Source organism: Lynx canadensis, chromosome B4, assembly GCF_007474595.2.
Source record: "Lynx canadensis isolate LIC74 chromosome B4, mLynCan4.pri.v2, whole genome shotgun sequence".
Taxonomy (NCBI): domain Eukaryota; kingdom Metazoa; phylum Chordata; class Mammalia; order Carnivora; family Felidae; genus Lynx; species Lynx canadensis.
The window spans coordinates 92,718,821-92,790,909 of record NC_044309.1 but is presented as its reverse complement, the minus strand read 5'-3'; the positions used below and the strand labels follow the sequence as shown (position 1 = coordinate 92,790,909).

Here is a 72,089-nt window from a genome sequence, read left to right as displayed (position 1 = left end):
CTGTTTCACAAAGTCCAAGAAACATTTGTCGAGCTCTTCAAATGTTCCCTTGAAACACTTCTCACTCAGCTTGGGGTAGTGGAAAACATATTCTTCCCTCTCTCCCAAAAGGAGGGTTCAAGGTATCATTGGTTGGGCACAGTATGTAGAAAAGATGGGAGAATTAAGGAGTGCAGGGATTAATTTTTCTCCAACCAGAGGAAGAAACGAGACTTCTCAATGGTGTAGCTCCTAAGCTGTGGAACACCTGATACCTCGGGCAGCAGAAATGTCCCAGCTTGGCCCCAAAGGAGACTTGAATCCCTGACACATCACTTTAGTTCTGATATCTGTATCTCTTAACCACAGTGTTCTAGAATAGTTGAAACCTCTGCTTCTGGTACTCATGGAGATAGGAAATAATGTTAAATATTATGACAGATAATCAGTATTTATAGATTTTGAAGGACCATTAAACAACAGTTGTTAAAAGTATGATCAAGAGAATCAGACAGACCTGGGTTTGAGTTTTAGCTCTGCCACTTATTAACATGTGACCTCAGGCAAGTTATTGAACATCTCAGCATTTTAACTGCCAAAAAAAATGTTAACAGTAACACTTGTTTCCTAGATATTAGAGTTGTCTGTGTGCTGCACTGCCTGATGGTAACTTGACACCATCAGCATTACTCCTATCTAAGGTTGGGAACAACCTTTCCCAGAATTTCCTTTCCTACGTGGTTCCAGGTTGGAGTTTGTGAAAGAGACTTTGAGTTTGTGACTTACGCAAGACTTGGAGGGCAAAAGTGAAGGGAGACCAATGTTTCTGGAATAATAGTTGCTACGGCTCATCAAGGCCTCACAGCCCTCTCTGTGAGCCCTCACTCCATAGCTATGGCAGGAATTTTGGACATACCCCAGGAGCTGAGTCTCTCCATCCACACTCTAGTGCCCTAGACTCACACATCAGTGACTCTCCACTGCTCTGGCTGCCACCTTCTAGACCTTAAACCCTCCAGGTCTTCTCATATTTATGTAAGCTGTCATTTCTTTAAAAATTTTTAAAAAATGTTTATCTTATTTTTGAAAGAGAGACAGAGTGTGAGTGGTGGAAGGGCCGAGAGAGGAAGACACAGAATCTGAAGGAGGCTCCAGGCTCTGAGCTGTCAGCACAGAGCCCAAAGCAGGGCTTGAACCCATGAACCAGGAGATCATGACCTGAGCCGAAGTCGGATGCTTAACTGACTAAACCACCCAAGCACCCCCCCTGTAAGCTGTCATTTCTATATGAAGCCCCTTATTCCTATACCATTTACAGTGGCTCTGTTTTCCTGATGAAACCATTCTGGCACAACATATATAGGCTTAGGACATGTAACAAGCACTCAACAAATATTAGACAATAACAATAGTAATAAGTAATAGTAAAAAATAAGTAACAAGAAAAGGTATTGTTCATAATAAATTAGAGACTAATTAGTAATGTTAGGCTGTGTGAGTTCCACTGTTTAGGAAAAACAAAGATGAAGAGTGGTACAAAATGGTACAAAAGGGGGTGCCTGGGTGGCTCAGTCAGTTAAGCGTCCGACTTCAGCTCAGGTCACGATCTCACTGTCCGTGAGTTTGAGCCCCGCGTCAGGCTCTGTGCTGACTGCTCAGAGCCTGGAGCCTGTTTCAGATTCTGTGTCTCCCTCTCTCTCTGACCCTCCCTCGTTCACGCTCTGTCTCTCTCTGTCTCAAAAATAAATAAACGTTAAAAAAAAAAATAAAAAAAAACAAAAACAAAAAAAAACCCCAAAATGGTACAAAAGGAGATCATTCTTAACACCTAATACCAGGAACTACTAACATTTCTGTAATGTTTCTCAATTCACGAAGCATTTGCACATATTTCACCGCACTGGGCTAAGCTGAAGCATATATTGGAAATGGACACTTGTTTTCTTAACAATAAAAGCCCATGTTCAAGAGAACATCATGATTCAAATAACAAAGCAGCTTATGTTACATTGACTTGAAACATGGATTTGTTCCAGAGTTTTCTCTCATCACAAGAGAATGGAGTTGCCCTCTGGCTCATGTGCCCTCCAGTGTTATGGGATCACCAAGAAGAGGTAACAAACCCTAACAGCTGTCCATATAGTGGAAAGTTTAGCTTTCCAATCAATTTACTGAACACACACTTCATGACATGTACACTTGCTATTGTGCCGTATGGTAATCAGGCATAAATGGTAGCAGCCAGTTTATAAATGACTGTAACTGGAATTAATTTTAGGGAGTCAATATTTTTTTCTCTTCTTGGTTCACTAGTGTTGACAATATTTTTTTTCACATATTACTTTTTAATTTGTTTTAATTTATTTTTTTTTAATTTACATCCAAATTAGTTAGCATATACTGCAACAATGATTTCAGGAGTAGATTCCTTAATGCCCCTTACCCATTTAGCCCATCCCCCCTCCTAAAACCCCTCCAGTAACCTTATGTTTGTTCTCCATATTTAAGAGTCTCTTATGTTTTGTCCCCCTCCCTGTTTTTACATTCTTTTTGCTTCCCTTCCCTTATGTTCATCTATTCTGTGTCCTAAAGTCCTCATATGAGTGAAGTCATATGATATTTGTCTTTCTCTGACTGACTAATTTCACTTAGCATAATACCCTCTATTTCCATCCACGTGGTTGCAAACGGCAAGATTTCATTCTTTTTGATTGCTGAGTAATACTCCATTATATATGTATATATATATATGTATAATTTATAATATATATTTACTTATATATTTTTAATATATAATTAATTGTGTAATAATATATAATAGTGCAATTTCTGGGTCATAGGATAGTTCTATTTTTCATTTTTTGAGAAACCTCCATACTGTTTTCCAGAGAGGCTGTACCAGTTTGCAGTCCCACCAGCAGTGCAAAGGAGATCCTCTTTCTCTGCATCCTCACCAATGTCTGTTGTTGCTTGAGTTGTTAATGTTAGCCATTCTTACAGGTGTAAGGTGGTATCTCATTGTGATTTTGATTTGTAACTCCCTGATGATGAGTCATGTTGAGCATGTTTTCATGTGTCAGTTGGCCATCTGGATGTCTTCTTTGGAGAAGTGTCTATTCATGTCTCTTGCCCATTTCTTCACTGGATTATTTGTTTTTTGGTGTCAAGTTTAATAAGTTCTTTATAGATTTTGGATACTAACCCTTTATCTGATATATCATTTGCAAATATCTTCTCCCATTCTGTCAGTTGCCTTTTAGTTTTGCTGATTGTTTCCTTTGCTGTGCAGAAACTTTTTATTTTGATGAGGTCCCAATAGTTCATTTTTGCTGTTGTTTCCCTTGCCTCTGGAGATGTGTTGAGTAAGAAGTTGCTGCAGCCAAGATCAAAGAGGTTTTTTTGCCTGCTTTCTCCTCGAGGATTTTGATGGCTTCCTGTCTTACATTGAGGCCTTTTATCCATTTTGAGTTTATTTTTGTGTATGGTGTAAGAAAGTGGTCCAGGTTCATTCTTCTGCAGGTCGCTGTCCAGTTTTCCCAGCACCGCTTGCTGAAGAGACTGTCTTTATTCCATTGGATATTCTTTCCTGCTTTGTCAAAGATTAGTTGGCCACACATTGGTGGGCCCATTTCTGGGTTCTCTATTCTGTTCCATTGATCTGAGTGTCTGTTTTTGTGCCAGTACCATACTGTCTTGATCATTACAGCTTTGTAATACAGCTTTGTAATCACAGGGATTGTGATGCCTCCTGCTTTGGTTTTCTTTTTCAAGATTGCTTTGGCTATTTGGGGTCTTTTCTGGTTCCATACAAATTTTAGGATTATTTGTTGTAGCTCTGTGAAGAATGATGGTGTTATTTTGATAGGGATTGCATTGAATATGTAGATTGCTTTGGGTAGTATGGACATTTTAACAATATTTGTTCTTCCTATCCAGGAACATGGAATCTTCTTCCATTTTTGTGTGTCTTCTTCAATTTCTTTCATAAGCTTTCTATAGTTTTCAGCGTATAGATTTTTCACCTCTTTGGTTAGATTTATTCCTAGGTATTTTATGTTTTTTGGTGCAATTGTAAATAGGATCGATCCCTTGATTCCTCTTTCTGTTGCTTCATTGTTGTTGTATAGGAATGCAACTGATTTCTGTGCATTGATTTTATATCCTGCAACTTTGCTGAATTCATGAATCAGTTCTAGCAGTTTTTTGGTGGAATCTTTTGGGTTTTCCATATAGAGTATCATGTCATCTGCAAAGAGTGAAAGTTTGACCTCCTCCTGGCCAATTTGGATGCCTTTTATTTCTTTGTGTTGTCTGATCGCTGAGGCTAAGACTTACAATACTACGTTAAATAACAGTGGTGAGAGTGGACATCCCTGTCTTGTTCCTGACCTTAGGGGGAAGGCTCTCAGTTTTTCCCCATTGAGGATGATATTAGCATTGGGTCTTACATATATGGCTTTTATGATCTCGAGGTATGATCCTTCTATCCCTATTTTCTTGAGGGTTTTTATCAAGAAAGGATGCTGTATTTTGTCAAACGCTTTCTCTGCATGTATTGAGAGGATCATATGGTTCGTGTCCTTTCTTTTATTGACGTGATGAATCACATTTATTGTTTTGAGGATATTGAACCAGCCCTGTATTCCAGGTATAAATCCCACTTGGTTGTGGTGAATATTTTTTTTAATGTATTGTTGGATCCAGTTGGGTAATCTCTTGCTGAGGATTTTTGCATCCATGTTCATCAGGGAAATTGGTCTATAGTTCTTTTTAGTGGGGGTCTCTGTCTGGTTTTGGAATCAAGGTAATACTGGCTTCATAGAAAGAGTTTGGAAGTTTTCCTTCTATTTCTAATTTTTGGAATAGCTTCAAGAGAATAGGTGTTAACTCTTCCTTAAATGTTTGGTAGAATTCCCCTGGAAGGCCAACTGCCCCTGGACTCTTGTTTTTTGGGAGATTTTTGATTCCTAATTCAGTTTCTTTACTGGTTATGGGTGACAATATTTTTGAATGTGGGTTTTATACACCTTGAGGTAAAAAGGCAAGTTCTAGGCCAATTCCTCAGGTCCAGTTCCTTTTCCCCTCGCTCCCCTCTAAGGTCAGGATTCCTGTGCTCCTCTCCAGCTCCAACTCCCACCCTTCCTTTGCCTGGGAAATTCACAAGCAGAATGTCCTGCTGGCCCCTGTATCTGGCTTTCCTAACCATTAGCATGGCACCAACACCACCAGATTCTCTGGAAGCACAAGGCTGTGGATGTCCTAATGCAGGTGCAAAGTGAACCACAACATGGTAAGATAGAGGAGACAGCCTAGGGAAGGGAAAAGGTACAGTGAGATTCAGGCCCAGTGTTTTGTCTCTGGGAGTTCTGAACCAGAACTAAGGGTACCAGTGCTGACAGGGACCCTCCTTCACTCTTGAAGATTTGGGGACTAAAACTCTAACAGCTGCATTGAGACTGGCTCCCAATAGGAACAGAGATATTTTTGCCTATGGCTTCAAATACGTGTTGTTTGTTAGGAACATTGATTGCTTAGTAGGAACATGCTTATGGTGATGCACTTGTCCATGTTCCACTTTAGGGAAGGATAGTTGCCTCCTGTCTGTGCGCTATACTGTGACCTCCACTGGAGGGAGCTGCCTTACCCAAGGTCATGTTCTTTCTAGGGAAGCCCATTATATAGCCCAGCACAGGGCATGTCTCACAGGCTCTTTTAGTTCTGGACTCCCCATGGGGTTAGTTGAGGTTGTCAGGCCTGCTTTAAACCTGACTTCTACCCAGTCCTGCTCCCTTGCCCTCCCTTCCACAGATGTTGATCCCAAGGGCCTTCAGTAATAAACATTCAACACCTTCAACTTCATCTCAGGGTCCATCTCTTTCTCACAGAGCCCAGCCTGTAAGACTCTGTTTCCATGTCACCAATATTTGTCCACATCTCTATTTTGCAGTTGTCTCCTCCGCCATTCTCTTTGACCTCACCAATTTATATCTGGTTTATCCATTTACTGTCATTTTATAGTGTTTTGAGAGGGAATAGAGATAAATGCAAATATATAACCCACCATTGTATTGGTCAGAGTTAAACTGCAGAGAACATAACTAATTCAGATATTTAAAGCAGAGAGGGTATTTTCAGGGTATTCAGTGTTGAGGCAGATTTACTGAAAAAATAGACCTAAATTTTCATTCCTCCTCTATAATGTGACTTTGTGACTCCTCCCATCAAGGGTTGACTCTGTTTCCCTACTCTTTTTTTCTTTTTTTTTAAGTTTATGTATTTTGAGAGAGAAACAGAGCAGGAGCAGAGGAGAGGCAGAGAGAGAAGGAGAGAGAGAATCCCAACCTTGCACTGTCAGTGCGAAGCCCGATGTGGGGCTTGAACTCACAAACCGTGAGATCACGACCTGAGCCAAGACCAAGAGTCAGATGCTTAACCGACTGAGCCACCCCTGTTTCCCTAGTCTTAAATCTGGGTTGGCTGTTTGGCTTGCTTTGGCCAATGGAATGTGGTAGAAGTGATAAGTGATGGTGTGCTGGTTCTAAACCTAATCCTCAAGAGGCCTTGCACACTTTGCTCTCCCTCTTGGTACCCTCCTATCCCATGAGAATAATCCAGGCTGGCCTGCTGGAAGGTGAGGGAGCAATGATGAGTTTTCCTACTTGAGGTCATTGGAGACCAGCCAGCTTCTAGTTTACCCACCAAATAACCACTGAGCAAGCTCAGTGAGGTCAGCCAAGCTCAACCTAGGCTACTAGAACTGGCCAACTGACCCATAGAGTCATGAGCAATACTAAATGGTTATTGTTTTAAGCCACTCCTTTTGGGGGTGTTTGTTATACAGTATTATTGTAGCAATAGATGACTGACACAAAGTGGCTTACAGAATCCTTGGGAATGCAGAGGAGTAAATTCTAGAAGAGACAGATAGACTCACTAATGTCAGGAAGTTGTAGAACCAGGAAATTCAATGCTAAGTTAATAATAAGCCACCTCTCTAAGCCCTGGCTCCAGAAATCGGTCACTGCTGTGGTGACCAGGAAGCTGCTGATAGAGCTACCTTTTCATAACCATGCTATTGCTGCTACCGCCATAACCACAACAGTTGCTTATGCTTTGTCTTTCTTTCTCCCATCTAATTCAATTTATGCAAGTGCTTCTCATCAGCAAAATGTAAGTTACACCTGACCATCAGCTGCAAAGGGGTCTAGTGTCAAAGGGACTTTAGCTTTCCAGCTTCTGCAGTGCATGAGAAGGAGGCTGGAATGGATTTGGAGTGTCAGCCTCAGTATCTGCCACAGCTATGATTAACTCAAATGAAAAGGATTCCTAAAACTTATTCTGTAAGTTGTGCTCCGTGATATTGAAACAATTTCTTTAAATTCATTGTGCAGTATTTCACAATTGGCATATCACTATACTGTCAAACATTATTAATTCAATTACTGGAAGCTGAGAGAATGAACCACATAGTACTAAGATTTTATGAACTCATTGCTCCAGCAAAACCCAAATGAATGTTTTAAGGGAATCAACAATTATTAAGTCACTAAGGAGAGGAAAACTGATTTATGTTCTGAAAAATCCTTAGTCCCTTATTGGTATTTGATATAGCATTACTAATAGAACAGTGATTTCAGTAGGAATAATGGCAGGCGTTTGGTCTTGACCTGAAGTTATTAAGGTGCCTATATACTACATGATAAAAGAATATTTCAAAATTTATTTTGGAGTAGGGTAGAGATTTAGAAGGTTCTCAGGAAGACAGTGGATAGTGTCCTCTGGTCTGACCTTAAGACACGACACCTGGTTTTAAGTGGTCAGAGAATTAATGCTTCCAAATCTACAGAGTTAGTGATTCCAGAACAATCTGTGTCCTTGTGGATACTTTCCTAGCGATGGTGACTTAGGACAATAATCACTGACGAAAAGGGAAGGCAATTTTTTGATAACAAAATCATCAACAGTGAAGGCGTTAAAATGAAAAGAATTATGTGCCTTCAAATTTTGTTCTCTGTGTCTTGTTCAGTGGAGGCACAACATGTTATTATGGTATGTGAGGCTTGCAGTGACTTATGCCTTACTAAGAATTACTTTCTTTATTCAGTCATGGCCTTGTATGGCTAGAAGTCCCTCAGGCTCACCAAAAAAAAAAAAAAAAAAAGGAAAAAAAGTTCATGTTGTCAAGAGAACCTGGAGTCCCTCCAAAAGGTGCCCCGTTGATTCAAAAGCCAGACACTTCTTTGTCAACAAAGGCATCCCACGGCGAAAAGTCTGGAGGATAAATTGCACTTGGCTCATCGGTAAGTCTTAATCACACACCCTGTTTATTTGATTCTTACTGAAACTAATGTGAAGTATCAGCAATTTTGCTTCTGAAACAGAATCCATTGATTTAATTTTGTCATTTTTCTTTGCAGTCGTGTAATCAGAAATTCATTCATGTGAGGAAAAAGCAGTTAAAACTTATGGAAAAATGCCAAAGAAAGCGGCTGTCTGACTGATTGCTTTTTGGCAGAGGCTGAGATCAAGATTTACCAAGGAAAGCCCACGTATATGACCCAAGAGGAAGTTACAGAGCTCAAGAGCATTACTAAGCCTGGAAACTGGAATTTCAGTTACCTTGCAAGGTATTTCAGAAAAAATCACATATATGCAAACATAAGGCTGATGCATCACTGTGTTGATTGTAGGGTGGTTTCTAAAACAGCTTTACTCTGATTTCTAAAGCAGCCAGGGAAAATAAGATAACAGAGAGCAAGTAACTTACCTTTTTGAGACCCAATCTTGAGCAAATGTTAGTTCTGGCCTGGATTCAGCTACCTAGGGCAGAACAAAAGAGAAAGTGAAAGGTTCTCTCGATCAGGTGTTTCCCAGGATGGAACTTAAAAGCAGCTCTGTTATCCTGTCTGCTCTTTAGTCTGCAGTCTTGGATCAAACTTTCTGGCACTAGATTTAAAAGCATCTTCAGAATACCAGAGTGCTCACATTTAGCCCCTTTCTTGAATCCTCCTATCATTTCCTGTGTTCTTTGTGTGTATGTCTGTTCCTTCATTCAACTGTAATCAGATTTGAAACGGGCTGTATCTTACTCTTCTTTGTATCTTCTTTCTTCAACCCTTTGATAGTATTTTGCTTATATGCAGTATATTTTTGTTTGTAAAATAAAAATATGGTTAGAGGCACATATAGATTCAACGCAAATACAAATTTGAATACAAATACAAATTCTCCAATGTTTCAATTGCTGCTTTGAAAATGATAGGAGATTGTTAGGTTTGTGGAGTGATTGACTTCTTGTTTTTAATTTAATGGGTAGTATATTTATATTTCAAGTGCAAATAAAAGTTGTTTTTAAAGGATGTTGATATATTTTTGTCTCTAAAAGAGAAAACAGACCTATTGCAATATATGTAAATCAAAGTAAATCTAGAAAGAGTCAAAGGCGTTATTTCATGCGAAGAGAATAGTTGTAGTAGCTATCAATACCTTAAAGTCTCCATATATTTATAAGCTGTATGAAATGTTCTTCATCTTCATAGCTGCTACTAATGGAGTTGGACTTATGAGTGAGGGAAAAAGGGTCTGTGAATGATAACATCATTTTTCTTCTTTCTTTTGTCTTTCTCTTATACCAACCGATGGTATACTATACCCACCTGTAACTTGCCTTTTTTTTGAACTCCTTCCATGTTAGCTCATTAAAAAAAATGCTTCTTTCTTTTAAAGGGTTGGATAGGTAGAAGTTACTAAGTTACTGTCTTTCACTTTCAATCTTACCGTTTGGGCTGTGCAGATCCTTTGGATCCTGCTGACTAACTCCCTCTAGGTCTAAGAGAGGACACTAGCGACCAGAATGCCCGCTTTCACTCGCTTTTTGCTCTCAGCAGCACCTTAATGATGACTGTTTTCTCCATGGTAGTAGTTGGTTCAGTCTCCAACTTTTTCTTCTTTCTTTCTTTCTTTCTTTCTTTCTTTCTTTCTTTCTTTCACTCTCTCTTCCTTCCTTCCCTCCCTTTCTGTCATTCCCAGGGGCAGCCTCATTTTGTTCCCTAAGAGGCACCAGTACCAGCTGGGCAGAGGTCTCGCCAACTCCCTGAGGCCTCTAGGGCAAACCTCTGTGTTTCAGTAACATCAATATTTCCCTTTGCTTTTCCAACCTCAGGGGTGTGAGCTGCTTTCTGGAATTACTATCCTGTTTCTCCTTTTAGCTTTTCAAAGTTCTCTAGTAACTCATTAACCAATAGTTTATGTTAAGCTTTCTTTTTGGAAATGCCTCTGGTAGTTTCAGTTTTCCCAGCCAGACCCTGATGGATATAACACTTGACACCAGAAGCGGGTCCGACCCACCTGGACCTGCTGGGGTGGAAGCCCTAGGGAGCAGGGCGGCCTGCACTGTCATCTGGGCCTGCTGCATAGCCTGTTCTTGCTCTGGGCCCTGGAGGAAACACAATACATCTAACTAGTCCCCTGCAGACGGACATTTAAGTTGTTTCCAATACAGTAAAAACCTTCAATAGATAATTTTCACATATGGGCAAGTATATTTATAAGATAAAGTTATAAAAGTAGAATTGCTGGGTCAAAGGACTGCAAAACTGTCCTTCATTAGAGGTGGTACCAATTTAATCTCTCACAGATAATTAAGAGAAATCTATTTGCATGAGAAACAGAGACATCAACAAAGGGAAGAGGGAGCCAGGTATGACACTCTCGTCCTAGGAAGAGAGGCTTGGCTGTGGAAGGGAGAAGCTCATCTAGAACAGAATGTCATAGAATGACACAGAATGAAACCTATCACTTGAGGATTACTTTCTGGCCCAGACTCCATGGAATTCCCTTTGGAGAGAGGGAAGGCTGAAATACAAATGGAAAAACCCTCCAGGACACTTTGATACTCACTTAATAGAGGGTAACACAAAAAGGAGAGGGAGGTGCCTTGTCACAGATCACCAGCAGGACTGGGCAGTCGGAGAAGGCTTCATGCTGTGCCCAGTGGAGGCTCAGTACTCAGCACTTGTGGCTGTGGTGGCCAGTAGCAAGAGTGACACATGCAAATGTGTGGCTACTGAAATGAGAGGCAGTGTTGCCCTGCGTACTGTATGTGGTAGCTGTAAGCACATGTGAGACACCTCCCGGGACTCCCCCAAACACTTGGGTGGAACTTTGTAGGTGCTGGGTCTGTTTCTTGCAGTAGTAGAGAGTGTAAAAGCTGGTAAAACACAGGCTATAGGCTCATATACTAAGGTTGTCCCTTTTTGCATGTCTACGTCTTTGCCTCAAAAACTTGAGGAGGCTTTCATTTAAGAATAACAAAGCAAAGTACTCTTCTTCCTTGAGTCCCTTTAGCACCTCTCAGCCAACCCCGGTTGTGACTCCGTTATTTTTCCCATCTGCCGCTCTTGTCCTTTATTCCCTTCTCAGCAGAGCCCTACTGCAGTTACCATGGTCCTTGTTTAGCAGACAGGCTACATTCTACATGCCTGCTTTTATTGACTTCGCCTCAGCCTTCTGTCCTAACAAAGCTGTATATACAACCAGAGCTGTGTTTTTTCCTACTCTGTGCAATCTGGACTGTTTTCCTGAAGAGGACCTCCTTCAGTTTATGTTCCGCTGTGTCTTGTTTGTGCCATTCTCAATTTACACGACAGAGATGCTGTCATCACCAATTAACATTTATCAAGGGCCCCCTGGATGCATGGCCACATAGGGGCTAATTTAATATTCTCTTTGTTTCAGGTATCAGGTGGCTCTTTCAAATGAATTTTTAAGTATCTCAGTGATGATGAAGAAGAACAGAGACATCAATTAGGATTCACAAAGACAAGTCTTTGCAGAAAATGCTTAGAGCATCAAGGATTGTTATTAATATTTGAAAGTTTAAAAGAGGGTATACTTTTCTTTCGTCAACAAATGACAAAAGTAAAGGCACTATTTTCATTGTTCCTGGAAGAAGCTGGGCAGTATTCCATTCAGACATCTGCCCTGTGATCGTCCCGTTTTCCTCTTTATTTCAGTCCTTCTAATCTCCAAGGGTGAGTCCGAATATTTCTTCCTGAGGCTTCTTCTAATCATCTCTGCCCTTAAGGACAACTCCCTCCTCCAACTCCTGTAGCCCTTATCATCATACCTGCCATTTGAAAATTTAGCACAATGATACATTATATATTATTGAATAAATATATGTTCATTCTCTGCAAGTATGTTAGAGAACTGTCTGGACAGTTTATTTCTTTCCCAGCACAGTGTTCTGTCAACGGGAGAATCTCAAAAAATACTTACAGATGATGATGACAAGTCTATTGAAATTAGATGCAATTTTATTTTTTTAAATGAATGAGAGGAGAGACAACGCTGAAGCTTTAGAAGCTGAGACTCACAAGCATCATTAATGTTTTCTAATATTAAGAGCTATATATACTTTTTTTTTTTGCGGGGGCGGGGTAGTGGGAGGCAAAAACATCACTGAAAGTAAGCAGTTTATGTTTCAAGAGTAAATAATTTTTTTTTTTTTTGGCCTGCCTAAGCAATACTTCTTTTTAGCCTATCCCTTTTGATGCGACAGTAAGTGATGTAACATGGCTGTCAGTTGTAGGACCTGATATTCAGGAGAACAGACCTGAACATTCTCATTTCAGAAAAAGAAAACATTTCGGTTTCGTCACAGATTTGGAATTAAGAACACACCTTCATGTTTTCTGACGTCACGAACCCGGCGCAGCGAGGCCGGTGACAAACGAATCCCACCTGCAGGTAGACCCACAGCCGCACGCGACCCTCAATACCAGCAGCAGCTGAGCTCTCCCCAGGACGAAGCTCCCGCGGGGCCCCACCCACCCGGTTCCGGGAGCCTCATTGGCCAGTCTTCCGCCCGCCATTTCTGTTAGTCGCCGGGATTTGTCACGGGAGGCGGGCGTCCCCCATTCGGGCACTGATTGGTCGAATCTTAATGACGGCAAGAAGTTCTCGGGGTCTCTATTGGTTCTTAAACCTCAGAATGGGCGGTGAAAGGCAGAGCGTAGGGGCTCAAGGAGGGAAGCGCGGAGTGCGCCGGCGCGTAGTCGGGGACGCCAGGCTGAGGATTTTGCTAGGGAACCGACTGTTGTCGCCCCGCCCCCTCGGGGCTTTTTGTCCCGTTAACTGTCGGAGTGGCGGGGGCTCTAGCGCCGAGCGACATGCCGGTGCGCTTCAAGGTGAGGCCGTGGTCTCCAGATCCTAAGTCTGCTGCGAGGGGGGGGCGGGGGGAGTCGTGGCGGGGCGGGTGCCGGCGCGGGGGCCGCGCTGGCTTTCTGCGCGGCACTCCTGGGCCCCGCAATGCCTGTCAGCTCCCGAGCCTGCTTGCCAAGATCCTGAGGGATGCTTGCCTCCTCCACCTAGCTCCCTCTCCGCTCACACACATTTCCGAGTTGCAGTATGGAGGCGTTTGGTGGTGTTGAGAGAGATTGATTTTGGAGGGCACAGGGGAGTGGTGATGGAAGGAGGGCGCTTTGTAATGGGATCTAAGGTGGCTTCAGATTGGGACACCTGTAGCCCATCTCACATCTCAGCCTTTTACCCTCCGCCCCCTACCTGCCCTTTAAAACTTTAAAGTGCCTATGTCTTTTAAAGGATCGAGAAATGGGACCCTGGCTAGGTAAAGATAGGGTGTAAGAAATATACAGTTTTCATAGTTGTGCGTAAGTTTCCGGTAGGTGGTAGGTGTCAGGGTCAGGCACCCATCAGCATAACAGTTGACCACAGCCTTCCACAAACCCTGTTTTATTCTTTTATCTTAAGGGCTTGTATCCAGAATGGGATGGGAATTCGTCTTTGGTTGACTTTACAACATTTCGAGAGGTACTAGGCCTAATACCGGATACTGTGTACTCATTGCCGGCGTAATCAGTAAGGATAATTATAGCGATGGGGATTTAGATTGTCACCTGTTATCAGACAAGAGCTCAGGCTTTGGAATCAGACAACCAGCAAAAAGGTAGCTGCTCAGGGAGTCGGATTCCTGCCAGCATCTGCCTCAAGTGGTTGTGAGGATTAAAGGATAGAAGACGTGTGAACTGCTTAGCACAGGGCTGGGTAAATATTAGTTGTTATTAGGGAGCTCTTCTGTGTTTATCAGTCTCCAGGCTTTCAACTCTTTTCATGGTTCCGAAATTATTTTACTGATGTCTTTTTTTTAAAAACAATGTCCATTAATTGCGTTGTACTTAAATTTTATTTTGTATCTCAGGGGCTGAGTGAATACCAGAGAAACTTTCTGTGGAAAAAGTCATATTTGTCAGAGTCCTATAATCCCTCGGTGGGGAGAAGGTACCCATGGGCTGGACTTAGATCGGATCAATTAGGTAAGCTGAACAAACTAATAGTCGTTGTAACTTAAATAAAGCTTGGGGTTAAGTTTGCAAAAATTGATTAAGAATTGTGAAGCATTGTTCCATTGGTCTGGTTGACATATTTGTTTAACAGCTATTTACTGAGGGCTTGCTATAGGCCAGGACTATTCCCAGCTTCTAGGGACATAGCCTTGAATCAGACAAAGACCCTTAATTGTGGGCAAAAAAAGTAAACAGGTAACTCAATAAGTAAACTAGGGGACTTCAAGTTGTTATAGGCTAGCATATAGATAACTTGGGGGAGGGGTGGGTTGGAGGGAAGCCTCAGTGGTCAAGAAAGGCCTTTCTGAGGAGTCATACTTGAGCTGAGATGGGACGGCTGAGAGCAGCCAAGCCTGGGGAGGTGTTCTCCCAAGGTCTTGAGGAAGGGAAACTTAGATTAAGTAGCTTGCCCAAAGTTCATAGCTAGTAAGTGGCAGAACCATGATGTGAAATCAAATCTGTTTTGTTGAAAGCCCATGAGTTCAGAGGCTGTATTTTTGTCATCACACATGTTTCCTCCTGGTATCCCAGGGAAGTCAGCCCTAGGCCAAGGTTTCCCAGAGAACGGTGCAGAGGAAAAGAAACAGAGTGACTTTATCCTACCTGCCTGTTTCACTGGCCCTCACTAGAATAGAAGATCTCGAAGAGCAAGGGCTCTGGTTGTCTTCCTGCCTAGTAGATGACACCTCCTCCAGTGCTTATGCAAACCAGTGTTTGAATGAATGAATGTGAGTTTGGACCTCCATTAGCTTTGATCTTGGGAAAATTTGATCTGTTTTACCAGGTGGGGTTTAGGAAACCCATTGCACAGGATTGCTGGGAGGGATTAAATGAGATATTCCTTGTTAAGGGGCAGGTGCATATATACAGATGAGTGCTTGGGGCCTCACATGTGAGCATGCTTTATGCATGGTATGTATGTCCCTCAAATATTAGATATTTGAAGCCAAGAAAAGACATATGAGAAATAAGCATAATTTTCCCAAGCCTGGGAAATTAGTAAAATGAGGAGAGGGTTTCTGGGATTAGATTTGGAGAAAAAAGGGAAAAGTGGGCTAGAGTCAGTGGCTCTCGGTTCCTCTGAAGCATCAGGATCCTTTGCCCAGAGCCTGACTTCAAACACTGGATGTCTCTGCTTCTTGGGCAAGATGGTGCTCAGTCCTCCAAATGACTCGAAATTCTACAAATTTGAGGCTCTATTAGATTAATACAAAATAAATCTTGAAGTATATATATCCCACTGATGGCCTGTTATGATACTGCGGAATTGGTTAACCAGACTGTTGTGCCCATAACATTGTAGCTTAGATCAGTTACATTTGAGGGTGGGTATGTTGAGACAAGACTGGGAGCAAAGCCACTTTAGAGTATGGTACATTATGAAAGCAGGAATGGTCTAGGGGAGGTATGTGAATGGGAAATAATTAGATTAGGGGGAGGGGCAGAGTGAGAACTTCAGAAAGGCAGGTGGGAGGAATAACAGCCATTTTACCTAGGACTGGCTGGGTGTTCTGTTAACAGTGTATTTTTTCCCCTTAGTGTATTTGGTGCTCAGAGATTATGGCAGACCACTTGAGAATCTTCCCCTTTCATTTTGCTCTTCTACCAGAAGCCTCTCTGTGTTAAAACAGAGAGAAGTCTAGAGCAATGGTCTTCAAATTTTTGCTTTCATATCCCTTAAAAGTATTTAGAAAGTCTTTGCATCCTTTCACATTTTTTTAATGTTTATTTATTTTTGAGAGAGCGAGCGAGAGAGGGCATGAGCAAGTGCATGTGTGCGAGCGGGGAGGGGCAGAGAGAGAGTGGGACAGAGGATCCAAAGTGGGCTCTGTGCTGACAGCAGAGAGCCCTATGTGGGGCTCGAACTTGTGAACCGTGAGTTCATGACCTGAGCCAAAGACAGTGCTTAACCAACTGAGCCATCTAGGTGGCCCTCACATTTTTAAGTTGACATTTAATTTTTTTAATCATAAGTGTAACAAATTCAGTTTGTAACAAAGTGAAATCAAAGGATGTGATTTCTGGCTTATGGAATATCATGCATATGTTTGACTTACGTTCTGTTAAAACTTTGGAGCAGCCAATATAGCTGATTCACTTTACGGTAAATGTTCATCATATAAGTGGTAAAGTTAGTCCTCATTGGCAAACTAATCAGGCAAATTAGAATTATTTGCTGTGAGAACGAAGTCTAACTTTATTTTTCAATCCCTATAAATGTGTTAACATATATTCATTTCGCATGACAACCCTCTTACCCCCGAGTTTTAATTCTAAGATAGTTAGATGGGAAAAGTGTGAAGATGGGTGAAATAAGGCACTGTTCTTTTGTTATTTGTCATCTCTGCCTTCTTTGCTTTGCTGTCAGGTACTCTCTCTTGGTAGTTATACTTTTTTGAATTGTCCCTTTGTCTTTCCCACCTACGAGAATTTTTTATTCCTTGGGGCTGGCTGAGAGGTGTGTCTTCCTTTTGTGAAGTGGGAAGGCGGGGATGGGAACGAAGACTGCAGACAGCAGGTGCAACTCTCAGGCAGACCAACATTGGGATAATAGTGCATACAGAGTTAAGATCTGCAAAATGATTCCCTTACGCGGCCCGTGTCTGCTTATCCCCTAGAATGTCTCCATATGCCTCCAGACACATATGCACCCAGTTTGAAGACCACTAATCTAAGGAAGTCTTGTAAGGGAGGGGACCCTGGGTTCCATGGCCAAATCATCCTTGACAGAGGCTAAAGAACTCCTGCCAGATTTTCAGTCCACCTTTCCTCTCCTTCCCTCTAGTCTTACTCTTTCTTCCCCACCCTGCTAAGTCTTCTTTCTATTTAAAGAATGGCCCCAAACTAGGACAGTGTCTCAGTGGCTGTCATTCCACAGAGCTCCTCTTACTTGGGTAGAAGGTTAAGTTTTTTGGACATTTGCTTGCCAGACAGAAATATAGAGAAATAGTATCTTAGCTCTTGTTAAAAGGGTTCATTCTCTTTAATTCTCAGGAAATCAAGGCAAATGTAGAACCAAGATCCAGCATAATGACATCTCATCCCTTCTCACCTTGGTCTACTGTGCATAAGAGAAGCTTTGTGAAAAGTTCCAAATTTTGACAGTACTAGGGCCCATTGTTCTGTTAAGTAGCACAGGAAAGTAATTAGAAACGGAGGCAACATGTCCTGCTGGCTTTGCCAGGCCCGTCACGTTGCGATTCTAGTGACTTGTGTTGGGGTAACTCGAACATTGTGACCCCAATTTTTAATTTTTTTTATGTAAAAAAAAAGTTAATACTTTTTAAAAGCAAAATTAAAGATTTTATGTTGAAGAACGAACTATACCTATTTTTTTTTTTTTTTATCTTGCAACTTTAAGGACATTGTGTGTATCTCACCTGGGATTTTTCAGTTCCATTTCTCCTCTCTTAAGTGTTATTAAAAGTTGTCTTTGTAACTTTATGCTATGGTAGAGCTTTATGGCAATTTCTGTATACTATATTTTGTAGGAATCACAAAAGAGCCAAGTTTTATTTCAAAAAGAAGAGTCCCTTATCATGATCCACAAATTTCAAAATCTCTTGAGTGGAATGGAGCTATCTCAGAGAATGATATTGTATCACCAAAACCTGAAGCCGCAGAAACAGAATTACAAGAAGCAGAACAAAAAGAAGATGTTAACCAAGAAAGAGTTCTTGCACTAGAAGCCTCCAGGGTTCCCAAAAGAACCAGGTCTCACTCTACAGACTCCAGAGCTGAAGGGGCTTCAGATATTGTGGAAAATAATGAGGATGTAATAGAAGGTCATATACCGGTTAATGAAAATGAGGAACTGGAGCATTCTACCAAGCTGCTTTCAGAAAATGTAGATAATGGGGTAGGTATATTCACAGTATTTCTTTTCAAAAGCATAGAATTCTTTGTAAATGTCATCATTTCACTAATACTACATTTTATGCTTAAAAATTTTCCATTGTTTTATTTTTTTAATCTGATGTCTTATAGAATAGTTAAGAGGCTGTTGACTTTAGTTATTATGAGTTCTATTTTTTTTTAATTTTCTTTTTAATGTTTATTTTTGAGACAGAGAGAGACAGAGCCTGAGCGGAGGAGGGTAGAGAGAGAGAGGGAGACACAGAATCCGAAGCAGGCTCCAGGCTCTGAACTGTCAGCACAGAGCCTGATGCGGGGCTCAAACCCATGAGCTGTGAGATCATGACCTGAGCTGAAGTCGGACGCCCAACCGACTGAGCCACCCAGGTGCCTCTTATGAGTTCTATTCTTAATAGTTGCCAGTTTGTACTGGTTATACTAAGATATCTCTTCATTGGATGGGCAGCCTGCCTCTGGATTTTATTCATCAAATATCAGCACCAGAATCCTAAGGGAGAGATCAAATTGAGACAGAGAAGGGGAGTAGTAAGCCATTACCCCTGGCAGGGGTGGTGAGCTGACTTCTACCTAGGCCCTTTTCAATTTCTTATTGTGGACACAAACAACATCTCAATTGACAGAATGCAAAAGGAAGGGCAGTTCTGGCAGGATCTCAAAGATCTTCGAGTTCTGCTCTCCTATGTCACACCTGGCCTGTGGAACATCCCTGCAAGCACATAAGCATAGGCTTTGGGGACCTGTGCAGACACCTCGCCGCCTCCCACATTTTTCTCCAGTCCACTACCTCTTCCCCATTTCGTGTCCACTGTGGACTGGAACCACGGAGAGGCGTTCAGAAGTGTTGGTGAAGAATCTGTGGCTCGTTGCGAAAACCAGGGGGTACAGTAGAATCAAGGAAGGTGATGTGTAAGTGGTGGGCAAGGGAAGGGGTGTCGCAGAAGCAACGTGTGAATAAGGCAAGGTGCTGCTGTTTCTTAGTCATAGATTTAATTGTGAAAAATTGGTAGGAAGAGACTGAGAGGTGCTGTCTTTTTCTGGGATGCACAGTGATTCATTGACAATATTCAGAAAGAAATTTTAAATAGTTTAAAAGAGAGATCATCAATTAAAAAGAGTTTGCTGTACAGCGGTGTGCATGTAATTAACAATACCGTATACTTAAAAATTTGTTAAGAGGGTAGATTTCATGTTATACGAAATATGTTATAATGTCTTTTTGGTTTTTGTTTTTACCGCAGTAAAAGAAAAAGTTTTAATACAAAAGATAGTATTAAGAAACTTTTAATGACTGTGGGTGGGGTATTTCTTTCCCTAACAGTTGAATAGAGTTCTTCGGAAGAAAGCAGGACTGACTGTTGTTCCTTCACATGATATCTTGAGAAATTCTGAATATCAAAGGCAGTTTGTTTGGAAGACCCCTAAAGAAGCTGCTCCAGTTTTTACAGCCAATCAGGTAGTTGAATGGATGTAATATATTTTTAAGTATCATCCTCTGATCTAGTAATGCAGATTTACACAGAACTAAGGGCTAACAGAAATTAGGTACTTCTTCAGTGAGCCTGGAGGTAGGTTCTAGAAAAGTGAAAATAAGAGTTTTTCTAACATCCTTCTGTTACTTCGATCTATAGTAGTAACATGACACTATCCTAGGCCACTGATGGTCACTGTTGCCAGATCCATCACGTACGCTAAATATGAGACAGGGTAGTGAAGCATGAGGACTGGTAAGTTATTGCATGCTGCGAGATTGTGTTTATTTAATAAAAAAATATTAAATTGCTTTTATTCTAAAATACTGTGTTTTGTTGACTAATATGTTGCATGTTTTCTGTCTGATAAGAAAGGCATAACTACCCTGAATATTTCAAGAAAATACAAAATATGTTAAAAATAATACAAGATACATAATCTTGTTTTTGTATCAAGTGAGCTGTAATAGAAATTGTCATTTTGATGACATTTATAAACTTCAAAAGCTATGATGGTACCTAAATGTGCTCCTAGATTTCTTTGTATCTTGTACCGTTTTTTGGTGCTCGACCACCATTACTAATAAACACTCAATATTTTACTACTGTCATCTGCTAGACAGTTTTGAGGCTCTTAACTCTCATTTATATTCTTAACCATTCTTCTGGGCCTGGGTAAGGAAATACTTGCATTTAGAATATCTTCAGAGGCCCAGGACAGCCTAGACTTTTCTTCTAGATCTTTGCATTTTCTTTATGAACACATACACATCCCTTCATACACCCTTATGGCTCATTTTCTCCTGTATCTCAACATTCGTTTGTAAACTTTATATGCCCCTCAGGACTGAGAGGGTAGATTCGACAAGACAATAATATCAGTCCTCTTACACTAATGTCATAATTCTAGTGATCCTAAAAATTGTGGCAGCTTTGGGCTTACTTGTTATTCAGGTTTCTAAAAAAACTGTGAAATTTGTAGAACATTTTAGAAGCATATAAAACAGCTAAGGCAACATATGTCCCCTTCATGAACCCCGTAGAGGATCAGTACTTCTTTTGTTGGCTCACAAGTGTTCTTGGATAGTAAGTGTGTGTCTCTACAAAATCACTCCCTGAAAATTGTAGCTGTTCAGTTTTTGTAGAACATTTCATCTTTAAGCTAAAGCTAATTCAAATCAAAGCCCCATTGACAGCTTTTATATATTTCAGTGGAGACATTGTATAGAAAAGCCCTTTTTATAGGACCAAAGTATAATATAAAATAAATCATTAGCAAACCTTCACTAGTAGTTTTATTGCTTTCATTAGTGGGAGTTTCAGAGAATTTGGGGGGAAAGTAAATGCTCTTTGTTAATTCAAAGTGTATCATTTTCAGGGTCTGTGGATTAAAGAGTCCTGTGACAAATTTTCAATGCTTGTTGATAGGGAACTTCTGAAGGAGCTATTCAGCTCTATTTTATCAAACACCTGTTTTCTAAAAAGATGTCTTATATTAATATGTAAAGGAGTCTGAATAATTTTTGGCAGAAAAGTCCTTGAGGCTATACTCGGGAAAAGATACTCTGGATTTGATCTGTATGAAGATGTGTTATTCAGCATTGCAAAGCTATAATATACCTTAATTGTGGTCCACATCTTTTCCTTTTGCTTTCTTTGTAATCAGTGATAATATACCATAAAATAGAAACCCTATTATAAAATACTAAGGATAAAGGGAAACATTTAAAAACAGAAACATCATTATTACCTGATTTTTTCCCCTGGCATTGAGCTAAAAATAAGCAAAGGAAGAAAAAAAAAACAGAACAAAAGAACACATCAGGTATTCACAATGTTAAGAATCTTCTGTTTTTTTGGAGGAGGAAAAAAAAATCATGCCAAGGAAGGAAAAAAAAACTGGTAGAGCTAACAACAGAATTGCCTTATAAAGTGAATGTCTGTGTTCACTTAAATATGCCAGTTGTACTTATCCCATTATCAAACTGATGGGAGGGAGGAGTAGGAAACTGGGGAGAAAAGATATGGTTCATTATTTTTTTGGCTTAAACATTATTTTTATTATAGTAACTATTATTCACAACATAGTAGTGAGTGTAGAAAGTTGATCTTTGGGTTTTTTCCCAGCTTTATTGAGGTATAATTGACAAAAATTATATATTTACAGTATGTAAATACTGTTTTGATGTACCTGTACATTGTGAAATGATCAACAAAATCAAGCTAATTAACACATTAACACCTCACGTAGTTAGCCTTTTGTATGTGTGTTGTAAGCTCTTATCCCCTTAGCAAATTTCAGGTATTAACTCTGTTAGTAGTATTAACTCTAGTCACCATGTTGCACCTTACATCTCCAGAGCTTATTAATTCTGCAAACTGGAACTTTGTACCCTTTGGCCAGTATCTCCCTATTTCTCCCACCCCCTAGTTCTGGCAACCATTATTCTACTCTCTGCTTCTATAGTTCCACTTACTTAGATTCCACATATAAGTGAAATCTGCAGTATTTGTCTTTCTGTGCCTGGCTTAGACTTAGCATATGTTCTTCAGGTTCATCCATTTTGTTGCAAGTGACAGAATTTCCTTTTTGAAGGCTAAATGATATTCGTGTGTGTGTGTGTGTGTGTGTGTGTGTATCATTTTCTTTATCCATTCTACCATTCTTTATCCATTCCTATTGGTGAACCCTTAGGTTGATTCCATATCTTGACTAATGGGAATAATGCTGCAATGAACATGGGAGTGCAGATATTTCTTTGAGATACGGATTTCATTTCCTTTGGAAATCCACCCAGAAGTAGAATTGTTAGATCATATGGTAGTTCTATTTTTAATTTCTTTAGGAATCTCCATATTGTTTTCCATAATGACTGTATTAATTTACATTCCTACCAACAGTGTACAAGGGTTCTCTTTTCTCCACATCCTTGCCAATACTATCTTTTGTATTTTGGATAATAGCTATTCTAACAGGTGTGAGGTGATGTCTTGTGGTTTTGATTTATGTTTGGCTGATGATGAGTGATATTGAACACCTTTTCATGTACTTGCTGGCCCATCTGTATGTCTTTGGAAAAATATGCATTCAATTCCTCTGCCCATTTTTTGTTTGTTTGTTTGTTTGTTTTTATTTTTTTAAATATTTATTTATTTTTGAGAAAGAGACAGAGCGTGAGCAGGAGAGGGCAGAGAGAGAGGGAGCTACAGAATCCAAAGCAGGTTCCAGGCTCTGAGCTGTCAGCACAGAGCCCGACGCAGGGCTCAAACTCATGAACCATGAGATCATGACCTAAGCCGAAGCCGGACACTTAACCGACTGAGCCACCCTGGTGCCCTGGACATGGCTTTGTTTTTATAAGAGGACTTAGAACAGCTTCATTCCCCTGAGGAATGTGGAGTAGAAGCAGATTTAGGCAGGAGTATTCAGACCCACCCCCCGGACTGTTGTAGGTAAGTGGGGTCCTCAGTCCCTGAGATGGTTGCTTCTAAAAGCAGGAGGAAGAGACTAGATTTCCTTGGAGGCTGCTTTTTGTTCCCAGGCGGGGAGGACTATTCTCCAAGGAAGACCAGAAAGAGAGGCCGAGAGTGGCTCAGGAGCCCAGGAGGATGTCGAAGGCCCCTCTTGTGCCCAGCAGTGTGGGCAGGGCTTTGGCACAGGAGCAGAAGTTCAGAAGCCCCTCCTGGGTGCCGGCCCCCCGACATTCCCGTCTCAGGGCCTGCCGTGGGCCTGGCCGTAGGGTGTCCTCAGACAGCGGCATCTGTTGACTGGGTCCCACATGAGTTCTTTTTTAAATTTTTTTTTTTTCAACGTTTATTTATTTTTGGGACAGAGAGAGACAGAGCATGAACGGGGGAGGGGCAGAGAGAGAGGGAGACACAGAATCGGAAACAGGCTCCAGGCTCCGAGCCGTCAGCCCAGAGCCTGACGCGGGGCTCGAACTCCCGGACCGCGAGATCGTGACCTGGCTGAAGTCGGACGCTTAACCGACTGCGCCACCCAGGCGCCCCAAGGGTCCCACATGAGTTCTTGTAGGACAGCCATATGCTCGCCAGGCAGAGGAAGGTGGCCACAAAACCGAAGATCGCTCCAGCTACCAGTCCACTCTGGCTGTAACTCTTGGAGGCTACCACAATGGAGGCGATTAGGAGGAGCAGGGTACCGATTAAACAGTGCAGAAGTTCCAGGGTCCCGTTTCATCCTCTTGCAAGTGACTGTCCAGTTTTCAAACACCATTTGTTGAATTGATTATACTTTCCCAAGTGTATGTTCTTGGCTTTTTTTGTTGTAAATAATTGTAGATGCATAGGGTTATTTTGGAGCTTTATATTCTGTTCCATTGATGTATGTGTCCCTTTGCCCATTTTCAAAATCAGATTGTTCTCTTGCTAGCAAGGTGCTTCAGTTCCTTATATATTTTGAATATTAACCCCTATCAGATGTACTATTTGCAGGTATTTTCTCCCATTCCAAGATTGCCTCTTCACCCTATTGATTGTTTTCTTTGCTGTATGGAAACTTTTTAGTTTGTCTATTTTTGCTTTTGTTGTTTTTTGGATGTTAATTAGATATATGAAATAATACGAAATTATAAACAGTCTTATAATTTCACTTTTTTGACATCCTATAATTCAACTTTATGTATGAAATTTTAAAGCAGTTCAGAAACTAAGTTTTGTGTATTTAACCAACAAGAGAACTAAACTACAGTAATTTTTGTTTTAAGGTTTTCCACAATAAAAGCAAATTTGTTCCACAATTCAAAGGTAACTCAATCATCCATGAAACTGAATACAGAAGAAATTTCAAGGGTTTATCTCCAGTGAAAGAACCAAAATTAAGAAATGATTTGAAAGAGAATGGAAATTTTGAAACAGTATCTCCTGAAAAGAAGGTATTCATCAACTCTTTACTTTAAACAAAATAAAAGGCTTATGATTTTAGACTCTACTCATTATCTTTTACTGAATACCACCTGAGAATTTGGGTTTCAGCTAGTTTATTCATTTGTCCATTAAGTGCCACATGTTCACTAAGCACTTAGTGGGGGCCAGGCATTGGGTAAGTACTGAAAATACAATGATGACCACACTAAACCCCACACAGGAGACAGAGTTGTAACTAAATAAATGTAATATGTGACAAGTGCTTAGCAACACAGAAGGTAAGTCTACTATGTCTAATAGCAAATGATTAGCCTTACAGTGATGTGAGCTATAGGAGTAACAGTAGCTATAGAAACACACACTTTAAGTTAAATAATGGGAGTCAAACAGAAACATGCATACTTACATGTATTTTGTTTGTTTTATTTAAAGTTTATTTATTTATTTTGAGAGAGAGAAATAGAAAGAGAGTGAGGAGTGAGCGGGGGAGGAGCAGAGAGAACGGGAGAGAGGATCCCAAGTAAGATCCAGGCTCTGAGCTGTCAGCACAGAGCCTAATGTGGGGCTTGAAGTCATGAACTGTGAGCTCATAACCCGAACTAAAGTCGGACCAGGCACCCCTGGTCCGACCAACTGAGCCACCCAGGCACCCCTAGATACATGTATTTTAAACCAAAGCTTTAGCATGCCAAATTACAGCCAGCCTAAATTGGATACTGTATTACAATTCTGTTTGTGGAAGTAAGTTTTAACTGCTAAAGATAACCTAGAAATCACAAGCAATCAATAAACAAGTTTTGAAACTACTAGATCCGGTTGGGTTTTTCAAGTATAGCTCAGGTTTGGTTCATTTATAACAATATAATTTATATCCTTGGCTACAAAAAATTTTTCTAATTAACAAATAAACATGTAAATGAATAAACTTGACGTTACCACCTATTAAACAATGTTTTTACATTTGCCTTTGATATTCTAAATCCACATTTTATTGCGTTGCAGTAATTAAATATAAGGTTCCAATGAGTAAGTTACCAACCACATTGTTTTACTGAATAACTTAACCCTTTTTTTTTAAATGTTTGTTTATTATTTATTTTGAGAGGGAGAGTGGGCGTGGGAGTAGCAGAGAGAGAGAGAGAGAGAGAGAGAGAGAGAGAGAGAATATCCCAAGCAAGCTCCACACACGTGCAGAGCCCGATGTGGGACTTGAACGCGATAAACTGTGAGATCATAACCTGCGAGCTAAAATCAAGAGTCAGATACTCAAGTGACTGACCCACCCATGCACCCCATAATCAGCACATACAAACACTTGCCTCTATTTGAACTATAGCTATTTAAGTTACAGATTCAGGTTAAAATGATTGTAAATTATAGGTAAATGGGATAGAAGTCCTATTTTTAAATCTTCTGGAATGCTATAACTAATACCTTGTGGGTTCTAAACATAGAAATTCTACGACTAAAAGTAAATTGGTTTATACATATATTTGTTTCCATACACACACATATATACATATTTTTGGATCTACCATAATGGGGAGATTATGGGGTGGGTCAGTCACTTGAGTATCTGACTCTTGATTTTAGCTCGCAGGTTATGATCTCACAGTTTATCGCGTTCAAGCCCCACATCGGGCTCTGCACGTGTGTGGAGCTTGCTTGGGATTCTCTCTCTCTCTCTCTCTCTCTCTCTCTCTCTCTCTGCTACTCCCACGCCCACTCTCCCTCTCAAAATAAATAATAAACAAACATTTAAAAAAAAAGGGTTAAGTTATTCAGTAAAACAATGTGGTTGGTAACTTACTCATTGGAACCTTATATTTAATTACTGTAACGCAATAAAATGTGGATTTAGAATATCAAAGGCAAATGTAAAAACATTGTTTAATAGGTGGTAACGTCAAGTTTATTCATTTACATGTTTATTTGTTAATTAGAAAAATTTTTTGTAGCCAAGGATATAAATTATATTGTTATAAATGAACCAAACCTGAGCTATACTTGAAAAACCCAACCGGATCTAGTAGTTTCAAAACTTGTTTATTGATTGCTTGTGATTTCTAGGTTATCTTTAGCAGTTAAAACTTACTTCCACAAACAGAATTGTAATACAGTATCCAATTATACTTTATAACATTTATGTTTTTGCTCTAATGTATAACATATTTTAAGCATAAAATGTTTAAATTATTTCCATTTTAGTGTAATAAAACAGATGATCCTTTAAAATTAGAAGCAGAGATGGAATCAAAAGAGTCAAACCAGCCTAAAAAGCAGCTTACTCCTTGGAGACATCAAAGGCTTGGGTATGTATTTTATAAGAAAAATGTCATGGTATTTAGAAGATCAACATGGTGAAATATTTACTCTCCTTTCATTTCTGTTAGGAAGGTGAATTCTGAATATAGGGCAAAATTTCTGAGCCCAGCCCAGTATTTATACAAAGCCGGGGCTTGGACCCGTGTGAAGGAAAACATACCAGATCAGGTGAGTATACGTAAGCTCAGTATGCCCATGTTTTCTTTGAGCCTGTATCCCAGTTTAATGCCACAATGAGTTTCATTTAGTAATAGAGACTACAGTTTAAAGATATGTGATATAATAGTAGCATTGGAAGTATCAGGAACTTAAAGTTGTATGTTAGGATATAATTTATCAGTGTGTTTACTGTTTTTTTAATATCAAATAGCTCCTTTTTCAACTGGAGATTTTTATTATTAAAGTCTTTAAAATGTTTTTTTTATAATCCAGTATTTCATTATGTTTGTAGAATTGTAGCGTTGTAGTTTTGAAAATAAGATCCAGACCTCTACTCTCTCAACTGAAGATAAATTTTCAAGATTAGTTTGACCGTGGCGTCCACTGGCAGTTTGTACTATTAGAGTCCATCAGTATCTGGGAGGGGTGGCCTGTGCTGAGAGAGGTTTGCGTTACAGTGTTGGGGTACCCTGACATATGGGAGCAATTCTGAGGACCGAAAGGAAGGTTTGAGGGAAAGGGTAATCCTAGAATTGGGAAGTGCCTGTTCAGCACTAGCTTCTTACAGTCAAAGGATGAACTGTGGAGCTTTTCTGGTTATTGTACAATTACCAGCTTTTAAACCACATCTTGATGGTTTCCTGTTTTTTTCTGTGTGAACAAGCAAAAGTAAAATAGTTTAGACTTCAGTAAACACCCCCTCTCCCATCATTGGGAAGAGAGAGATCATTTGGATGGGGAATGAATCTTTTATTCAGCCCCGTACTTGAAACCATGGCTAATGGTTATATGTAATGAGCCTCTGGAAGAAGGCGTTGGCACTTTGAGCTGCTGGCTCTTTGCGCTGGCACCTCCCAGACCAGCGTCCTGGTGAGACTCCTGTACCCCGCATGTTGTTTCGGGAGACCACTTGGTTCCTTCCACCGTGGCTGCTCCTCGTGCTGTCTCCTTCCCGACTAGAGAGCGGCTCAGCAGCAATCCAGGCAGAGTAAAAGGCAAATCTTGAAGCTGTTCCAGATATTACTGGGGATATTCATATCCTAGTGAAATAAAGTTAAAAATATAAGAATCGAGAGCAGGCATGATGGAGCAAAGAATTGAGTCTGTGAAACCCTTGAACAGTTTATGGTCATGCCAGACCTTGGCCAGGAGCTCTGATGGGGAATGAGGAAAAGCTGGGGGCAAAAGCAGAGCACAGAGTGTGGCCACAGAGGGCTAGTGTGGCCAATTAATAGGTGTAGGCCACTGACCTATTGTATTTAGGGACTTCACTAGGTTGGGCTCATGAGAGGCTCCTTGTTTTAGAAAGATTATCTCTCAGTCTCTGAGACTTCTTTAAATTAAGATGAGTTGGTATTTAGGCCTCAGATCTAAAAATGTAGTGGACCAAGAGGATTGTTTTGTCTGGAGTCGCGATAAGGTGGTAGTCCCTGTCCTGCCCTGATGGAAAACAACATTTTTGTTGACATTAACTTAAGAGCTGTCATTTCAAGGTTTCCTATTATAACATCTTGGGAAGGTGACTTTTGGGCTTTTTAAAAAAGCTTATTGTTAATGGTGGTTGTTAATGTTTAAATCAGTGATACCGTTTTGCCTAACCTGTGTGGGCAAAATAATTCAAAAAGTGAATTGGAGTTAGAAAAGAATATGACATTTAGCTAAATCTTATCACTGATGTTGATAACCATTTCAGTTGATCAGGTCATAGATATTTAATATGGGCCATGTTTTACTTAAATCTTAGATTTTATTTTTAACCTGAAGACATTTACTTATGTGGCTGCTTATGAGCTATCTAAGCATAAGGTACTCCTTCATTTTCCCACTTCTACTAATGTTTCATGGAGGATTATTATTCACACTCTTCAAACGCATTTGGACATCAGTGACTTTATTATCATTAGAATGGTAACTTTTTGAGTCCTGTTACAGTTTTCTAGTTCATATATCGTTTTCATTTCCTCCTGTGTTGTTTGAAATATTAAACTTTTTGAATCTATTTATAGTCTAGTGCCTCGGTATTTTATCTTAAGATCCAAGTACCTATTCATATAACATTAGGGTGTTTGGTTTTATTTGTCCAGTGGTTGTATATTTATTATCTCCATTATATAACCACTGGCACAGTTGCTTTTTGAAATGCTCACTTAAAAGATGGTTTTTAATAATAACCAACAGTTGCAATTGTTAGGTCTCATCCTTACAATAACTACTGAATCCGTGTTACATTTCTTGTTTCTTGTTAGGTGATCTTTTAATCATCCAAGCTTACGTTAGCTGAGATGTTCTTTCTAATGTGCCTTTCACAAATGGGGCTTTATTTCAAGATAAAGTTCCACATTTGAGAGACGTTCTATAATTTGACAAACATTGTAAGGACAGCTAGGCCTAAGATGACTCATTTTGAGGGGGATGATTTTGGGGAAAAATTTTTTATACTCTCAGTTTTTTGAATTTGAATTTTCAGTATATAAATTTTAAACAACTTAGTTGAATTCTTATTTTGGGAAAAGAAATTCAGAAATGAAAACATTCTACTTACAGCATTTATATCCTAGATGCTGATGGTGTTTCTTGACCTGGAAAGGGATATGTGTGTTGTTTTAATTGAGTTTAATTAAGTTCATATCCTTTTTGGTGGCTCTGCTTGTTGGTTGTAGGTATTAAGTTCGTACCATTAGTTTTTTTCTCTTTCTTGTAAAACAACTTGCTTTAGGAAAGATCAGCTTTCTATTTTTTCATCTTAGTTTAGGATCATAGAAGTTTAAAGTTACGTATTTGTAAAACACTATAACATTAGCACAAAGATTATTAATAAAGGTTGCTGACAAAGTAAATTTCAATTACTGAGTTTTGAATGTCAGTGAAAAATAGAACTGAATAAAGTTATACAGAATTTCCATAGTATCTGCTTTTTTTAAAAAAAATCTGGTTGACAAACAAAACTGGGTCACCGTGCACATGGAGGGGCTATTTGTCCATCCTCTCGTTCATCAAGTAGTAGGCCCTCCCGCAGGGATGGAATTCAGCCTTCTCTGCTGCTCCTTCCCAGCCCACCCCGCACTCAGTGCAGGACCGATGGAGCCCCTTTTGTACCACTTCTTCCACTTATATCTCTTTTGTGTATTATAGCATAGACCATACCAATATTATGATGATAACGTATCATACAGGACGAGGAGGTCCGCCTTCTCTATCAAACTGTGAGCACACTGAGTGCTGCAGGGACTTTCTTGTTTATCTTTGGCTACCAGCCATCCAGCTCCAGCCGAGCACTTAGGCCACACTCAGATCAAGTTGTGGAATCAATATTTAAATGCTGCACATTCCCTCACATTGTGGAGTTTATAGATTAATGGGGGAGAATGATAACAGAAATTAACTCCACTAGAATGATAAGAGAAATTAACTCCACTTATTTCTAGAATGAAATAAGTACTAATGGGGATGTGCATGAAGAGCTTTGAAGACAGAGGAGGAAATTGTACTAAAGCTTGAAGATTGTATCATGTAGGTGCTGGAGCAGCTGTGAAACATTTGAAGCATGAGAGGACTTAGTAGAAATAAAATCTGGATTATATCAGGGCACTTTATAACAAGGCCTCTGTGTATTCACAACACCCTGGTGAGGGAGGGCCTGGCTGACTCAGTTGGTAGAGCATGCAACACTTGATCTTGGGGTCTTAAGTTCAAGCCCCACCTTGGGCGTGGAGCCTACTTTAAAAACAAAGAAACAAAACAGCAACACACCCTGGTTAGTAGTTCAACAGACAAAAACTATATGTCTCAGTTCTATATGTTAAATGCAAAAACTAGTAATTTTCTTTAAAGTTTAGGAATTAACAGAAATGATAAATGAACATGGCTCAGTTTTTCTTGGCAGTGAAGAAAATATATTTTCAGTTATCCTTTAGGAATGTTTCAGGTTTGGTTCATTAGAACAGTGAGACTCTGCTGGGATTATATGGTTTCTTATGCCACCGTGACAGGTGCTGTCCTTTGCTTTGGCTGCTTCCCTACAGATGTAACACTTTCATCCCTTTGCATTCAGTAGTGTCTCCCTGAGGAACTGAGGACGTGTTTCTTTGGTTACTTTTTTTTTGCAATGCAAAGTTTCATTATTTGCTTTTTTGCCTATAAGTGAAAGATTATAGCAGACGGTATCTGCATATCCTTTTAATGCTATTATTCCATCTTTATGATAGGAAAAATTATTGAGTTTTTGAAGAGTAAATAAAGATTATTTTAAAGAATTTTAAGCTGCAGCTTAATTTTTTTCATTGTGGAATTGAATTTAGGGAAGCCAGCAGGTGGCAGTATGACGTATAACATGAAAGAGTTTCAAAGAGTATAGAAGGCTCCTTTCCATTTGAACAGATGTTATTTGCATTGTAGGGAATTCACATTACCTTATAGTCCATCAGAACATTTTTTTGTATTGTCACTTTGATGAATATATTATAATTATTATTTTGTGGGATATTCTTTTATGTAATACATTTTTTAAAAGTTGAGGTTTTGCTGATGCCAAGGGAATTTTCAGGAATTTGGAGAGGGAAGCTTCATAATTCTCTCACTGCCGGCTTCTATAGTAGGAGCAGCTGTTGTATAAAGCCAGGAAATAAAGACAGGGTAGGGGTTCCTGGCATGTCACTACCCTTCCAGAGGTGGGGAAGTAGGAATAATAATTAGGTTACCTGTTATTGATAGCATTTCAGCCATGCAAGAATGTGGCTGGTTTTCATGGTAATATTAAGATATCTTACTTAGTGAATTAAATATTACCAAAAATAATAAAAATATTGATTGACAAGTTTGTTATATATTTAGAAGGAAGAATAATAAGGTATTTCATTGATTCCCATTAATATTCAACTATGGCATTAACCTGTCATTAAGTATGTTTCTGTATTCCTCTCCTAGGGTTCTCTAAATGCCATGTGGTATGCGGAGGTTGGTTGCTTTTGAGTTTTTAAAACCTGTAATAATGCATAGAGTACTTGTGTAATTTCAGTTGAAATAAGAATTAGGTGTCAATATTTTTCTTAGCTGCTGCAAATTCTTCCTGCCTGCTGGCCTGAAGTAAAATAACTGCATTGTGCTTTAGCTTGACTGTTTTAATTTCTGCTTAAAATGCACACAGTCTGATGAACGTTTGTGGCTTTTTTTTTTTTTTTTTTTTTTTGCCTTCCTTTCTCCTTGGTCTCTGGCTGTATTTGTGCAGTATCTTTGATAAGCTACATGGTGGTATTTGCAAAGGAGTATTTAAAGTAATACACAGTGTCTCAACTCTCCTGCATAGGTTAAAGAACTCCGAGAGAAGGCTGAATTTTATAGGAAACGAGTTCAAGGAACACATTTTTCTCGGGACCATCTGAATCAGCTTCTGTCTGATAACAACTGCTGTTGGGATGTCTCCTCAACCACAAGCTCAGAAGGAACCATTAGTAGTAACATTAGAGCTCTAGATCTTGCCGGGTAAGATATGTTCTTTGTGGATGGTGAGAAAGTATATTGTAGCTTAGGTAGGTCACGGAATTCTATAGGTAAATGAATGACATGACCCCTCAAAATTTGTCTTCCGGTTAAATGGAGATATGCCAGCCATTTATTACATTTCATTATTACTAGTTTATTCTCTGTGAGAAGTAAAGCTGTGTGTAAATAATACATAATGTAAATCTGGAAGGCTGGATTTTATAATATTTTTTAACAAGAGTAGAATAGGGATGATTATACAGTAGATGGAAAAGAACTTTAGAAAGTAACAGGAAGGAAAGGTACCAACAACAATAAAAACCTAGACAACATAAGCTAGTAGTACATCCTATAATCATTCGTTAATGGATTTCTGTGGTTAATACGACACTTAGGCCCTGATTCTATGGGCAAAGTGTCTGCTCTTTTGGGTTTTAAAGTGAAAATTATTTAACTACTTATAAAAGAAATAGCATATTGATTTTTGGCAAATAAAATAATTTTTAGTTATTATAGTAATATAATTATATATGCCAAAGTGAACTGTAAGTTCTAATTATGTGACATCCTCTTTAAAAATTCATTACAAAATCCATTCTGTAAGAATGTCTTCAAAACACTTATCAATCTGAAGTATAAAATTGGAATCAGTTTGCTTGATCTACAAATGCACTTGAATTTGTGCATAAACTGTAACTGAGTAACCGAACAAGTTAGACCATGTGCAGTCCTTGCTTGTGTGTGTAAATGCCAGTCAAGGGAACACATGTGACTGTTGTTAGCAGCGGGACAGACACGCCTGTGTGAAGGTGGAAGTAAGAGAAGATACGTAGATTTTATTTTGGAGTATTGTACTTTATTTTTAAAATTTGTCTACTTTTTAAATGTTTTTATTTTTATTTTTGAGGGAGAGCGTGTACAAGCAGGGGAGGGGCAGAGTGAGGGAGACAAAGGATCTGAAGCAGGCTCTGCACGGACAGCAGAGAGTCTGATGCAGGGCTCGAACTCATGAACTATGAGATCGTGATGACCTGAGCAGAAGTCGGACACTCAGCCGACTGAGCCACCCAGGTGCCCATGGAGTATTTTAATAGAAAGTCCGAATTGTAGCTTTAGTTTATTATACTGTCAAATGAACTCTTAATTAGGTTTCTTTCTTCAGTATCTGGGCAAGGTAGTACCTGTGGGACGTAAAGTTGTGAACGCTGGAGGGAAATGACAGACTCACTGAAATGAGTATAAACTTAGAAACCTCAAACTCCAGTTTGACACTTTTGTTCTGCAGAGATCCTACAAGCCATAAGACTTTGCAGAAATGTCCTCCTACAACACTGGAAGAGAAAAAGCCTGCCTTGGAAGAGCAGCCGCAGAAAACTACCACTGAGAAATTGGGCGTGTCAGATGCTCCCACCCTGCCCGTTAGAAGACGCCTGGCGTGGGACGCAGAGAACACAGATGAAGGGGTGCAGAAACAGCCGAGAGAGGAGGAGGAGGAAGAAACAGAAAAGGACAGGCAGGTTCATAACGGAGAGCTGGAGAAGGTCGAAGTACCGGAAAAATCTAAGGCAGAAAAGATAAAAGAAGGGTGAGAGTTTTCAATTAATCAGTATATGGAAGCATTATGCACACGGTTAATATTTTTTTGTTTTGTCACCAAGTACAGTGGTTTACACTCTTGGTTTTATGACTAATAAAGAGCAGATGTTACTTTAATGTCACAAAGCAGACATTTCAATTTATAATTTGATTCACTCAGGTATTTGAGTCACCAGTAATTGGTAGTTGAACACTTGAACACTGAGCTACTTGGGGAGGAAGCAGTTAGGGTTGTTTTCATTTATGTCCCACTAATTATGATTTGGCAGATTTGTAAATGTGTCTGAGGGAATGGCTTTCTTTGTGATTTAAGAAAATAGCTGATATTCTTTAATATCAAATGTTTCACCAAAAAAGAAAGATAATGTTTTGTAATGTTAAAATAAGTGATATCTGCAAATAGCTAATTGTTGCTGATTTATGTGTTAATTGCTTTGGGGAGTGGTTCTCTACCACTGATAATGGTGCTTTTTGTCCATCATCCAAATCCCTTATCATTCTGTCCTGAGTTTTGCACCTAATGGGAAACTTAGGAGCTGATTTAATGGAAGAATTCTCTGGTCTATTGCTGCTGACTTGCAGTGACCTTCCGTCTTTTCCGATATTCAGTCCCTCTTAACGGCATGTGTTTTTAGAAACAGATGACCCTATAAATTTTGTTTTATTATTGCATAATAATGGTAAAATATTTTTAATCCTGTTTGCTGGGGGGAAATGCATCATAGTAGATTGTTTGGATTTGTAGGTCAGATTCTTCTTCTGTATCTTCTGGAAAAGGAGGCAGGCTTCCTACTCCAAAGCTGAGAGAACTTGGTGGAATCCAGAGGACTCATCATGATCTCACCACTCCAGCTGTTGGTAATGGGCAAACGCGGTAGTTCTTATCTTACTTGCTTTTTCTGCGTGAGAATTTAGTTTGAGACTTGTCTTCTGCATTTTTCTAGGTGGTGCTGTTCTAGTGTCTCCATCTAAAGTGAGGCCTCCAGTCCTAGAACAAAGGAAAAGAGTGTCCTCTCAGGATGGCTTAGAAACTGCAAAGAATGATTTTAGGAAGGTAAATATTTGTATCTTGGGGGAAAAATATCTTTTTAGGAAGCGATTGTTTTAGTCACATGTAACGAATGAACGATAGGTTCAGATTTTAGAAAATTCTGTGCATTGTATGTGGAGGTGATGCTATTAATGTGCTTTTATTAAGGCAAAGGCCTTGAATTATTTTTTTCTGGTAGTGGCATTCTACTTCTGCTGATGTATTTTTAAATCTTGTCAAATGTGACTCAGCAAGAAGAGAGAGAAGAGAAACAGTATTTTTTATTGAGCATCTACTGGGTGGCAGTTGTATTTCAAGTATGTTCCAGGCACTGTTTTAGCACTGGAGATATAACAGTGAAAGAAGCAGGTGCAAATTCTGACCCTTATTGAACTTCTATTCTAGTGGAGGAGAGAGACAATAAACAGGATAACTAGGTAAAATACAGAGTATTTTAGACAGTGGTAAGTACTAAAGAGAAAAGTAAAGCAGGGGAAATGAATACAAAGTAGCCAGGGAAGTTCTTGCTGAGAGGGTGACATTTGAGCAGATTCTGAAGGTGGTGAGAGATGGACCCATATGCATATGTAGGCAGGCATTCTAGGCAAAAAGAACGCAAGTGCAAAGTCCCTGAGGTGATCAGGTGCCTGATTTCTTGAGGACCGGCCAGAAAGTGAGTGTGGCTGAAGCAGAGAGCCAGACAGGGAGAGTGTGGGCAATAAGTTAGGGGGCATCATGGGGGGACTAAACTATGTAGGGCCTTATAGTTCATAGCAAAGACTTTGAATTTTATTCTGAATGAAATCGGAAGTCTTTGGAGGGGCAGAGAAGTGATATGTTTTGACTTAGGTTTTTCCATGTTACTCTGGCTACTGTTTGGGAACAGACAGTAGGAATGCAAGAGCAGGGGCCTGAGCCTACATAGGAGTCAATTACAATATCCAGGCAAGAGGTGATGGTCGTTTGGTTCATATGGGTAGCGGTGGAGGTCATGTGATGAAGTCTGATTCTGGATGTGCATTGAAGGTATAGTTGACAACATTTGCTGATGGTTAAGATATGGCATGGGAGAAAGACAGAAATCAAGGATTCAAGATTTTTGGCCTGTGCAGTAAGGATGAAGTTGCCGTTTACCTGAGATGGGGAGGACAGTGTAAGGAAAAGGTTTGTCAGGGAAGATGAAGAGTTCTGTTTTGGACATGTTACATTTGAGAAGCTTATTACAGGTACAAGTAGACACGTTGAATTGGGAGTTGACTTTCTGAGTTTGAGGTGTGGAGGACAGGTTGGGCTGCGGATACAGATTTGAGTGTCTATTGTACAGGTGCACAGGTATGTGAGGGCTTGAGACCGGGGGAGGTCATCAGGGGAGGTGGGTATAGAGAGGGAAGAGTATGTGTAGACAGGTGTCAGCCCTGGTTTTTTGATACTGGGAAGTTGAGGAGTAACCAGCAAAGAGAATGATAAGGAATAGCCAGTGAGGTGGTGAAATAGAAGACTGCGGTATCTGGAAGGTGTCAAGGAGGAGGGAGTGTCAGTGCTACTGATGGATCAATAAGATATGAGAACTGATGATTGGATTTAGCAACATGGATGTTATTGGTGACCTTGACAAAGGGCAGTTTCGATGGTGGGGAGGGATAATTGCCTAAATGCAAGTGAGTTCAAGAGAAAGGAGAGGAGATGAATTGGAGGCAGTCATCACAGACAACTCTTTTAAGAGTCTTTTCCGTGAAGGGGAGCAGAGTAACAAATGGCAGCTGGGAGTGAGGTCAAGATGAAGGAGATAACAGCACATTTATGTGTTGACAAGAATGGTTTTAAAGAGAGAGAAAAATGATGCAGGCCCAGCCAGCAACTTTGCCCCTGTGCACTCAGTGCCGAGCACCACTTGAGATGTTCCATGGGATCTGGGGGAGAAGTGGAAGGGTTGATTGTAGGCACTCTGACAGCTCCTTCATTGTTACAGAGGAGGCAGAATATGTGAGCACTGCTAATAAAATAGGGAGATGTGCTGGGAGCTTTGGGAAAGTCTCTTCGGAATTTTTCTTGGTGGCACATGAAGAAAGATCCTCGCCAAGAACGAGGCTGGGGATGAAGAGGTTGGAGGTTTGAGTAAAGAAAAGAAATCATGAAGTAGTCTTTTCAGAGAGTGGGAGAGGGAGTGGGCCAGGGAAATGTGAGATAATGCAGGGCAACATAAAGGGCCCATTTTAGGCTCGTGGTCACGGGTTTGACGTAAGAGCAGTCGTGATGGGTTGTGTGTTTTTCTCCAGCCATGTTTGGCTACAGAGGTGCAGGATAAGTAAGAGAGTTGAATTTAACTGGGGTTCATGTTTTGTCAAGGGAGTAAGACAAAATGAGAAAGGGGGTCAGGGAGTTAAGGTACATGTAGGGGAGTGATTATAATGATTGGCCATGGAAGTTGAGTTGGTTAGAGCAGGAAAAATAGGACTTGGGAAGGTAAGGCACCGTGTAGAGGTGACAGGATCAATGGAAGGTCTTGGCCAACTTAAGGACTTGTTGAAATTGGAGTACCTAGAGGGAGTAGTTTTAAAGTCAGGAGGTGGTAGTCAGAAATTGGAATTGTGGAGAGGTTGCAGTTAGCAGTAATGACAAGGCTTAACATATAATCGTGGGAGTAAGTGGCTGAAGTAGGATAGAGAACATTTAGAGAAGAGGTTGCATTTCTCCAGGGGATTTTGCTGATGGCTGTTCATGAATTTTCAGAGGTGTGGCCCAGGGGAAACTTTTTAGGTGTTGGGGAGAGGTAGGAAAGGGGATCAGAGCCCAGTTGTCCCCAAAGCCCAGTACCGAAGTCACCTCATAGCAGGTACCCGTTAAATAGGTGTTGACTGAGTATTATTAGAATGACAGAATCTAAACCAATGTGTATACGTTGGTTTATGACAAAAGGAATACAGAGGACTGATCAGAATCAGATATTAAGAATCTCTTGCCCCCATGGGCTGTTCTGCACCCCCAGCACTCCCTCTCATCCCAGGATCCAGGTTGCTACCTGGAAGGTGTGAGCTTCTAGGCAGCTTTGCCCACACAGAGTTGACTACCCTCAGCTAAAAAGAGTAGCCTTAATCCATAATGGCAGCTGGATTTATATGTAACATTTTCATTTAGTGTGGAATTAATTATTGAATAGTTAAATTAATGAAATAGAATGATCCTGCCCTTTAATGCCAATTTCCACCTCATCATGCACACAATACAGTTTCCAATAAATCCTTTCCAGTATTCAATTTCCCTCAATGCCATTGTACATCTTTTTAATTATAAGATTCAGAATATGTTTATAATATCCAGAAATTTTTTTAATATTAACTTTTAGTGACATTTAATTGTGGGAAGGTTATAGGGCAGCAGCAATTTGGGTAACTTAAAAACATGGGGATGATCATAATAGCTGGCATTAACTGAGTGGTTAACTATGTTCTAGGCCCTGTGCTAAGTACTGTACATATGTTAACTTAAGTCTTCATAATGACTCCAGGAGGTTGGTATTGTTATTATTCTCATTTAGATGAAACTGGGGAAACACAGCTGCCAATTGGTGGGGCAGAATTTAGTCCCAGGCAGTCTGTCCTCAGAGCCCACATTTTTAACTCCTAAACAACACTGTCTCACAAAATTCAGAGGAGAATTCTCATGGTATTGGTTTAATTGTCAAGGACCATTTTAACGTCTTATAAATGATATTAAAAAGCTAAGTGAGTGTTAGCTCACTTCATTCATGCAGCAGATGTTACTTATCTGTTTACCCACATGCAATAAAGATAGTGAACAAAAATAGACATGGGGCGCTCAATTGGTTAAGCAACCAGCTCTTGATTTTGGCTCAGGTCATGATCTCTCGGTCATGAGATTGAGCCCCGCGTCAGGCTCTGCATTGACAGCATGGAGCCTGCTTTGGATTCTCTCTCTCCTTCTCTCTCTGCCACTCCCCGCCGACCCCTCCAAAATAAATAAAGTTAAAAAAAAAAATAGACATAGTTCATGATCTTACGGAACCTACAGTCTGGTAAAGAGATACACAGTAATCAAAGAATCATACCCCCCAAAAAAGTAAAATTAAAACTAATAAGAGTTTCAAAGCAGTATATAGTGCTATTTTGAAAGGAATTGGCCTAGTCCTGGAAGTCAGGAAGCTTCTTGGAAATCAAGGATGCTTCTTAAAAGAAGTCATAATTGGGTTGAGATACTGAGGAAGAGGAAGAGTTGACCAGGTAAAAAGGGTGGGTAGGAGAAGTATAGCATATGCCAATATCCTGTGGTGAGAAAGAACATAGGGTTCTAAGAAACAAAGGTAAGTATAGTGTGTGGCAGGGAGTAGGTCAAGATGAATCTGGCAAAGATAGCAATATTGAGAATTTTTATCATTATCTTGAGAGCAATGGGAAGTCATTGAAATATTTTAAAGACCTTTCGGCTGCCCATGGAAAGCAAGAGTAGACTAGTTACCCTTAGAAGGTCACTGTGGTAGTCTAGGTAGGACAAGTTGATAGCTTGGACTGAGGAGGGTGGACATTGACAGAAGTGGATGAAACTGAAGAATTGTGAATAAGGGGAGGAAAGTCAAGGCTTTGTGCTGGGTTGGATAATGGTGGATGAGAAACCATGAATGACTTCTAGGTTTCTGCCTTACCTTGTAGGATTGATGGGGGATGCCCTGCACTGAGTAGGAGAACTCTGGACAGAAACCATCTTTGGAGGGAAATATCAGGAATTTCACTTTCACTCACTCAATTTGATATTTAATGTGCTCTTACTATGTGTCACGTACCATTCTGGGATCTGGGGATTCTTTGGTAATCAAGACAAAATCCCTGCCCTCATGGAGCTTACATTTTCATTCTGAGAGATAGATGATTTTTTAAAAAGATAATTTTAGGTAGTATCAATGCTGTGAGTTAAATAAAACCACAAATAACCTCCAAGTCATGGGTGAGGTTGCTTTACTATCAGGACAGGCTATCAGTACAGGCACCTCTGCGGAGGTGACAATTTAACTAAGAACTGACTAATGAGGTATGTGCCCAGGCAGAGATGAGCAGAGATTGTTTTCCTGTTTGAAGAAACAGTAAGTACAAGTGCGTAACAGTGAGAGTTTTGAAGACCAGTGTGACTGGGGCCTAAGAGGGAGGAGGAGAGGTAAGAAATGAGATTGGGAAGGGAGGGTGGGTGAGGAGTGGGGGCATGATTCTGATGGCCCAGGGAAGCCCTGGGAGGGTGTAAAGCCACACAGCAAATATCTGGTTTACATGATAAAATCACTCTGGCTACTCAGTGCAGAATGGGCTGTATGGCGTGGAGGGGGAAGGAGGCCAATGAGAAGACTTTAGCCTCAAAAACAGATTGCAAAGTCCATTAAATTATACCTGGGAACCCCATGTTACAAATATTGTTAAGAGATTTCATTCAGGCCTTTTAAGCAATAATGATACCAATTTGACAGAGATCTCAGATTCTGTGTATATATGTAGAAAAAGAAAAAGTAAATCAGAAGAACATTTTTTCCTAAGTGATACTTATAGTTAAAAAGGGAAGCAAGAGGAAGATTTGTGGTTTTATTTTAGATCTTGATGTGAAAAACATGTATGTTTGTTGGATAAGACCCCAGGCCTCTCCACTTTGAAGCAGTAAGCTCTCTAATTACAGAAAAAGATACCAAAGGTCAGAAAGCATTGTTTTGAATATTGCATCAATAAATCCAAAGTTAGTAAATAAAGGCCACATTTACAAGAAATAATTAGGAAAGTTTGGAACTGTGTTTGATTTTACTGGTTCACATTCTTCTAATAAGGAAAATTCTACAAGGACTTTTAAGATAGTGATACATTATCATTGTGGAAAATAGAAGATACCAGCTAAAAAAGGAAATCAGTGGTGTTCCATCTACTGTTAAGGGCAGCCATATTGAATTTTTGAGTTCTTTAGGTGTATAGTGTATTTGTTTATTATGCTGTAGGTAAGATTAATCTATTTTTTCTCACTTGGCAATGAATTAACATATTTACATATCATTAAATATTATGATCTAATTTTTTTTTTTTTTTTAATTTTTTTTTCCAACGTTTATTTATTTTTGGGACAGAGAGAGACAGAGCATGAACGAGGGAGGGGCAGAGAGAGAGGGAGACACAGAATCGGAAACAGGCTCCAGGCTCTGAGCCATCAGCCCAGAGCCTGACGCGGGGCTCGAACTCACGGACCGCGAGATCGTGACCTGGCTGAAGTCGGACGCTTAACCGACTGCGCCACCCAGGCGCCCCTATGATCTAATTTTTAATAGCAACGGGATATGTAACGTATAGTTATGCAGGCTGTTTATTATTGAAAGCAATTTTTAAAAAATTAGATGCCTATAGTTATTAATTTTTCTGTTTTGAAAAAGTGCTGTAAAGAAATCCATCCAGCTACATTTTTGTTCATTTTATCTCTTTTTGTATAAATACTCTCCAAGTATTATTGTGTGACCAAAGAACACAAAATTTTAAGGCTTTTTCTATGTTTTGCCAGCAACCTGGGAAGATTATACTCCCAGGACTCTAGGAGAGTACCGGTGTTTCCATAGTCTTGTCAGCATCAGTATTATAGTGTGTTTTTGACAAAAAAAAATTTAATCTTTGTAATTTGGTAAGTGAAAAATTAGTGCCTTGGTGCTTTTAGTTTGAAATTATTTGATTACTAGTGAGGTAGGGTATTTTTGCTATTTGTAATTTGTCTATGTGAATTGCTTATGTATATCCCTTTTCTACTTTTTAATTGTCTTTTTCTTACTACTTTTAAAGAAATATCTATGTAGCAATGGTCATTCATTGTCAATATATAGGTTGTATATTTTCCTCAAATTTGTGATTAAAATTTTTTTTAATGTTTATGTATTTTTATATAGCTAAATATATTTACCAATATTGTTTGTTAGGCATATAAAATCTTCCTCACATGGAGGTTACATAGATTTTTTTCATAATTTCTCCTACTGCTTTTGTGGTTATATTTTTTGTGTATTTAAAGATTTTACTTATATATATACAGACACATATATGTATCTTTTTTTTTTTTTTTTTTTATCATCACTTAGAAAGAAAGTCGTGCTATAGCCCTCCTGACTTCTCCAGCTGCTGGTATAAAAACAGTTGATCCCTTGCCTTTGAGGGAAGATTCTGAAATCAGTATCCCCAGACGTGCTGAGGTAGCTCTTCCAGTTTCAAAAATTCCAGAATATCCAGCAAACACACCTGGGCAGTCTCCTTCCCCACCCTGTGCTCCATCCTACTGGCATCCCTCTCGTCGAATTCAGGGCTCTCTCAGAGATCCAGAATTTCAACATAATGGTAATTATTTTGGTTTTTATTTTTTGTCTTTTAAAACAAAAATGTTATCCTGATGGGTACAAAGGCTTAAGTATGTACTGTATGTTAATAACTTGTGTTTATTATCTAGGGTTTTTTAGTTAATGTAACACATTTCTTTAAATAGGAAAAGTCCCGGGGCGCCTGGGTGGCTCAGTCGGTTAAGCGGCCGACTTCGGCTCAGGTCATGATCTCGAGGTCCGTGAGTTCGAGCCCCGCGTCGGGCTCTGTGCTGACAGCTTAGAGCCTGGAGCCTGCTTCGGATTCTGGGTCTCCCTCTCTCTGACCCTCCTTCATTCATGCTGTGTCTCTCTCTGTCTCAAAAATAAATAAACGTTAAAAAAAAAATTTAAATAGGAAAAGTTCCATCTCATCTTTGGAACACTGAGCTGTGCGGCAACCCCAGTACTTTTGTAGCAGCGTGAGGTTTCCTCCAAGTTCTGTCCTTTCCACAATAGGCAGCCTACTAGATGCCAGTAGCACCGCTTCCCCTGGTGTGACAACTGAACGTGTCTTCAGACATTGCCAAACATTGCCTAGATGAGAATTCAAGGTCATAAATTGGTTTCCTTTAGTTTTATTAGGCATTGCTCTGCTCTTTTCTAGCTTCCACTTTTACTGTTGAAAAGTCTTAATGCTCTTATTTTATTTTATTAAAAAATGTTTTTAAATGTTTATTTATTTTTGAAAGAGAGAGAGAGAGAGTTAGTGAGGAAGGGGCAAAGGGAGAGGAAGACACAGAATCCAAAACAGGCTCCAGGCTCTGAGCTGTCAGCACAGAGCCCAACATGGGGCTTGAACCCACAAACCATGAGATCATGACCCGAGCTGAAGTCGGACACTCAACCAACAGTGCCACCCAGGTGCCCCAGTGCTCTTTTTATTTTTGATCATTGTATATGGATTTTTTGCCCCCTGGCATCTTTGGGGATCTTCCTTTTACCCTTAATGCTCTGAAATTTTAAAGCAGGTGTCTTCGTTTTGCTAGTACTCAGTCAACTTTTTCAGTCGGGGAGCCTGGTTCCTCACTTTCTTGAATTATTTCATCAGTAATTTCTTCCCCTCCGTGTTCTGATTCCTGCTTTTCTGACACTCCTCTTATTCCAATGTTGGCCATGTTGAACATGATCTTATTTTCTTATCTTACCTTTCCTATTTTCCATCTCTGTCTTTTTATTTTAATTTGAGAGGGTTACTATTTATTTTTCACCCCTTCTGCGTTTTAAGAAATTTTTGCTATATTTTTTAATTTCTAAGAATTTTTTAACTGTATCTTCCTTTTATGTAGCATTCTGTTCTTATTTTATGGATGTCATGTTTTATCTTTTTGAAAAGATAAATGATATATATAATTGTCCTGTTTTGAATATGGTACCCCCGCCCTCAGTTGAACCTGGTGTTCTTCAGTTAGAGCAGCTCTGATAAACCTTTAGAGAGGAAACCTCCATTCCTCTCTTGTGAGAAAGGTCAGTTACCCAGCTGTGGAAATATAAAGAAGGATTTGGCAGACTAATTGTTTTGTAAGACTTCGACCAGTTTCCTGGTTCAGGCTTATCTTCACTCCAACTTTCAGGGGTACTTAGTACTCCTAAACTTGAGCTAGGTTAGGAGAACAGATTGGTTGCTTCTTGGATTCTTTCTTCTGCTGACTTAGGATTCAGCTTAGGTATGATGGTAACAAACACACTGCTTTTCTAAGCTTTTTTTTTTTTTTTTTTTGAGAGGGAGAGAGAGCATGGAAGCAGGGGAGAGAGGGAGAGAGAGAATCTTAAACAGGCTTCACACAGCCTGAGAGCCTGACTCAGGGCTCAGTCTCACGATTGTAAGACCATGACCTGAGCCAAAATCAAGAGTCATACACTTAACCAACTGAGCCCTGCCGGTGTCTCATATACTCACTGCTTTTCTGTTTGCTTTCCCGTTTCCAAAATTTTGTTGTTTTCTTACCTTCATTTTTCTTGTCCTGTGGGTTTAATGTCATTCTTGTAAATGTGTGTAGTCCCATCTCCCATCTTTAAACAGAAGCCTACTGCATTTCTTTAAAGTTAGAATAGATCAATATTATTATTGAAAAGAATTCTAGAAATTTTCCCATTGCTTGTTTACATATTTGCTAAGCACGTTATAAATTAGTGAATGGCCCATTGATAATAATTTCTATCAAAGATATAAAATTAATGAAAGTTTTGACCATCTTTCACTAAGGTTTTCCTATAAACAAAATATACTGTTACATGGCTCTGAAGGGTGATTTTTCTGCCTTTTTTTTTTAAGTGGGAAAAGCAAGGATGAACAATTTCCAGCTGCCTCAGCATGAAGTCTTTAATGATGAAGGTATTTCAATAGTGAAATAACATCAGATCCAAGTATGAGGTTTTATTATATGGTAGTTTATAGTAGTATCATGATTTTAACATTGGGTTAGCACTTTATAGTTTACAAAGTACTTCTGCAGATATTATATCATTAGATCCATGAAACCCTGTGAGGGGGGGATAAAGTTATCCCCATTTACAAATGAGTAAACTGGGACTTAAGTCTTGAAAAAAAATTTTTAGGGCAAACAGATGATAAGAGAGTGTGCCTTGCATCACACCTGAGGTCAATGCTCTTTCTTTTTTTCCATCCTGGCTGGTTGTGGGCTCAGGAATCCAGTCTAGCATTATATGTATCATTTTTTCCAAATGCTCAATTTTCAATTATCAATTATCAAAAAAAAAATATGATTAGGGCAAATGGACTTTTTTTCTTGTGTTGTATTCATTCTGAAAAATTCATTTGCTTCTAATAGCGGCAGCAGGAATTTTGAATTCCTGATGTGAGCAATCAAAGTTACTATTTTAACTCATTCTAGGATGTATGAAATTATTGAATTTATAAATTTTGGATTTGAAAATAAATTTGAATGAATACTTTATATAAGTTCAAATAGGAACTGACTGAAGATTTTCACATTGAAGATTTTCTCTCCTCTTAACAAACTTGGGACTTTTTTCAGAATTCAGTGAGCCAGAAATCAAGTTATTATGTTTCAAAATATAAATATCCGGACACTTCGAATCCAGTTCTGTTTTCTTCTTAGTGGAAGAATAGCGTTTACAAATAATCTTGTAACATATTTGCTTACTCAGAATGAGGAATTTCTGTCCTAATGAAGGGTAGCATATTAAAGTCAAACATTAAGTGAGATTATTTAGGAAATGTGAACATTAAGTACCGTATTAAGGTATGGCATTTTGTTTTTAAAAAGCTTAAAAAAGCTTTTTGCTCAGAAGAGCTGTGCTTTTTAAAGTAGGGCAAGACAGTATGATGATGAATTGTTTCCAAGTAATACTGAAATCACAGGCCATGTGTTTAGGTAATGTCATTGTGGGATTTCAGGAAGGAAGCAATGCTCATTTGACACGAAAGTGTTTGATTTCTCAATATGGTAAACTTGAGAAATTGTGGTGAACTCTCTTGAAAATGTTAATATCTTTTATTTTAATAATTTTTTCTGACAGAGTCAATATTGACATCACAAAGCTTGATGCTTTTAATTTTCTGTTCACGTTATAAAACATTGTGTTTATATTAGAGATACTTTCTGATTATGCTTTTTTCATTGCAGATGAAGACAGATTATCTGAGATTTCTGCTCGCTCCGCAGCTTCTAGTCTCCAGGCTTTTCAAACTCTGGCACGAGCTCAGAAAAGGAAGGAGAATTTCTGGGGCAAAACATAATTACCATATATCTAGTTGAGTTGCCTAACAATCTAGGGAACCATTAGCATAATTTTTCCTTCTTGCTTTACTATGTTAAGACTTTTAAAGTATTTGGATTTTTTCCCCACATTTCCTACTTAAAAAGAATTGTTTGAGTTTTCAATAGCCAATTCAGTTTCCTTGGAAAATGTTAACACTCGTTCATACAAATTCAACCTAAAGAATTCTTTTGACACCTATCCCAAAGTACAAAGACATAGGTTTCTTCACATGTTCTAACTTTTGTATTAAGGGTAGCTGGTAAAATTGTGAATTTTACCTATCCAGAGGATATTCTAAAAAATAAAGTGAAGTAAAAATTAAGATCTAAATGTGAAGTGTATGTTCCTTGATTATTGGCTCTGTGTATCTTTATAATCTGTAGATGTCATAAGATGAATTTGTTCTTCCCGTAACTTTTGCTGTAGTATTTCTTCTTATTTTAGTACCTTCTGTATGTGGTTGCAGTGTTAAGGCAATTGTACTTTAAATTGAAAATATGAGCTGTATATATTTTTCTTATTTATGTAACAAAGTTTGCTGAGAGAATATGTATATTTTTGATCTTTGTGTGTATTCTTTTTGTATAAGGACTTTGGCTTACATTTGAATAATGTCTCAATTTTGAAAAATTATTTGTATAATGGAGAGTTAAAACTTTGTAGACATTTTGAAATAAAAATTGATCAAGTATTTTAATTCTTTTTGTTTGAAGTGTTTCAAGTGTTTGGCTTCTCCAGAAAGTTATTACACGTAATAAACAATTAGTAATAAACAATTACCTTTTAGAAATGTTTTACTTATAACAAGTTAACTAAATGTTTTACTTTTTTTCCAGCTGTCAGAATGCAACAAAACTGTTCACAATAATTTTGAATGAATATAGGAAAAATACAAGATTTCCAAGGCAGACTCATTTTCAAAAATTTAACACATACTTTTTGACTATTCCTTCATTCATAGGACATGTTCTGTTTTCCTAGTCTTTACTTAATCTTGCAAATCATAATATATCTAACTTCCTAAAAAATATGAATTTCATAAATATGACGTGATGTGTACAAGACTACATACATACAAGGTACCAAAGGTAAAATATATGAAATACTCATGCCCGTTGGTTAGAAAACAAATGAGCAGTTTGTTTTAAAGTACTTAATTTGGTCAAAAGTGCTTTTGCAAATCCTTGATTCACAATAAGTTTATTAAAGATCTTACATTATCAGGTTATAAATAATTGGGCATGCACATATTTGCCTACATCTCACTGACGTTTGTTGATAAAAAAAGTTTTTCAGGCACCGAAGATGGAAATAAAAGTTAGAAATTAATGTGTAATTGGATTTTAGAACACAACCATTTGGATTCTATACACGTACTGAGGCATATTAGCTGTAAAAAAAGTTGGAACATACTGTGTCTCTAGAAGCTTAGGGGTATCATCATCCTCTTCCTCTAAAGTTGGTTAGTTTGGTTGGTTAGGATAGAATTTTCAATGACTGATCACTGATCTATGGTAAAGAAAGGAATGACAGCTAGCTTGCAGGGAATGTGTATCTAACACAGTGCATCTTACCCAAGGTACACATTGTAAAATATGGGTACATCTGTTGGAATAAGTCACACCACGTGAACTTGCTCTGTCAGATGTTAGATGGATTAAGGTATGGTTCTGATGAGGCTGAGTTCATTACCCCACTCTGGGTGACAATTTAGCATTGTAGTATACTGCTGATTGCCTCTTAAAAGCCCTACGCAGTGGCCCTGGGGAGAGAATAGTGTTGAGAGATTAGTCCTGTTTCATCACTTGTACTGAAGACAGCTTAAAGGATAGGCATTTGAGTTGGCGGGTAAGTAGTTTTAGTTACGTGAGAAATATTCCATGAGATGTGCTGCTGACATTTAGGAGTTGGCATTGTTAACTCAATTTTTAAATCAATTTTATTTTGGCATACTTTTATGTACAATAAACAGCGATCATTAAGAATTTACAGCTCAATGAGTTTGGAAAGAACACATACATCTGTGAAACCACCCTACAACCAAGATACGTTATTACGGTTCCATCGTCCTAAAAATTTCATTTCCCTCTGCAGTTCAATCCTTCCTTCCACCTCTGATCCCAAGGTGATCGCTAATCTGCTCTGTCAGGATGGTTTGCAAGAACTGTGTATACATGGAGCCATCTTTTATATTGCTTTCACTCAGAGTGTTTTTAGAAGTCTTGTATGTTTTGATGTTTATGTTCCCTTTTAATCCCTTCACCCCTGGTGGACTTTTGGATTGTTTGCAGTTTGGGACCATAATGAATAAAGTTGCTATTAATAGTTACAAGTCTTTGTGTGGATATATGCTTTCATTTCTCTGGAAAATAGGTAATTCGGTTTTTGTTCATCCTTCATATAACTTCTGCTTTGAGTATACATGCAAATCAATATGTTAAACTGGTGGTTTGGCCTTTTTGTCAAAACTGGTACAAGCTAGACTGGGGAGCAAACATCAGAATCACAATGGAAGGTTTTTCCAAAATGCACACACCTGTGCCTCTGTTCCTTCTCCCAGCTTCACCCCAGATGCTGAGATTCTCATGCGTCCCTGGTTGAGAACCCAGATAAAAATGCACAAATATGCATATATGGTAGGCTTTGGATGTTCATTTCTGGTATCACTTCTGGATCTCTTTGAAAAGAGTCTGAACTCCATATTAAGAACTTTTGAAAGCTGATTTTGAGGGTTAAGGATAAAGAACATGAGAGATATGCTTAGTACATGGTAGGAAATGTTACCATGATATTTAAGCACAAATATCTTCATTTTTCAGATGGGAAAATGCTATGAGGTAAAATGACTGGGCCAAGACCTCATATCTGGTTAATTAAATCTAGGCATTCTTACTTGAAATCTACCCGTACTGCCTACTTTAGAGAGTTTATGTTAAAATTTTGAGTCCTACTGTGATCACTTCTCTCTCTGATTGATTCATTTAGGAGTTACCTTTTCCATCTTAGAAGATCAATGAAGTGTCTACCTTTCTGGTCGGGAAAAAGGTATGAGGGCATTGAATTATTGTACAAATGGATTCAACCAGAATGAAAGTGAGTCAATATGCAAAGCAAGTTTGCCCTTCTATAGAGCAGGGGTGTGGTTGGCTACCCAGGATGCTCAAGGATGGAGTATCTACCTTTAGTTGTAGACACCCCAAAAATATTTATCCTGACTTCTGGAAGCTTATAAAAGGGACAAATCATCTAAAATGGAAAGTGATCCTAGAATCGTTTACATTTGTTCTTGGAATATGTTTTTGCTACTTTTACATGAATTGGTGATAGTCATGTTGGTGTGCTCAGAGCTCAGTCTTTGTCCAACTGACACCATGACTCACTTTCCCAAGATGAGTCAGTTGTGCAAAGTCTGCTCCAGGCAAAAGCACAGTCTCTATCACTGGACTAGAGTTGTGCTCCGCCAGGCCTGGTCATGTGAGAAGCCAGCCTGCTCCTCTAGCTTACCTCATGGATGAAAAGCAGGCTGGGGGTATTATCTTCAGCTCTGTTCCAGTAGACTTCATGCTAATGGTGATCCTGCACTCTGATTTGACTGTACGGGTCTTTCTCCTAGGGTAAGTGGACGCATAGAAAGACTCAGAAAATTAAAAATAGACCTACCCTATGACCCAGCAATAGCACTGCTAGGAATTTACCCAAGGGATACAGGAGTACTGATGCATAGGGGCACTTGTACCCCAATGTTCATAGCAGCACTCTCAACAATAGCCAAATTATGGAAAGAGCCTAAATGTCCATCAACTGATGAATGGATAAAGAAATTGTGGTATATATACACAATGGAATACTATGTGGCAATGAGAAAAAATGAAATATGGCCTTTTGTAGCAACGTGGATGGAACTGGAGAGTGTAATGCTAAGTGAAATAAGCCATACAGAGAAAGACAGATACCATATGGTTTCACTCTTATGTGGATCCTGAGAAACTTAGCAGGAACCCATGGGGGAGGGGAAGGAAAAAAAAAAAAAAAAAAGAGGTTAGAGTGGGAGAGAGCCAAAGCATAAGAGACTGTTGAAAACTGAGAACAAACTGAGGGTTGATGGGGGGTGGGAGGGAGGGGAGGGTGGGTGATGGGTATTGAGGAGGGCACCTTTTGGGATGAGCACTGGGTGTTGTATGGAAACCAATTTGTCAATAAATTTCATATATAAAAAAAAAAAAAAAAAAAAAGAAAGACCCAGCCATTTTTCTTCCTCTCAGGTTGAGAGCCAAGCTTCCTATTACCCTATTTCATGTTTCATTTCCCGCTTGGCTCTGCAAAGCTCACTAAGGATGGCAGCCTCTCTCAAGCAGAGGGCAGCTCCCCCATAGTACTACCCTTGCTTAATAAGGCAGGTAGGAGGGAAAGAGTAGTCATCCTAAAGGTGGTCTCACCTCTCTTTCACTAAATGCTCCATCCACTAGTCCCATCCATGGTTTCATTATGCTCCAAACCCATATCAGAGTGTGTCCTTGGAAACTGAGTGAGAGATGAGAACTGAGGTGCCTTTGGAAGTCAGAGCATGAGGCCAACAGATAGAGTGACGTTCAGGGAGATTACACCAATTTGAATCGCATAATGGACAATCTAGGTAATATCGGAAAATTGTTCAGTTTTCCCCCCATTATTATACACCCACTAGTACGTTGGAGCTGGCTTTGGGGCCAATTGTTAAATATTCAGAAATATTGTGAGCAGGTTGTTCGTTTGAATTGGCTCTGGGGGCAGTATTTATACCATGGAAATTAGCAAATGCTATAAATTAGGACTTCCTCCCCACTTACCCACTAGAGGCAGTTTCAAGCCCACCACTGCAACCACTACACCAGTCTCTGATTTTCTTTCCATATCATTTGCCTGATAGAAAGCAGTCTACTTCAGAAAGGAGAAGAGGCAGCGCAAGAGAAGTGGCTATAAACCATTCACACCTTCCTTAGTTAATAAAGACAAATACCACATGATTTCACTTATATGTAGAATTCAAGAAACAAAACAAATAGAAAAAGAGATAAACAAGAAAACAGTCTTAAATACAGAGAACAAACCGGTGGTTGCTAGAGGGAAGGTAGTGGGGTGGGGGGGGGAGGGCGGGGCGAAAGAGATAAAGCAGATTAAGAATACACTTATCTTGGGGCACCTGAGTGGCTCAGTTAAGCGTCCGACTTTGGCTCAGGTCATGATCTCACGGTTCGTGAGTTTAAGCCCCGCATCGGGCTCTGTGCTGACAGCTCAGAGTCTGGATGGAGCTTGCTTTGGATACTGTGTCTCCCTCTCTCTCTGCTCCTCCCCCGCTCACGCTCTGTCTCTCAAAAATAAATAAACATTAAAAAAATTAAAAAAAAGAATACACTTATCATGATGAGGACTGAGAAATGTGTAGAATTGTTGAGTCATTATACAGCTGAAACTAATATAACACTATGTTCATTACACTCGAATAAAAAATAAAAATTCTTTGGTTTGTTTCCTTTCTTGGCTGAAGTCCACCTAGAAAATAAAAATAAACAACAAATAGCAGATTATAGATTGTAGAGGCGGACTATCCATGTCCCGTCCATGGAACTACCCAGAGAAAGGGCCTGAGAGAATATATAATCTTCCAAATGATTCTGATAGCCGGATAGTTTAGGAGCCACTGGCTATGGCGTTATGGCAACCTATGGTTAAATTCCAACTCTAGCTTGAGCAAGCAAGCCAGTTAAACTTCTTTGACCCTGTGTTCCTCATCTGCAAGATTTAAGATTCCATGGCTTAAGGTCTCTAAAGATGTTTCATATCCCCTATTAAGATGTTCAAAACGTTCTGTTGTGTTGAAGGCAAATTTTCCTTAAAGTAATGGGGGTGGGGGGTGGACAGGTGTGTTTTAGAGAGGTTAAGTTTAAATCTAGAAAGGAGGGGGCAGTGTATCCTGAAATTGTGGCATCTGGCATCAAAGCCCTATCTGTGATGACCTACATTCAGTTCACACAGAGGCAGTTTAGCGCAGAGATGCTGGAATGATTTGTCTATTTCCGTTATGTGGTAAAGCAAGAAAGACTGACTACAGTCTTGTGACTCAGCAATTCTGGAAGGTGGAATCAATTACCTGAGCTATGCAAACTGTATTAGTGTAACCATGAATTGGAGATGTTATCAGGTATGAGTCAAACAATGCAGAGACAAAGGACCCACGATAATTACTGATGAAAGGAAAGATAGGCAAGGTTGGTTCGTAAATGAATACACCCGGCCAATATCAAAGATTTCCTATGTTTGCTACGAGTTATTTTTTTTTATTTAGAGATCGATGATATAAAACTCAGAGTTTTGTAATTTCAAGAAGAAAATATAAACTAACCTAAATGCCACACATTATGGGAAAACGTAGGAGCTTTACACTCATAAATTCAATTACAGTCAGAGCTTGGGCATGTTACTCAGGAAGATTTTGCCCACAATGAGTACCTTAGCATTTGATGGTCTTGTTAAAAAAATTATTCAGGTCAAAACAGTGAACTTTCTGGACAAAGAGAAAAAAGTGGAAAATAGGTTTGCATGACAACACACACTCTTTGGTTCCATAAAGAACAAACAACATCATAAGGTATGACTTGTAATTTTGTGAAGATGAAATATCCAGAGTGCTTTGCAAATTAGCATACTCTGGCATTACAAACACCCTAGCCTGATCATTTAAAATGAATTACTATGAAGGATAGCTGCTAAGACTTTAAAACATCATGGATCAATGACCTAAGAAGTTGTCACTTTCTTTCCTCATTCAGAATCAAAATGTGGGGGCCAGGAAAAGATATTTTACTCAGATTTATTTTTACAATTGAAAGAAATATAAAAATACAGGGTACCAGAGACTAATATTCAACATGTACAGTTCTTTAGTCATTACTTAAATAATAATATAATAAAAATAAAATGTAGAAGCTGAATACGTGTGATTGGAGAAGCTTCCAGGAAAATATCTGATAACTCTTCCTCTTTTACAAATACAAGTGAATATGTTCATTCATTCATTCATTAAAATGCATGCAAAAGCTACACAGATTAAATTACACACATTAATCTTAGTGTCTTTTTAGGTAATAATCCATTTAAACATGTCATGGTTTACAATTTACAAAATAATCTACTAGACATTTAGCTATTTGTTTTTTGTTAATTCCATATAAGGAGAAAGATAATTTTCCACTTATGCTTTATGGATTTTCAAATTTTCAAATTTATTGGGGAACTAATTTCCACTTGCTTTTCTCTTAAGGGCAGCATAGCCATTCAGCGAGTCTTCCCTTTTCCTCTGCCAGATGCCCTTTGTTAAACTCTCATTCCTAGTTGCTAACAGCAAAAAAGTCCATCTCAGTTACTGGAAAATATGGTATGTGTGGTCTGTGTGTGTACACAAGTGTGTGTTTGCATGTGTGTTAATGATAACACCAGCACACTGCCGTGTTATTTTTGTTCATGAAGAGTAAAATAAAAATATAACAAATCTTGTATGGTTTTCTCTCTGCTGAATGAATCTGCTTTAAAGAACATTGGCTCAAGCATAAGAGACTGATAAAAACTGAGAACAAACTGAGGGTTGATGGGGGGTGGGAGGGAGGGGAGGGTGGGTGATGGGTATTGAGGAGGGCACCTTTTGGGATGAGCACTGGGTGTTGTATGGAAACCAATTTGACAATAAATTTCATATATATTAAAAAAAAAAAAGACTTCTTAAAAAAAAAATAAAATAAAGAACATTGGCTCTGGGACGCCTAGGTGGCTCAGTCGGTTGAACGTCTGTCTCTTGATTTTGGCTCGGGTGGTGATCTCATGGTTATGGGATCAAGTCTTGTGTCAGGCTCTGTGCTGAGTGTAGAGCCTGCCTGAGATTCTCTCTCCCTTTCTCTCTCTCTCTCTCTCTCTCTCCCTCTGCCCCTCCCCGTGCACTCTCTCTCTTTCTCTCTCAAAAAAAAAAAAAAAACAAAAACAGAACATTTGTCTTATCTTTGTCTTCTGGTTTTCCATGGGTCCAGAGTACTGATTCTAGAGAATGCATCTTTTCCTTGGCTTCTGCAAGGCATCTCATCCAGAAATGGCAATGACATATGGTCAAATGTGGTAGAGTATGTTACCACATTTTTCTCTGGGCAAAGGAATCAGTCTCCCCAAGCCTTTCTACAATAGATTTTATTTAGCAAGCTGAAGACCAGAGAAGCTGGAAAAAAGAAACACCCATCAATGTTCATTGTAAACAGAGCTTTCACTCTGGGGTCAGATAATAGGATGGCTGAATCTTGGTTCTACCTCTTGTTAGCTGTGTTATCCTGGGCCAGTTACCTAATTTCTCTGAGTTCTAGTTGATAGTATGTTAAATAGGGATCATAAACAGGGGTAGTGAGGGATATTATCCTTAATAATAGGGATAATAATAAGGTGTCTTAAATGTTTCTTGTGCAAATGAAATAATTTCATGCATGTGAAGCAACTTAATGCTGGCACAGAGTTAGAGTTCAATAATTGCAACCATCACTTATTTTCTATCTCATTTTCCAAAACTGCTCTATTTTAAGGCAGATGAAGGACATGGAGAGGAATAAAAATACTTTTAATTTAGTATTTTCAGAAATTTTAACTAGCTAGTGAGACAGGAAGTTGGGCAGTGGCCTGAGGCTGGGAGAGCCAACCCTAATAGATGTACCACGGTGCGTTGATAACTTTGGACCTCAAGCATGCTCTCTGCAGATGGCATTTTACCACCCACCTGAATGGGACTTGAAAGAGAAGTTCGAAAAAAGAGAAAAGAGAGAGGATGCTTTTCATATTGAAAGCTGCAACTACAGCAATGCGTCTACCCTGGAGATTAATCACAGAAGCATCCAGTAAAGGGCTGTATTATTAAACCAGCTACCATGCTGAGTTACTTGAGCTTAACACAGCTGGGAAAACTCTGGGAGCTTGTATCTCAGCACTGAGGCTTGAGGAAACTCCCATCAGTCACTGGGTGAAGGATGCTGGGATGAGGAGGGAAGTGAACAAACGTCAATGGCCTCAGTGCCCTGGCAACACATGTCGTGGAAGTGACAGGCAAGCCGAGGAGAGCAGGTGCTGCCGTTGGAAATCAGCAGAGGTGCGCTAAAGGCTTGGGTGGTGGGTAGAGGATGCTCACTCATAGTGTCTGTTGCAGCACTGAGTTCTCCTGTCCTCCGTCACTCGGAATCCTTGCAGGCAAGTCCTAAAGGTCTGAGTACTGCTCCACAAATACCTGCCTTGTGAAAATGTGCAAGTATTTTTCTAGGGTATCATATTAACTCGCTAGGGCTGCCATAACACAGCACCAGCGACCGGGCGGCTTAAAGAACAGAAATTTATCTTCTCCCAGACTGAGACTAGAAGTCTGAGATTAAGACACTGGCAGGATTGGTTTCTTCCGAGGCCTCTCTCCTTGGCTTGTAGATGGCTTTCTTCTCCGTGTCTTCATAGGATCTTCCCTATGCGTCCTAATCTCTTCTTATAAGCACACAGTAATATTGGATTAGGGCCCACCCAGATGATCTCATATTACCTTAATTACTTCTTTAAAGACCCTGTATCCAGGGGTGCCTGGTTGGTTCAGTCAGTTGAGCATCCAACTCTTGATTTCAGCTCAGGTCATGATACCAAGGTCGGAGCATGGAGCCTCCTTAAGATTTTTGCTCTCTCTTCCTTTGCCCCTCTCCCCCACTCATGATCTCTCTCCCTCTAGAAAGAAAGGAAGAAAGAAAAAAAGAAAGAAAGATACAAAGAAAGAAAGAAAGAAAGAAAGAAGATCCTGTCTCCAAATACAGTCACATTTTGAGGTACTGGAGGGTAAGAACTTCAACATATGAATTTGGGGTGGGAGGCAGACACAATTCAGCCTATAATAGGTATATGTCAAAAATATACAATTGTGGGATTACAGAGTATATATATCTTAAATTTTAATAAATTGGCCAAGGTGTCATCCTAAAAATATTAATTTTCATTATAGGGAAAAATAAATAAAACTGTGTTTCATGCTCTGAAATATATGCCACGCCTTTGCCACCCAGAAAATAATCCTTGGCAGCCAGTGCTGGTAGGGGTTTGGGAGGTGAGAGAGGGAGTGAATTCTTTATAATGTAGTAAGCTATTATGTCTATACAGTCATTATATATCTTTCTTATCCCCATTCCCCAGTCTGGCATTTTCTTTTAAACGGTTTCTCTCTTCCAGTTCAGCACTGGAACACAAGTTGGCATTACCTATAAAAAGGTTGTCACTGAGTAAGTAGTGAAATAGAAAGTCAAGCTTTAGGATTTCGTTTTTGAAAGGTAAAAGTTGGATGACTTGGGAGTCAGGCATTGCCAGTGTTTCTAGCCTGCAGGAGACTCAAAGTGGTCAGACTAGGGGTGGAAATGAGAGGGAGACAGGACTGATGTTGGTGGGCTGCTGAAAAAAGATCCTTCCTTGAGACTCTTCTGGATGGAGACATGGGCTGATTGAATGAGTGAGGATTACAGGCATTTCAGTTCAGGTGAGGCAATGGTGTACTGAACCACAGTACCTGCTTGTGGAAGTCACTAGTGGTATTTCTTTCCCCTTCAGTGTTCTTTCACTAGGAGCTTGAAATTGGCCATGGTGGGAATCTCTACAGCACAGAAATTGGCAAACAGAGACAAATCAAGACTTCCCCCCCTTGGAGAACTGATTGGTAAACATTTACCAGCGCATCACTGGTTTGGGAACTATTGAGGATAAAGGTGAGCTCTGCTTCACTTCCCAGGTTGAGTCTAGAGAGGTGGCAAGGCTTTGGAAATCTATCACATGCCTACCCTACATCTGGAAAAAGGTACAAATGGCTTTTGCTGCATGACTTGTGGCTTATCTTAGCAGAAAGGATGTAAGACAGTATCCCAGAATTTTCCATGGCCACAGATGGGCATGGAAGACCACTCAAATTTGACCCGTACTTTTGCGAGTGGCTCAGAAGTAGAAATGGAGTCATACCTGTGGGTTTGATGATCAACAATCAGGCAGGAAGATGTACATCTCAGCATGGAAGAGGTAGACAAGTGACAGCAGAGGACAAGTTTCCTCCTTGCTCCCATTGGTGGGCAAGAATGTGGAGATGCCCCCAGATATGATAGAGAAATGAGAGGGATTTTTTTTTTTTTTATTCTCAAGTTAGCATACAGTATAGTCTTGACCTTAGGAGTAGAACCCAGTGATTCATCATTTACATATAACATTCAGTGCTCATCCCAACAAGTGCTCTCCTTAATGCCCATCACCCATTTAGCCCACTCCCACCAACCCTCAGTTTTTTCTCTGTATTTAAGAGTCTCTTGTGGTTTTCCTCCCTCTCTGTTTTTATCTTATTTTTCCTTCCCTTCCCTTATGATCATCTGTTGAAGTTTCTCAAATTCCACATATGAGTGAAATCATATGATACCTGTCTTTCTCTTACTGATTTATTTCACTTAGCATAATACCATCTAGTTCCATCCATGGTGTTGCAAATGGCAAGATTTCATTCTTTTTCATTACAGAGTAGTATTACATTGTATATATATATAGATATACCACATCTTCTTAATTCATTCATCAGTTGATGGATATTTGGGCTCTTTCCATAATTTGGCTATTGTTGATAGTGCTGCTATAAACACTGGGGTGCGTGTGCCCCTTCGAATCAGCATTTTTGTATCCTTTGGATAAATTCCTAGTAGCACAATTCCTGGGTCATAGGGTAGTTCTATTTTTAATTTTTTGAGGAACCTTCACACTGTTTTCCAGAGTGGCTGCACCAGTTTGAATTCCTACCAACAGTACAATAGGGTTCCCCTTTCTCCACATTCTCGTCAACATCTGTTGTTTCCTGAGTTGTTAATTTTAGCATTCTGATAGGTGTGAGGTGATAGATAACTCATTGTGGTTTTGATTTATATTTCCCTGATGATGAGCGATGTTGAGCATCTTTTCATGTGTCTGTTAGCCATCTGGATAGCTTTCTTGGAAAAGTGTCTATTCATATCTTTTGCCCATTTCTTCACTGGATTACTTTTTTTGAGTGGGGGGTTGAGTTTTGTAAGTTCTTTACAGATTTTGATATTAACCCTTTATCTGATGTGTCATTTGTAAATATCTTCTCCCATTCCATCAGTTGCCTTTTAGTTTTGCTGATTGTTTCCTTTGCTGTGCAGATTTTGTCTTGATGAGGTCCCAGTAGTTCATTTTTGCTTTTTTTCCCCTTGCCTTCAGAGACATGTCAAGTAAGAAGATGCTGTGGCTAAGGTCAAAGAGGCTGCTGCCTGTTTTCTCCTGTAAGATTTTGATGGCTTTCTGTCTCACATTTAGGCTTTCATACATTTTGAACTTATTTTTGTATATGGTTTAAGGAAGTGGTCCAGATTCATTCTTCTGCATGTTGCTGTCCAGTTCTCCCAGCACCATTTGCTAAAGAGACAATCTTTTTTCCATTGGATACTCTTTCCTGCCTTGTCAAAAATTAGTTGGCCATATATTTGTGGGTCCATTTCTGGGTTCTGTATTCGATTCCATTGATCTATGTGTCTGTTTTTGTGCCAAACCATACTGTCTTAATGATTACAGCTTTGTAATACAGGTTAAAGTCTGGGATTGTGTTGTCTTCAGCTTTGGTTTTCTTTTTCAACACTACTTTGGCTATTCAGGGTCTTTATGGTTCCATACGAATTTTAGGATTGTTTGTACTAGCTCTATGAAGAATACTGGTGCTATTTTGATAAGGATTGCATTGAATGTGTAGATTGCTTTGGGTAGTATTGACATTTTAACAATATTTGTTCTTCCGATCCATGAGCATGGAATGTTTTCCATTTTTGTGTGTCTTCTTCAATTTCTTTCATAAGTTTTCTATAGTTTTCAGCGTACAGATCTTTTACCTCTTTGGTTAGGTGTATTCCTAGGTATTTTATGGTTTTTGATGCAATTGTAAATGGGATTAATTCCCTGATATCTCTTTCTGGTGCTTAATTATTCGTGCATAGAAATGCAACTGATTTCTGTACATTGATTTTGTGTCCTGCGACTTTGCTGAATGTATCAGCTCTAGCAGCTTTTTGGGGGAGTCTTTCAGGTTTTCCACATAGAGTATCATGTCATCTGTGAAGAGTGAAAGTTTGACTTCTTTGCCAATTTGGATGTCTTTTATTTCAATTTTTTGTCTTATTGCTGAGCCTAGAACTTCCAACACTATGTTAGATAGCAGTGGTGAGAGTGGACATCCCTGTCATATTCCTGATCTCAGGAGGAAAGCTCTCAGTTTTTCCCCATTGAGGATAATATTGACTGTGGGCTTTTCATATTGGGCTTTTATGATGTTAAGTTATGTTCCTTCTATCCTGACTTTCTTGAGGGTGTTTATTGAGAAAGACCGCTGTATTTTGTCAGATGCCTTTTCTGCATCTATTGACAGGATCATATGGTTCTTACCCTTTCTTCTAATGTGATATATCATGTTGATTGATTTGCAAATATTGAACCAGTCCTGCAGCCCAGGAATGAATCCCACTTGATCATGGTGAATAGTCCTTTTAATGTACTGTTGAATTTGATTTGCTAGTATCTTGTTGAGAATTTTTGCATCTAGGTTCATCAGGCATAGTGAGAGGGATTCTTGATTACAGTTACCTGGACTTCATTCTACCACACACCCACTTGATAGAAAGTTGAGTCCCATTATAGACAAAAAAAATAAATGAAACTATGTTTTTTTGCACACCTGATCTTGTAGTCTGAACTGTATACTTACCACTTGAACTCTTAAGAAAGTTGTAGTACCATCTGGGGTATGTCTGCATGAACCAGTTGAGAACTCCTTCTCCAAGCTGTTTCAATGTAAAAGTTGTAAACTTTTGATAAGTAAAAACAAATGGTATTCACCAACTTGTGATATATTTTGGAAAAAGCATCTCTTTGAGTGGTGCAGTGGTTAGGCATATAAGCTGTGTAGTTAGACCTTCTGGGTTCAGATCTTTGCTTTGGCACGTTGATGTCATCTCTTGGATAAGTGGCTGAATTTCTCCAAGCCTGTGTTTAGCTCCTCCTACAAGGATAAAATGAGTAGATCCATTAAGGATTCTTAACTAGTGCCCTGCACACAGCAAACGTTCAGTTAACTCTAGCTATTATTAGAAGGGAAGTAACAGTGATCGATGCATTTTATGTGACTTGTCCTTTGACTACATGATTTAATTCATGTTCCTGAACCATCTTATGAGTGTTGTTTCCCTTCTCTCAGTAAGAAAATTGAGGCTAAGATAAGTTGAAATCCAAATACTAATTTTCTAACAATCCTTTTCACTGCCATGGAAAAATGGACAAAGGGCACTTACAGACTTCTTTCAACTCAATTTGATAGCCAAATGGCAGAGTTAAATGGCCTGTGGGAGATTCTGACTCTAAAATCATGAGAGGCTACATACATTCTTTTTGACTTTTGAAATATAAGTCAAAACTAAGAGGTTTTCATTAGAGAAGAAAAACAGTTTATTCTAAATAGGCAAAGATACCAGTTCAACCGCTTTTGTCTAAGAAAGGTGTTACAGTGAACCCACGTATTTATTTTTTAACAAATACCTTAATATCTTACTCTAAATTGCATACCTCTTTGTTTTTGCTAAGTAGTTAGAGCTTGATAATTATACTGGGTATTTAATATAGTTATCTTTTATCCGTGCCCAAGGAAAGCCCAACTGGTTGAGGTTAATTATCACTGTTCATCTGGTGGTGGCTACATAAATGCCAAAATGTTGACCTAAATGGAAACACTGAGTCTAAGGAGGTTGTCTTTAAAAGTACAATCCTCAGAGAAAGACAGATACCATATGTTTTCACTCTTATGTGGATCCTGAGAAACTTGACAGAAGACCATGGAGGAGGGGAAGGAGAAAAAAAAAAAAGTTAGAGAGGGAGGGAGGGAGGCAAACCATAAGAGACTCTTAATTAAAGACTGAGAATAAACTGAGGGTTGAAGGGGGGTGGGAGGGAGCGGAAAGTGGGCGATGGGCATTGAGGAGGGCACCTGTTGGGATGAGCACTGGGTGTTGTATGGAAACGAATTTGGCAATAAATTTCATATTAAAAAAAAAAAAGTACAATCCATAACATCACAGGGGAGATTGAGTTGCAATGGGGAAAGTTCCACTTGCTTCTTTGAATGAGCAAGGTTTAAATTTAAAAAGGCTTTAAATTATTAGGTTGAACCTTAGAAATCACCATATCTGCAGGTCCCAAATCATCAAATATTAACATTTCACATGGTTCAAACTATTGATTAAATTAAATCTTGATTCCTGATGAACATCTCTTCTTTCCCAAAATAGGACTGGACAATAATCATAGCAATAGGAGGAGGCTTTGTTGTCTCAAGCACTTATACTTGTTGAACTCTTACAATGCCCCTAGTTCTAGTCTAAGTGTTTTGTGTATATATGTATATATTCAAAGAAGCTGTTCATCTTGATAAGGTCCCAATGGTTCCATTTTTGCTTTTGTTTCCCTTGCCTTCGGTGACACGTCAAGTAAGAAATTGCTGCGTCCGAGGTACTATGTTAATTCATTTAATACAACAATAACCGTGTGGAATAAGAATTATTATTACTTCCATTGGAAAGATTTATCAAGTTGTATACAGCAGCTTTAAGCATTGTATTAAATGTTCTACATGAATGATCTCATTACCTATAAGTTAAATGCTACTTATTACCTATGAGATAAATGTCCTCATTCCTCAGAGGAGGACCCCAAGGTGCAAGAGGTTCAAACATTTCCTGAGGTTCTCAAAATTAGTAGAGGCAGAGGAGCAGATTGAAATGAGACTGACCCAGTTTGGGGCCTCAGTGCCTAAGTAGGAAGCTAGCTCTCTATTTCATTCTGTTGCCTTTTCTATCCTGCCTGTCCAGATCAAAGAGCATCCCCTCATCTTCTCTGATATTTCAGCCAGTCTCACTAAGGACTTGGTAAACATCTTTGCATGCACATTAATCGCAAATGCTGCTGATTTTTGAAAATGCAGAATCGCCAAACTGCTTGTGAAACTAGGCATCAAGTGCATTGGTTCCAGCAAAGTTCTTACTAACTTTGATTCCTCTTTGTGATACTGCAAAATGCCCATAGAAATAGCACTGGACTTAAATAGGCTAGATTTCCCTAAATGAGATTCCCAGATAAGCACCAGCCTTTTAGAGCTCACAATGTCTCAGAAGATAACAGATAAATGCCCCTGCACTGATGTGGCAGTGAAATGATTTCTCTGGGTAGTAGCTCAGTTCTTAGTCACCAAATACAGTATTTACTGAATCTTCTCATAGGGTATACATATTTCTGTTACCATGAAAATAGTGAACAAGAGCTGAACCCAAACTGCTCATATCTGCCAGAAAGTGATTAGTAAAAGACAAGAGATGACAGGTGATGGGGAGGATGTGGAGAAAAGGCAAACTTTGTGCACTGTTTCTGGGAATGTAAATTGGTGTAGCCACTATGGAAAGCAGTATGGAGTTTCTTCAAAAAATTAAAATAGAACCACCATAAGACCCAGCTATTCCACTTCTGAGGAAATATTCCAAGATGAAAACACTATTTCAAAGAGATTTTTTAAATGTTTATTTCTTTATTTTGAGAGAGAGATAGATAGAGAGAGAGAGAGCAAGCAGGGGAGGGGCAGAGAGAGAGGGAGGCAGAATCCCAAGCAGGCTCTGCACTAATGGCGGGCTCCAACCCATGAAACTTAAGATCATGACTTGAGCCGACATCAAGAGGTGGAAGCTTAACAGACTGAGCCACCCAGGTGCCCTGATGAAAACACTATTCAAAGAGGTACTGCAACTCCATGTTCATTGCAACGTTACTGACAAAAGCCAAGACATGGAAACAAGCCAAGTGTCCATCAATAGATAAATGGATAAAGAAAATGTAGTGTGTGTGTGTGTGTGTGTGTGTGTATAGCATATACTATTATATATAGTAAATATTATTTAGCCATAAAAAGAATGAAATCTGGGCATTTGCAACAACATGAATAGACCCTGAGGGCGTTATGCTAAGTGAAGTAAATCAGTGGAGAAAGACAAATGTTGTGTAATCTCAGTTATGTATGGAATCTAAAAAGGCAGAACTCATGGAAAGTAGAATGGTGGCCGGGACCTGGTGGGGGCGGGGGGAAGCAGATGGGGAGATGTAAGGTCAAAGGGTACAAACTTCCAGCTGTAAGATGAATAAGTTCTGGGAATTTAATGTAAAGCATGATGACTATAGTTGTCAATGCCGTATTATATACCTGAAAGTTGTTAAGGCAGTAGATCTTAACTGTTATCACCACACACACACACACACAATGGTAATTATGTGAGGGGATGAAGGTGTTGACTAACATTATCATGGTAATTATTTCACAATATATATGTATATTAAGTCATCACATTGTACGCCCTAAACTTACGTATGTTATATGTCAACAATATCACAATAAAGTAGGGGGAAAAAAAGGCCAAACTGCTATTTGCACCTGTATTGAAAAGATTTTCTGAAGCCAAATGATTTAACTGCTTTTGAAAGATTTGCTGACTTCAATCAAAGACGTCCAAGTAGAGTTGAGATTTTCTCCCACACATGATTAAATCGCTAGAAGTGGCTTGTTTCCTGCTGTAAGGGGTGGCCCTCTACATCTGGAACATAGGGTGGGTTCATTCGGAAGTCTTGCCACACTCACACTCATATCTTTACACACTTGTCTCCCATAAGAACTGTACAAATGAGGGCCTCTTAATTTAAATGAGCTGAACTGAAACATAAAAGGAGACAGAGGTAGTGAAAATATTTGCTATCCCTCCTTCAAAACTGTAATGACTCTGCATGACATTTTGCCTGCTGAGATACGGAACAACAGGCCTCTTTTACCCTGGCCAAATAATAATATTCATGGTAACCACTTACTAAGCCCTTACTATGTGCCAGGTATTGTGCTAAGTGCTCATATGTGGATAATCTTCCCTGTTATCACCTGCATTTTGCAGATGAGGAAATTGAGGTTTACAGAAATTAAGTAACTTGGCCAAGTTCACATCCAGTATAAATGGTATACTTGGGGCTCAATCCAAACCCAACTGATTTTGGACATCTCAGTCTTTACCACCATGACATATTGACTTTCAGAAAAAGTAACCAATAATGGACTGATTGATTCAGCTGGACTGAATCTACAAGCTGCATCCCTTGACTATAGAGAGTCCTGCTTTGTTCAGCTTTCGTGCACAAGATAGCCTCGGTTCCCTCTTTTGGAGATATATAGTGGCTGTGTAGTCTTCCTCAGGTTCCATAATTTGCTATAATGGTTCACAGAACCCAAGGAAACACTTTGCTTATTATTATGGTTTATTATAAAGAATATAAATGAACATCCAGATAAAGGGTTACATAAGGCACTATCTGGCAGATTGGGACAGAAGACAGAAGCTGTCCCCGTGGAGTTTGGGATATGCCACTCCACCCAGCACACGGACACATTCGCTAACCTGGAAGTTATCCAAACCCCTTTGTTTAGAGTTTTTATGGAGGCTCTATTACATAGGCATGATTGATTAAGTCTTTGGCCATTGGTGAGTTTCACAATGTGTAGTCCCTCTCTCCTCCCTGAAGGTTTGGGAGATGGGGTTGAACATTTCAATCCCCTAATCATCCCTTGGTCTGGTTTCTGTGTCACCAGCATGCAATCCTGAAGCTACCAAGGGACCCACCGGGAGTCAACTCATTAGCATTCAAAAAAGGACTCATCACTGGAGATTCCAAGGGTCTTAGAAGGTCTTCTGTCAGGAATCAGGGACAAAAACCAAATGATATAAGAAGAGATGGTCCTACCACCCTTATCACTCAGGAAATTACAAGGGTGTTATGAGATCTGTGCCAGGGACCAAATATATATTTCTAATTATATTGCAATATTACACATGGTAATCTTTCTATATTAATACGTGGAAAACATTTACTTTCTACTCTTTTTTTTCATTGCATGTGTTTTTATTTTTCACTGAAATATATTCGACATATGTCATTGTGTAAATGTAAGAGGTACAACATGTTGATTTGATTCATCTTGATATTATAATATGGTTGCCATTGTAGTAATAATTAGCATCTCTATCATGTCGCATAATCATCATTTCCTTTTAGTGGTTGAAATAGTTAAGATGTAGTCTCTTAGTAAGTTGATAATTCTAACACAGTATGTTGTCTATAGTCGCTCTATTGTGCATTAGATCTCTAGGACTTATTGAGTACTCCGTGCAAATTTCACTTTTTACTCTTTACATTGTGTAGTATTCCATTGTGTGGCTGAACTGTGATTTATCTAATTAGTCCCAATTAATGGGCCTTCAGAGCATTAAGATACTCTAAATGAATATTAAAATTTTTGAAATCTTGTAATTACAAGCAACATAGCAGTGAATAGACCTGTATAAATGGCATTTCTTTTTCATGCAGCTGTATCTGCAGGATAACTTCCCAGAAGTGGGATTGGTAGGTTGAAAGGCAAATGCATTTTTGATGGTTATTGTCAAATTGTCCCTTATAGGACTCTCCCACCAGCATTACATAAGCACCTCTTTCTCCACTGCCCGACCTATAGAGTATGTTATCACACTCTTGGATTTTTACCAATCTGATAGGCGAGAAATGGTTTTCTAATGTAGTTCTGATTTACAGTTGTTGTTTTTCTTTTTATGACCAAAGTTGATATCTTTTCATACGTCTAAGGGCACTGTATTTCCTTTCTGTGAAAAAAAAAAAAAATGTAGTGGGGAGATTATGTTGCCTGAGATATGAGTGACAAATATCTAAATCTGTCACTTATCTTTTGATTTTGCCCTTGTCATTATTATTGCTATTCTCTTGCCATTCAGAGGGCTTTTGTTGGTTATAGAGTTGAAGGCATCATTATTCTTTCTCATAACCTCTGGATTTTGAGTCACCGTTAGCAAGGCCTTTCTTACTCTGATGTTCCGCCTGTGTTTTCTTGTCCTATTTCTATAGTTTCTTCTGTTTTCCACCCATGTATAAATTTTTATTTGGTGGTATTCTGATGAGTGTTATGTTAGTTATGGATCTAACCTTGTCTTTTTGAAGGTGAGTACCCGATTGCCCCAGCAATTTTATTAACTAGTCCATTTTTACTTGAGAAGCCACCTTTGTCATGCACCAAATCCTTGTAAGAATTTGGTTCTAATTCTGACTTTCCGTTGTTTTCCATTGGTCCATTTGTTTACTCATCCAGTATTGGGGCTGGGGCCGAGGGAGGTGTTGATCTCCTGCTCTGCTTCGATGTTTGAAACAGTTCCTGAAAAGGAGCCTCCCTGGAGGAGCGCTGAGAAGCCAACTCAGGGAATATTTAATCACTCCCAAGTGCTATCTAAGTTGAAAGTCTTACGCTTGATGCCTGTCTCTCAGAGCTTTAAATTTTTTGCTCACCGACTTTTAAAAAGATCCTCTCACTTTACAGCCTGGAAAAGAAAAGAGAGTGATTCCCTGAACTTTGGCCAAAAAAGCCCCCTAAATCCTCTCTTGTCCACCAGGTCCTCAAAAAGTAGAATTGCCTTTTGGGAGACTTTCCAGCATCATCTTCAGTCAGGATACATCCAACATTTCCCACTTCCAGACAATGCTGTACAACGGTGCTTAATTAAGAGAAAGCGTACGTGTCCAGAAAAGCAATCTGTGCATTTCCCCAAGGTGTATGCATTCCCAGGATCGCCTTTTGATTCAGCCACCATGATAACAGCTGTGCTGATGAGTCTGCTGCTGTGCTTTACTTTTTGCATGCATCACTTCATTGGCTCCTCAAGCAGCCTTGATGAAGTTAGCTCTGCGGGTTTGGTAATTTATAAACGGTGCAGACAGCGGGAGTGTGCCCGAGCTGTTTGTGCGTGCATGTGTGAATGTGAGCGGAGCAAGATGTGGGAGCGGGCAGGAAACCCTCTGTGCTTGATACTGCAAACCTCTGAGTCATTTTCTTTCTCAGTAGGTGCCCATGTTATTAATTCCTAGATTATCTGTGGTTTGTTTTTAGCATACCTCGGCCCCCTTGCCATAGTGGGAATGCCTCCCTATCTCTTTTCCCCCACCTCTCTTTCTCCCCCTTTGCATAGAAATTCTGTCTTCTCCCATTCTCCTTCTAGATCCCTCTGGTGTTTGAAGAAAACTCCAGTGGTGGTTCCAGGCAGGCGTCCTCACAAAACTTGTTCTCTTCGTTGGCCAGCGATCCACTAATCTTCTACGTAGCCAACGTTGTACTGTTCTAACAGCAGCGGATTTTTCTCGTAGGCGTTAAAAGTATTTCTTTCATTTTTCTCTTAACAAAGATAATGTATACCTTGGATAAAACCCAAACACTGCAGAAATACGTACTGCTAGAAGTGACGGTCCCTTGTAATCCCACCCTGCAGAGAAAACCATTTTAACAGTCTAGTACTCCCCATTTTGTCAAAAAGGGTATGCTGGCTAGATTGTTCATATTTTACAAAAGTGGAATCACGCTATACACATTGTTTTGCAGTTGGCTTTCTTCACTGAAGAAAACTTCCCAGCCTCTCCATGTGCTGAAATCCCTGTTGTAATAATGAGGCCAAATACTTTTGCTCCCTCTCATTTCCATTCTCCTATTTTTGGCTCCATAGTATAGCCAAAAAAAGTACACTGAAATAAGGCTAAAGAGTCTCAGATTTCTAGCTATAATTCTGTCACTGGCTAGCCATGGGACTGTAGGCAAATTGTTCAGTCTCTTTGGCCTCAGTTTTCTTCTTTGTAAAGTCAGCAGGTGGGGCACATGATCTCGATGGTCCCTCCCAGCTCTATCGGACCAAGCCTATCGGGAACAGAACTATATTGAGTGCCAGTGTCTCAGGTGCTGTCCTAAATGCTGAGGAAGCGACAATGAACGGCAGATAAGAAAACTCCTACCCTCACAGAACATACATTGCAATGGTGAATATTCTCCAGTCTGATGTGCATGACCAAGTTTCCTAAAACAGTTGCATCTTCCTTGTCTCCATTTCTCCACCCCCTGATTATTTCCCAAGTCATAGCAACCAAATCCTTGTCTCAACTACTCCGGTGAAAGTGCTCTAAGAAATACCAGCCACTTTGTATTCACAGCATCCAGCGGACTCTTGAGACTTCAGTCTTCATTTTACTTGAATGCTATGTGGAATGTGCCACAATTATTTGCTTTCCCCTTTTACTGATAGTCTTCCACAGCACTGATTTCGAGAATGACTATTCCTTCTCCTGAATATACGTACAGCCCATCCTCATTATTTGCAGATTCTATATTTGTGAATTCTCCTACTACTCTAAAATTTTTTGTAACGTCGAACAATAACATGATTATATTGTAAAAGTCTTAGACTTTTAGAAGTCAGTCAATAATAATTTGCCAGAAATTATTTGTCAGTTACTTATAACACGTAATTTCCATATCGTGAGACTAAAGTTTGTCAATTACTTATAACGCGCAATTTCCATATCGTGAGACTAAAGTTTGTCAATTACTTATAACGCGCAATTTCCATATCGTGAGACTAAAGTTTGTCAATTACTTATAACACGTAATTTCCATATCGTGAGACTAAAGTTTGTCAATTACTTATAACGCGCAATTTCCATATCGTGAGACTAAAGTTTGTCAATTACTTATAACACGTAATTTCCATATCGTGAGACTAAAGTTTGTCAATTACTTATAACGTGCAATTTCCATATCGTGAGACTAAAGTTTGTCTATTACTTATAACGCGCAATTTCCATATCATGAGACTAAAGTTTGTCAATTACTTATAACACGTAATTTCCATATCGTGAGACTACTTCAACAGTAGGTGGATCTCTGCGGGTGGGCCCATCTCCAGCAGTGAAGCTGAGGAGAGCTGTGTCATGGCAATTTGGGCCACACTCTGAGTCAGAAAGGACCTGAGAGGAATGGAGTTCAAACACCACAACCGATGCAAGAATCACTCTGTAACATCCAGGACATGACATGACCTGTTTAAAACTCTTTGATAGTTTCCCACGTTTCTAGGGCAAAGTCCAAACTCCTCGACATGGTCTAAGGGGTCTTCCACAGTCTAGCCTCTGCTGATGTCTTCAGTTTTGTTTCATTGATTTATTCCTTTATCAGCCTATTCATCAAATATTTATTGAGCACTTACTGTGTTCCAGGCACTGTTTTGAGATCTCAACGGTAAATAAAACAGAGAAAAGTCCCTTGGAGATTATATGCCAGTGCTATAAGGCAGACGATAAACAAATAAATAAAATGTGTTATGTCAGATGGTAATGAATGCCATGGAGGAAAATATATCATGGAAGATGTAATGATTTTAAATATGTCTACAAATCCTTTGATATTCCTCCCTCCAGGAGATTGAGCTTAATTTCCTTTTCCTCGTGTGTAGGCTGGACTTAGCAGCTCATTTCAAATGGGTAGGGTAAGTCATAAGTGATGGTATGTGACTTTGGAGACTAGGTCGTGAGAGGCACTGTGACTCCCCACCTCTCTGTCTTAGATCTCACATTCTGGGAGATGCTAGAGACCGTATCACGAACAGCCTTCTGGAGAACCTCATATAGTAATGAGACAAGGCCTCCAACAGCAGCCACATGAATGAGCCTTCTTAGAAGTGGATCCTCTGGGCCCCACCAACCTTTCCTATGACTGCAGCACTGGCCATCTGGACTATAACATCACGAGTGACCCAGAGCCAGACGCCTAGAAATTATATTAGATAACAAATGTTTTTGTTTTAAGCTGCTACATTTTGAGGGCAATTTGTTATACGGCAATTGGTGACTAAGACAAAAAGAAAATAGTGAATATATGTATTAGGAAGTATTGGCAGTTGCCATGGTGGCTGGTGGAGGCCTCACCAGGAGGGAGCCTTGTCACAGACACCTGAAGGACACAGCTGTAAGTGATAGGCACACACACCCTCTGAGGCTCATTTGTAACGTGCTCCCCCTTGGAGCATTATGGTAGGATCATAAATGGGCTATGTAAATCACCCAGCAGGGGAAGTTCTACATAAGCAATGCCAAATTCTAGTGATAGATAGGAAGTTTGTTCTCTTATAAGACAGTCCATTCCATCCGTTATTGAGCAGTTCTACTTAGGAGAAAACTCTTATTTTAAAACTGGCAAAATTGGGGATTAATACCTTCTCTGGGTAAGGCCCATTTTAATTTTTCAATCACAATTAGGTGGATATTTTAGGACACAAGAAACAAATACTAGCCAAACTCTTCATTTCTCTTTCTTTCTTTCTTTCTTTCTTTCTTTCTTTCTTTCTTCTTTCTTTCTTCCTTTCTTCTTTCTTTCTTCCTTCTCATTAGGTTTATTGAGGTATAATTTACACATAATAAAACTCATCCTTTTTAGGAGTACAGTTCTTTGAATTTTGACAAATGTAGGTGGTCTTGCTACCAAGGGCTTTTAACTTTCTATTAATTCTGTGTTGATAACAACTCAAAGAAGTATACAATTCTTACACTGCTTCCACTCTCTGCCAATTTCAAATGATTCTGGATTATTCTCTCAGTGTTTAGGACCTGGTCAATCAAGGGAGAGCCTGTGTTTTTGGCTGACTTTCTGCTGGCCTAGAAGGCTGTTACTCCAAAGTAATGTTATATTGTATTCTGAAACCTTGTATTAGTGTTTCTCAGAGCAGAATTGTGAACAGACACTGATAATATTTAGCTTCATTTGGGACCCTGAAAGACAAATTTCTTTATTTTCTAATAGAAACAGAAAAAGGAAGATGGCAGTGTTCTAAACACAGAGGGACCTTAAACAAGAAATCTGTATATGTACCTGTTTCTCACTCTGACCCGAATCTCTATTATACTTAAGGTCAATACCTTTTGTTACTTCAATGCTCCCTAATCGCTTTTTCGTTGCATTTGTCTCACTATTTCAATTATAAAATGATGAACTTTCCCTATGTTTCTTCTCTCCTGCATAATAAAGACTAGCAGAGGGCTGGGCACATAGAATTCACGCAACAAATGCTCTTGTGAGAGACTGACTTGTGGGGAATTTGGTAAATTCATGGAAAGGCACTTTGTGGATTGATTAGGACTTTAGGATAGAACTTCTACCAGAATGCCAGAACTTTTAATTTATTTTGATGAACAAAGCTCTTGCCAGCGTGACTGGAGTTTCACCAATTCATGAAATAAATGACCTAGCAACACAATGTGACAAAGGTAGACATCTAGGAAAGTGGATTACTTCAAAAGATCAAGGTAGAGTTTTGGTTCTATCTGTGGGTACAAAAAACGAAAGAAGGAAGCATTTGTGGCTCTTGAGGTAAAATGATGCTAGCTTCCACTTCTTTCCCTCAATCCTTTTCATTTTGTAAGTCATTGTCGAGAATACTAAACCACCAGGGTGATACAGGGGAATCCCACTGGCAAACATGATATGAGAACATGTCCTCAGAGGGGTCTCTGGGAGAGGTTTTCCGGACATCCCTGGGGAGTTAATTAATGGCTACCTGGTAGTAATTATGTTGTTGGTCCCCGAAGTCAACCTGGTACCAAATAACATATATTCTGGGATTCTATGCAAAAATTATAAAACCACTCTCTACTTTTTCTCAATTACAGTGAGTGTAACCAACCACAAACATTTCCAAAGAGGTCACAGAAGTTTTAATGTTAGGAGAAAGTCACAGGGTCAGGGCTAGGTAAGACCTAGCCCA

General features: G+C 39.3%; 1 protein-coding gene across 3 annotated transcripts; it reads left to right on the top strand.

The window, feature by feature from the left end:
• The first annotated feature begins 13,018 nt into the window (after positions 1-13,018).
• MDM1 (Mdm1 nuclear protein) lies at positions 13,019-48,551 on the top strand. 3 transcript variants are annotated; one of them, XM_030323161.2, is made up of 15 exons: positions 13,040-13,169; positions 14,201-14,315; positions 17,837-18,204; positions 19,540-19,674; positions 24,418-24,585; positions 26,786-26,889; positions 26,971-27,070; positions 31,985-32,014; positions 32,364-32,539; positions 33,825-34,124; positions 34,881-34,993; positions 35,080-35,189; positions 42,262-42,514; positions 44,807-44,866; positions 46,143-48,551. In XM_030323161.2, the coding sequence occupies exons 1-15, from the start codon at positions 13,152-13,154 to the stop codon at positions 46,253-46,255; spliced, it is 2,163 nt and encodes a 720-aa protein (XP_030179021.1). In that variant the 5' UTR covers positions 13,040-13,151; the 3' UTR covers positions 46,256-48,551. The 3 variants fall into 3 exon arrangements, with proteins under 3 accessions (XP_030179022.1, XP_030179021.1, XP_030179024.1); XM_030323162.2 differs by lacking the exon at positions 31,985-32,014 and having other exon boundaries at positions 13,019-13,169; XM_030323164.1 differs by lacking the exons at positions 17,837-18,204; positions 19,540-19,674; positions 24,418-24,585; ... (8 more) ...; positions 44,807-44,866; positions 46,143-48,551 and adding an exon at positions 17,340-17,466 and having other exon boundaries at positions 13,046-13,169.
• Positions 48,552-72,089: the final 23,538 nt, after the last annotated feature.

Excerpts from the sequence above, each read along its gene's own strand:
- MDM1 (XM_030323161.2), top strand. Across the intron at positions 27,071-31,984 it reads AGGAAAACATACCAGATCAG|GGTTCTCTAAATGCCATGTG; the intron begins GTGAGTATACGT and ends TTCCTCTCCTAG. Across the intron at positions 34,125-34,880 it reads GCAGAAAAGATAAAAGAAGG|GTCAGATTCTTCTTCTGTAT; the intron begins GTGAGAGTTTTC and ends TTGGATTTGTAG.